The following is a 72,089-nucleotide window of genomic DNA, read 5'->3' as shown; positions in this document are numbered from 1 at the left end:
GTTCATGTTCCAAGGTTGTGCCCGAAATGCATTGATATACCAGAAAAACAAGCAAATAGTCGCTGCTCAGACGGTGAAGTCATGGACTACTAACGAAGTCATGGACTCCGTGTACGAATCTCGCTGCGGTCATAATTGTTCATAGTCGGGATTCAATTGCTACGAAGCATATTTTTACTTTGCTAAAGCATTTAAATCTCTTCTATTTCTAGCAGTAGCTTTTATTTCTATCAGTATGTGCAGTTGGTCGCTCCAACAGCTTATAAAAACTATTTTTTATTTGCTAACAGCCAGAATCCACTCCTTAAATGTACTGGCTGTTATTTGGTGCACCCCCTCAGAAAATTCTGGATCCGAATATTAGGGGCGGATCCAGGACCGACTTCTGGGGGGCGGTGGGTTGTCACACTGCTACTTTTAAGGGCTACAAACTTTGGGATGGATTTTATTTATATATATAAAATAAGAACTCTTCCTCTTCTGGGGGGGCGATCGCCCCGATCGCCCCTCCTGGATCCGCCCCAGCCGTATATATAAAGGGCATTAGGAAAGTTTATCAATAGAACAGAACAGGTGTTTGCAGCTTAGACATGTCCAAACCTGCACTAGTAGTCATTGTCTCAGTGTCAGTTGATTTTCAGTCGTGTTAGTGAAAAGAGGTGATGTCAAAAACTGCATACCGGGTAATTTTGCGCTACAATTTTGCACGTGGTTTAAGTGTTGATCAGAGTTTAGAAAAAATAACTCCTGTGCTCGCAGAGGTTTGTATTCATCGTACAATCACACTGAGAGTTTCAAAAACGAAATTTCAGCCTTAAGAGTCTTCATACCGGCGAAATTAAAATACCGCTAATTTTACAGTAATTATGTGATATCTTCAAATAGATAAAAGATAATTGAAATATGGAACAAGAGCGCCCTAGACAATATTATTTTGCGTGAGGTACCGTTATCACAAATCACCTAGCGGCTTTCCATTTTCAGCTGTTTAGAAACGCGAAAATAAATTCCGATTTTCAAAATGGCTCGAAATCGAAAGCAGATAAGTGAGTTCACATAATTACTGTAAAATTAGCGGTATTTTAATTTCGCCGGGATGAATACTCTTAAGCATCGGCGCAAATCTGTCTTCAACATTGGGGGGACGGGTAAGACGTTCCCGTATATATATATATATATATATATATATATATATAAGCGATGTTCAAAATATTTATGAAGTTAAAAAAACAATGCTGTGAAGGATCAGGGGAGCAGAATTGTCTTCAGTGTCGTATTTAGGAGGCTATCGGGCTCAAGCTCCCCCCCTAAATAAATTTGTTAGTTTTTCGCATTCCAGGTACAACAATAATCCTTCCTATGTTTTCTAAGAATGTCATTGACTTTCCATTTTCTTATGCTCTTTGTTCAGAAATAATACTGTATTTGTCAAATTTAATTCTATGTAAGAACTGCGTCCTTAATTGTTCTTTCTTTCACCCTTTCTACTTTTCTGTTTCTTTTTCTTGACGTTACTACTTTCATTTCGCCTATCATACTTTATCGACCGTTGTCAGTTGTGACTCAAGTTGGCCATCATCAGTAACACCAAAACTAAGAGGAATTGATAAGCAAAACTGGTGTTCCACAATAACTTGCGCGAATATAACATGACAGGACTTTAGTTATTATAACAAAGGAAAAATTATATCGTTTAGTCATTTTTAAAAGAATGAAATGTTTGAATTAAAGAAAATCAAAACGGGGGAATAATTAGCCCGGGAAATTAGGAAGGCCAAGAGGATGTTTCCTTTTTCTTGTATGAATAAAATAAAGGGTTAGATTCACTCCTTAATTTTTGTATCATATCACAGGATTTATCGGTCTGTAATTCTTGCTATTATAACTTCAATTTATGCATAAATTAAAATATAGGCCTATTTAATTCGCGAACTCAGGTGGGCAATTGCCCACTTCCTTCCTTGTGTTGGGCATAGCCCCTCGAAACAAAATCCTAAATACGCCATTGGTTGTCTTCAACATAGGGAGGTGGGTAGATTTGAGGCTTATTCTAGAGAAGGGAGATGAAACTCATATTACGGTAGATGAATCTGATCAAATGTTGTAGAGTATATTATATATTACGCGATGTAGATTAAGTAGTAGTACATATCAGTATTACAAATCACTGCCATGAACACATTCTGAAATCTGAATACATGCATATTTATAATTGGTATGTTTCTAATTAGGCATCTACAAAGATCCACGCTAAAATTGTTTTATAATAATATAATAATATAAATAACGACTTCCCCAAAACTATGAAGAAAGAATATCAATTATGTATGACGTAACAATACTCTTTGAGCAAAATGATTATAATCTCAATAACATTACAGGAATCGATGAGAAATCTGACGCATGTCATACTCTTCACTTAACAGATGTAACCTTAAGATTATGGAGGAAAATATTCCAGCAATTGAATTCTTTTCTTTGCTTAGGAAACATCCTCTCTCAAAAGAAAAATTGGGACACGCGGAAATACGTAGGAACAAATCATGGTACGAACTAGCAGAGAAGAGAAAACAGGCAAAATTACGTTGGCTACAAACTCCGAATGAAATAACTACACAAAATTTCGTAGACATCAGACGGGAAACTTCCAAAACTTTTAGAACAAAGAAACGCGATATTTTGAACTAAAATTTAGGAACTTGAAGATAATAGTAAAAATAAAAACATTCGGGACATTTATAAAGGGATCAACGAATTTAAGAAAGGCTATCAACCTCGTGCTTATATTAAAGAAAGCTGATGGAACAGTTCTCACTGATACAGATAGCATTTTAAATAGATGGAAAAATTTCTTTGACGATTTGTTTAACACGCAGCCAAAAACTAATGTGCGTGGAGAAAGGGAGATACACATCGCAGAACCGTATATTCCAGATCCCAACCGAATAGAAGTAGAAATCGCTATAAAGAAATTAAAGAAACACAAATCTCCGGGTGTAAACGAAATTCCGGTTGAGCTAATTTTAGCTGGAGGCAAAAAATTGTGGAACAAGATACACAAACTCATTCTCCTTATCTACAACAAGGAAGAATTGTCACAAGAGTAGAAAGAATCAATCATTGTTCCAATCCACAAGAAAGGCGACACAACTGACTGTAATAATTATGGAGGCATCTCTCTTCTGCCAACATCCTATAAAATAATTTCAAACATTCTATTAGCAAGATTGACCCCATACGCAGATGAAATTATTGGAGATCATCAGTGTGGATTTAGACGAAATCGATCAACTATCGACCAAATATTTACCATTCGCCAAATACTCGAAAACAAGTGGGAATACAATAGCCCGGTACATCAACTATTTATTGATTTTAGAAAGGCTTACAACTCGGTTAGGAAAGAAACATTGTACAACGTTCTTACAGAACTTGGAATACCGAAAAAGCTCATTAGATTGATTAAGGAATATTTAAATGAATCCCAAAGTAAAGCCCGGGTAGGAGAATATTTGTCCACGAGCTTTCACGTCAAGAATGGCCTGAAACAAGGAGATGCGTTGTCGCCATTATTATTCAACTTTGCCCTGGAATACGCTATAAGGAAAATCAAAGATAGCAACCAGGGCCTAGAGCTGAACGGTGTTTACCAGGTTATGCGTACGCTGATGATGTAAATTTAATAGGGGTTGATAGGAGAAAAATAGAAAGAAATGCAAAGGTCTTATTAAACGCTTGCATAGACATGGGTTTGAAAGTAAATGTAGAGAAAACTAAATACATGGAAGTGCGTCGGGACCGTAATACGATAAATTATGGATGCGTTAAAATATTAAATAATACTTTTGATAACATGGATAGTTTCAAATATCTAGGATCAATATTAACAGACGAAAATCATATTCACGAAGAAATTAAATGTCGACTAAAAACAGGGAATTCGTGTTATTATTCAGTTAAAAATCTCTTGTCGTCGCGAATTCTGTCGAGGAATTTGAAGCTTAAAATATATAAGACGATAATCATGCCTGTTGTTCTTTATGGTTTCGAAACATGGTTGCTTACTGAGGGAAAAGCATAGACTGAAAGTATTTGAGAACAAGATCCCGAAAGAAATATTTGAACCCAAGAGGAACGGGAATGGGGAATTGCGGAAACTTCATAACGAGGAACTACATAATTTATACGGTTTACCCAACATTGTTAGGGTCATCAAGTCTAGGAGGCTTAGGTGGGCAGGACATGTAGCGAGGATGGAAGAAAGTAGGAACGCTTTCGAAGTGTTAGCGGTAAGACCAATCGGAAAACGACCATTAGGAAGAGCTAGGCGCAGATGGAAAGACAATATTAAGATGGATCTCGCAGAGATAGGAATACAAAGTAGAAACTGGATCCACTTGGCTAAGGATAGAAGTCAGTGGAGAGCTTTTGTGAACGCGGCATTGAACCTGCGGGTTCCATAGGCTATAGAGTTAGTTAGCTCACGAAGCATAAGTAGATGCCTAGGCTGATACTACAAATAGATTAAATGCGCATTTACTGAAAAGATGTGTTCTACTGACATTGAATAGTCTATATACTCTTCGTGTGCTCGGGCCTAGGGGAGAGGAGGAGATAAGATTTTATATCAGGTTACGTCACGCACAGGTGGACGCCTTTATTTTCATTAAAAATGGAAAAGCCAAGAGAAACAAATTTCATGTCACTTTCCTTTATGGCAGTCGGACAAAAATCATCACATTTATCTGCAAAAAGCACTTTTCAAATCGGATTATTCTGAGAGCCTCCAGTTCAAATGTTGGGGGTGCATGTCTCCCCATTTCCCCGGAATTTGTGCCCGTACCTACAGCTGAGACAACTTTCCAGCATGAGGAGAGGGCCATACCCTCCTCTGGCGTTTATTGCAATTTGTGCTCAAGTTGCGGAGGTGGAATTAACACATATTGATGAGACTACTAAACGTACTACAGCACGAAGTTCAGTTTGAAATACTACAGAATACAATTCTTTTTAAAAAATGGAAAAGCCAAGAGAAATCAATTTCATCTTACATTCCTTTGTGGCAGCCGGACACAAATCATCACACTTATCCCATAAAGCACATTTTAAGTCCCCCCAGGTCAAACATTGGGGGGGACATGTCCCCCTCGTCCCCCCGGGATTTGCGCCAGTGCTCTTAAGAACGCTCCAAGGTCAAGTCTGCCATCTTCATGTGACTGAACAAAACATTGCTGCAGTAAGGAAAATGTTTGAGACAGATAGACGGGATACATACCATCAAATAGATATGCTTGACCATTAATGCACCAGCAGTGCGTGCAATTCTCCGCTATCACCTTCGAGTTAGAAAACTTCGTACCCTTCGCAGGGCTCATAGTGGTCTGGTCTGTTCCAAAATCTCATTAAAAAGTAACTTTTAACCTTCATCCCAAACTTGGTCATAAATTGAATTTTACATTTTTTTTCAACCAAAATAGCTGAAATACGTAATGTTTTAACATGTTAAGATTTAAAATTATTTTACTGAAGTTTGTTAGCTAATAAAAATTTGGATTACTTGTGTTGAGAGGTTCATAATTAAGTACACAATTTACACGGATCTGGATAAGGTAAGGCCAAATTTCTATATTTTCACTATGTCCAATAATACAAAATTAAAGTAATGTAATGATAATTTGTTGCTGTCTAACTTTCCTCTACAGGAATTGAATTTTATAGCTGAATGTGCTGTTAAACATAGTGGAAAATTTTCCACCTAACATCACTATACATAATATCCAAAATTGTCCGGCTTATGAAGTTTTTTTCCACTTGTTTCTACATCGTGATGAAAATTTTCCGATCTAAGAAAATTCCTTTCGCTTGTTTCTACAGAGCAATAAAACTTTCCGATTCACAAAAAGTTGTTTTACTTTTTGCTTCAAAATGAAAATTTTTCGACTTTTATAAGACAGAAAATATTTCGATTCATGAAAAATTGTTTAACTTGTTCCTACATAGTACTGAAAATTGTCTGAGCAATGATAATTTTCAGATTCTTTAACTGTTCTTTCACTTTTTAACATTTCTGTACATGAATTCAACCAATTTTATGATTGCTGAGGAATTGTTGCTTGATTACTGATATTATTTTTAGAACGGAAAATTTTCCGGAAAAACATAGCGGAAAATTTTCCACCTCACATCACTAGTAGCTACGTGTGCCTGATCATAACGGCCAAATTGCAAAGCCAAATGAAATGACTTTTGGCATATAGTTAGGCCTTAATCCAAACCGGGATATAATATTGCTTTCATTATAATACATATTCTAAGGAGGTAGTGAGGATCCGAATTTTTGCGGAAAATAATGAGTATCTCGCAAGCCGTTAAACTGACGTAGCTGAAGTTCAGTGTATTAACTCTTTATTAAAAATAAACAGGATGTGTCCTAGCATTTTTTAAAATTCTCATTTATGGTATATATGAAAAATTGGTAAAGAGTTGGTTTGTAAAAATAATCAAAAATGATTGATATTAGTTAAGGAAAAAAAATTCAGAAACAAAAAATACAGTGCTTCGCTTCATATATACATTGATTTCTACTATAATAATTGCTGAAGCGTATGTTTATTATATGGAGCGCTTACAACACAGGGCAATCAATTTATAAAGTCGAGAGAAAAATAAACAAAATTTGTACTGTAAGCTTAAGTACACGGAAATTTTAAGTTTGGATTGTATGCATAATTATATGGAAAATTTTACCTTTTTTCCTTCACGTTGGTCTTCTTACCTTGACTTGGGACTTTCAAATTTCATCCCTTTTTCCACTGAAAAGTATCGATAATTCATCAAGGAAATAATTATACTATGATAATTTAATTGAAATTCATCGTAATTTGGCCCACAACAAACAGCAATGTGCTAATTGAAGGGGAAGAAGGGGGAAATTCCCAGACACCTCTGAACACTTCTCTGGAACCTCGTTCTCTTTTGCCTTCTAGGGGGGAGGGAACTTGGTAATGACATCAAACCTTCATGTGTAATTACAAAAATTAAATTTATAAACAAATAACAAATCATCAGTTTATCAGGCTTTAATTGATAATTTATGCACAAGATTCCCTATCGAAGATGTGGTAGATGAAGTTTCTGTTCTCCATGAATCGACATTGCCAACTGATATGGTCGATATGGAAAAGATGTTGTATGGTGATAGAGAGGTGATACTTCTTGCTGAGTATTTCAAAACTGACTGAGAAAAATCGTTATCAGGCTTAAGTCTAACAAGTAGATTGTCGAGTATTACCAATTTCCACGACTGAGTGCGAACGGGGATTTTCCCTTATGACTTGACAGATGACTGATATTAGAAATAGACTAAGTGCTCAAATATTATCTAACTTGTTGTTCATCAATGCTAATGGCCCACCGATAGACAATCTCAAAGTAGACGAGCTAGTTATTTCTTGGCTGAAGGATGGACATCATTCCGCTGCGGATGATTTACCACGAAAATGTCCTGGAAGCCAACAAGAAATAAACCCGATTTCAGATTTGTTTTAAGGTGGCAAATTACAAGTTATGGAAAATGTATACTTGTATTACTAATGGCTTATTTGTGTTTTTCAACTTTGTACCTAATTTTTAATAAGCTTCTTCTTTCCTTTTTATAAACTAGAAGGTAAACTACTTTGAATAAATATTCATAATAATTGCAATTATGCATATTTGTAACTTAAATTTAACGTGGTGTTTTAGTGATTACACAAATTACAATTATGAGCATACTTTATGGAGATGCTCTTACAGACAGTACCCGAGCACCTTTATACGCTGTGGAAAACTGATTTTTCAAGTCTTTTGGAGAAAAATACTGTGAACTGAGAAATCATAACCTTTTTCGTATTGTGCAGAAGTATTTTCCTGCGAATAGAAGTTTCTTTTGGAATGCGTTGAGAAATTAACACTCGCATGAATACTCTCTTAGTACAAGTATATTTTAGGCACACATTAATTTCCCCCCACCTCGAAGTGCTTCAATTTCCTCACTGACAAACACTTTACCATTTTATATCGTAAAGGTCAGATCCACCGTTATTGTAACAGAGTGGTGCTTAAGCTATTGACTAGAAATTCAAACTCCGATTAGTGACAATTTCACAGTCTTGTTTTATTACATTTGTAAACTCTTTAGTCAGTAGAAGAGGCCGTGGATCATGTGTAAGAGTTGATGATGAGATTTTGGTGAGTCAGAATAGGTCACAGTGGATGAGAGTGGTTCATGGTGGGTGGTGGGTCAGAGTGGGTCATGGTGGGTGTTGGGTCATGGTGGGTAGTGGGTCAGTGGGTCGTGGGCTACGATGTGTGGTGGGTCAGTGGGTCGTGGATCAAGTTTTCATTGACCCACGCCAACTCTGTCAGGGAGTATCTTTGGTCCGCTACCTTTTTTTTTTATTGGCCAACTTGGGATAGAAGTTTTAGTGTCTTTGTGATCAGGTATTTCTTAGAAGCAAGTAGAAAATAATCATGGAATGTCTTGATGTTTTATCAGGCACACTGGAGTATTTGGCCTCGAAATCCGGTAAATAATAATCATCATTTAGTATCATAAAATAACCGATTAAATTAAATTGTTTTGTATTTACTTACATTTTTAAAGATACATTACCGCCAAAACTGGTTTGAATATTTTCCTTTGTCCCTTTAACTATAGTTTTCTCTTGTAATTTCGCTTGTCATTGTTTAAAAGGGATTTTGTAGGCTAAGTCAGTGTTTTATTTACAAATTTTCTAGAGGGTAGGGCAATCTTGAATCTTGAGCTAGCAGTTAACCACATAAGAATTGGAGCCCTCCCCACCCTCGGCCGAGGGGAACCCATCTCTCCAACTACTTCGGCGCAATTTCTCCCCGAATATACTATTCGCCCCCAAAACAGAGTGCTTAAATTCTTTGCGAGACTTCCCCTCCCTAATGAGTTTCCACACTGGTTTGCATATCGAATACATTGCAGGCTACATCACAGTCTATACATTATTTTCTTCCACCTTCCGTCATAATTTTATCCTTTCAAGCCACAAAGAATACATTCATTCACCTTCACAGTTGCCGTTCTTAAAAGGAAAACTATAGTATAATTAAAAGTGCGTTTCTCTCATTTTGAAAGAAAATATGCCCCCCCCCCCAAAAAAAAAGTCTAACGGGTGCAACCAACGCCCTAAAACCAGCCTGTAGGCACCCCTGCCTGCTCCAAATAGAAAAAAGAAATTAACATATTTTCTGGGCGAGTATTTGAGAGACATTATTACATCTTGATAAGTATATAGAATTTTATATACACCGACTATTTACTTGGAAACAAAATTCATATAGTTAGCAAGTAATTGTTTTTGTATAAATATAACTACGCAGAACAGCCATAAATAAATGTTTTGTATTACTAGGGTAAATGTGCCAGTCCTCGACCACTTAACGAATTTTCGTATAATCCTTTAATCGTTGTTCAGAGAACGGAACAACTTGCGAAGATGCAACTAGCTCACGTGTGTTCCTAAAGCTATATTTCATCTATATTTTATCCAAAACGGAGATAACTTATACCATTTATGTAATATTAGTCGGGCAAACACCGATGATTGATTTATTTTTAGTGTTCGACCAGGGCCGGATTTAATGTTTTGCCGTCCCTATGTCCAAAAGCGTTTGGCAATCCCCTCTGCCCCGTCGATGAACAAAATTTTAACAATACAAAATAATCATATAGAAAAAAACCTATTTTATAAATATCTTCCTTTTTGTACAAATTTTAATGCATTTTCACTTTGCATCCTGTAAAGAAAGATTTGAATTGTTACAAATTCATTTTTTTAAGTAAATTTACAGAGAATGACTAATTTGAGTTTTACAATACGAGCTAGTTTAATAATACAAGAAACTAGTTTCGAATTTTTGAGTGCACGTAATAGTTTTAGTATTAAAACTACCGAGTGTGTCTCTAAAATGACCAGACTATTTGAACTGTTGAAATTTATCTAGATAGAGATTGGTAAGGTGGCAGATGTCGAGGGTTACATGCGAAAGAGAACTTAGGGAAAGGGGCGAAGCGCATCATACGGACCGGCCTCTATGCAAATGTCTACTACAAGTATAAGGTTAAAATTTCACTTAACTTCGACCAATGATTCAAGCTGTAGATTCGCAAAATCAATTATTTCTTGGAGAGCTTGATTTTTACTTTTATTATTATTAAACTTTTTGGGGGGCCGCGGTGGCTCAGTGGTAGAGCGTTCACCTCTGGTGCGTAGGGACCCGGGTTCGATCCTAGCCCCCGCCAAGCGGACTTTGTGGTGGACAAACATCATGTGCGTGGGTTTTCTCGGGGTTCTCCCGTTTCCTCCCATTATTTCATCATCACCGTCTCCTTTGGCCTAACCGGCGTAACCGTGGTACGTTAAACTATTTCATTTAGAATGAAGGGTTACGAGAGATGACAACTGTTCTCACGTCAGATTTCAAAGCCTACTTCTCGCTAGTTCTTACCTTTTTTGCAATATATATTGAATTCACAAGTTGTAATGTACTTCTATCATTTCCGATTTCGGTGGAAAGAGATAAGGATGGTAACTAAAGGTATTCTTGGGATGTTTAATTGAAAAAAAAAGTTTATCTCTATTACAGTTTTTACTTTATAATGATCAACGTTAGAACCGGACGTGGTTGATTTCTGCCATTTTCAGTTTGAATAGAAGATTAAGAGTGAATGTGAGAACTTTTCTTAGAAAACTAAACCGATTCTTTTTTTTTTTTTTAAACACTATATATAATGACTGAAAGTTGTAGTAAATTTATATCACTTCCGATTTTAGTACATTGTTCAAGATGGAGATGAAAGGTCTTCTTGGGACGCTGGATCAATTGCAAGAAATCATGTCTCGCTATTTGTTACTGTCTTTGCTCTATAGTAATCAATGTTAAACCGAAAATGGCTAATTTCTACCTCTACCCATGGGTAAATCATCTTCATTAACGAACTTTTCGAAATAATTATTTTAGCTATCGATCCCAGGAGACGGAATTCAATAATTCACTTGTATTTAGTAGTTCGCGTATGAAGCAAAAGTCATATAGGCGTACGAACTAATATTACAATATTGTAAATTCCACTTGGGTGATTCTGATAAATCGACGTGTGTTTGTCATATTTGGTTGTATTAGGTAGTAATCCTGTGGAACAGAGAACGATGAAGCATTGAAAGTCTAGGTCGTGTTATATGAATAGTTTTCGTTATGTTGAGAAAGTGGTATCGGTATACCTTGATATTGAAAACAAGAAACATCGAAAACTGTCCAAATACTGAAAACTATCAAAAAAATCACATTTCAAACTATCGATCGATACATCGAAATATCGCAAGTCCTACCTACGACCCTGTGCACCGAAGATGCGCGTGCTAGCGAATAGGCTAACGGGAAGAGCTGTGCCCAAACTCACGAAATCGGCGCTCACGAGTTCGGAACTCACGCTAACGCGACCTCAACCTCACGAAGTGAGCGTGAAGTTGAGTGTGAGGTCAGACTAGTGAGGTGAGCGTGAGGTCAGGCTGGTGATGTGAACGTGAAGTCAGACCGGTGAGGTGAGCGTGACGTTAACTCAAGTGGTCACCTCTGAAAGTGACACTCTCAGATGGCTTCACATTTTCCGGATAAAGACAAGTATTTAAGTTCTAGAGAAATTTTAATGGTTTTCACTGTCTCCTTATATACTGCCACATAGTGAGCCTATATTTTTCTTGAAACTAAGCACACCCTTCTCCACCCAGCTGCTTCCTTGCTTCTTCTCCACTCCACCAACAGGTAACACTCCTCACTTACGTCACTCTCACCCAGTTCAAAGATATAAAACTTCTTTCATCACGAATCGCAACAAAACCTTGATAAGAGTTCGAAGTTTAGAGTACAGAATAGGGGTGGCCATTTCCAGAAAACGAGTTTTTCGGTTTCCGGAAATCACATTTTCCGTTTTTCCGGAAACTTTTCCGGCTTCCGCTTTTCCGGAAAATTTTCCGTCTTCCGTTTTTCCAGAAAATTTTCCGTCTTCCATTTTCCTTTCTAATTTTCCAGTTTCCGGAAGAATTATATTCCGTTTTCCCTGAGAGTTCTGTTATATTTATACAGAAGGTCGATCCGCGTATATGTGTCCAATTTTACACCCGTATCCCTGACCACAGAAGCGACCGAACCAAGGGGTTAAACGCGTGTGCTATACCTGGACGTCCATTCTATCGTCTGCCAAGCGAAACTGTGTATCGTGTGCATCATGGCTCCAAAGGTGAACCGTTTTTGGAAGGGCTACGTAATTGGACTTTTCCACATCAAATATTCGGTTTCTAAAATTCAAAAGGAGTGCAAAGAAAATCGTTGTGCATTGGGTTCGACGACTATCAAAAACATAATCAAGCAGTATAAAAAAGAAGACATACAAGGTAAGCATTCACCCACTAAGGGGTCGAGGAAGCGAGCGTGTACCACAGTGACTCCACAAGTAGCTCAGAAGTTGCGGCGAATGGCCTTACAAGAAAATCCCCCTCCACAACGTGTGATGGCAGCTCGACTCCACAATACCAGAGTCAACTCTTAACCGCGCCCTGAGTGGGAAATTAAACCTCCGGAGGGTCTTTAAAAATCATGGACATTACCTAAGTGCGGCCAATCGCCGTGAGAGAAAGACCAACAGCAGCCGCCTCTATGAGCCCCATAGTAGTACTTGGTGCTGTATTTATCCAAGCTACGCGCGTAGGGGGTTGTTCCCAGACAATAGGTAGAGAGTTTAGTTGTATAGAAATACACTATTGTTTAAATGACATATGATGACAGGTAATGGGTGGTGTACTATTGTATGTATAGGAGTTACACAAAAGAGAATAATAAAAGATGTCAAAGTTGTAAAGATAAATGATTAGTAAAAGAAAATAATAGAAAAGAAAAAGCATTGGAAACTTGTTGAACAATGGTAGATTGTTATAAAGAATAATAGAACTATACAATACATTGTAGTTGCATGAAAAGAATTTTCAATAAAAGAAGAGAATAATAAAAGAGAAACCTCGCAGTTGTATGCTTTAAACAATAATAATTTAGGTGACGAACAATGTTAGATTGTTATAAAGAATAATAGAACTATAGAATATATTGCAGCTGTATTTTTTAAAGAATAATAATTTAGGTGATGAACAATGTTAGACTGTTATAAAGAATAATAGAACTATACAATACATTGTATGAAGAATTTTACATAAAAGAAAAAGAATAATAAAAAGAGAAACCTCGCAGCTGTATGCTTTAAAAATAATAAAAGAGAAACCTTGGAAAATCATTGAACAATGTTAGACTGTTATAAAGAATAATACAAGTATACAATACATTGTAGGAAGAATTTTAAATAAAAGAAACAGAATAATAAAAGAGAAACCTTGCAGCTGTATGTTTTAAAGAATAATAATTTAGGTGATGAACAATGTTAAACTGTTATAAAGAATAATAGAAGTATACAATACATTGTAGGAAGAATTTTAAATAAAAGAAACAGAATAATAAAAGAGAAACCTTGCAGCTGTATGTTTAAAGAATAATAATTTAGTTGCTGAACAATACTAGATTGTTATAGAGAAAAGAAAATAATACCAGATGTTGATGTCGTGGGGAAGTTGAAGAGAATATTGCACAATAGATGATGTGTTTATGAAAAGAGTTTTAAGCCGGTGTTGGTTGCCGGAAACGCGGACGCGGCGTGGGAATGTGCGGGGCGCGAACGGAAAAAGAAATGCGTGTGCGGCCGGTAATAAACTTGAAATGAAGTAAAAGACAGGATGATTTAGAATTTTAAAATAGTATTTACCTTGAACGTATATATAAAAAAGAATTTTGGGTATTTTTTGTTAGTGTGAAGAAATTTTTTTTACCTTTTTGTATTGTGTTAATGACATGTTTAAATATTGTTTTGAAAAAAGGAATAGGTGACGTATGAACTTGATGCTGTTGGTGGACGCCATCTTGTTTGTTTGAACTGCTTAAATACGCGAGTTTTAGAAAATGTTTTATGTATTTTAGCTATGGCTACTATGCAGAAAAAAGATTTTGTGTACCCCGATGAACAGACTTTGCTTTCTCCGCCATGTGTGGAGAAGAAGCCGAGGACAGAAAATAGGGATTTGCCGGTAAACCCAAGACCGGATTCTCCAGATAGTGTGAAAACTATTTATTTATCATCATCTTCGGATGATGATACAGATATTGAAGAATTTTTACCAGGATCACCATCCTTATTATCAAGATCGTCACGATTTTGTAGATTGGATTGTATGTGTGAAAATTCTAAAATGGACTCAAAGTGCATTTAAATGCTATTAAAGACTGGGAGACGAAGAAAATTTTAATTTGTACTGGATGCTTTGAAAGTGTGGAGAACCAAATGGCTGACGAATGTTTATTTATGAGTGAAGAAGAATTGGTGGAAAGAGCAATATCAAGTTTAATAGAAATAGAAATCGATGAACTGTTTTATACATATGCCAAATCACATATAATTGATATATGTACACAGGAGATGTTTTATGAATTGTATTATGATCTCATTGAAGAAAGGGACAAGACATTTTTAAGTGAAGTGATTGATATTTTTAGAATGAAAGATAGAAAGCATGTGTGAAGTGAACTGCAGATGTAAAGTGAACTTTGTGATTGTGTAAATAGTATAAAGACAAAAAGAAAAAGTGAAACGATGATTTATACTTTAAACTTTTGACTATGTATGTATGATTATTAAGTATTCCGAAAATAATTTTTGTGCAACATGTAGTGAAGAACATATTAGTGAAGTTTGTGTTTTAAAAACTATAAGTGCATACTTACGTTTTAATATTTCTTGTGAACAATGTTTGCTGCATTTTGAACATCAATGTTTATTTCTTCGTGATATTGGAAGTTTTGCTGTAGAACATTTATCCAACGACATAACTCTTATTGATTTGTTTGAAGAACATCATAGTGAAATTTCAAGTATAAACTTTATACGCAAAGTGCGTGAACACTGAATTTGTTCATCCGTTTTTTTCTTAGAACGTAAACATAAAATTTCATCATGTGTTAATGATTACATTATTGACATACATGCTTTTAAGATTTTAAATCATGAATTTATTATACATGAATTTTATTTAACTGCATGTGATTATACAGTAAATTTGAATTGTTTAATAAAATCACTAGTAGAATACAACGTACTTCCGTTGAGAAAAACAAATTGATCATTAAACTTACACGGATTAACTTGGAATGATAAATGCGACTATGTTGTATTACATAAACGTAACCTTATGTATTGACTTTATTAATAACATTTAACATTATATTGTAAAGGTGCAGAAAAAACACTTTGGTTTACAAAATATTTTTGCACTAGCTAATATTTTTTAATTTGGAAAATAAAAGATTTTATAACATTAAATGTATTGCATGCAAACAAGAAATAATAATAATTATTATTATGTGTAACGATTGATAATAGCATTAGGTTTTTTTGTTATTATTGTAATTTTATTGTATTGTAATGTGATGAAAATATAAAGAAATAAACTTTTACATTATAATAATATTTCTTGTTTTCTTTTTTAAAAAATGTTAATGAAATAAATAATTCGAAATTTTTTTTGGAAAATGATTGAAAGTAACATGTTTGATATATATTTTCTTTTGCATTAGTATTGTCTCACATGTTTGCATTATTTTAATTTTTCGTATTATTTTACATTTTAAAATATTTAAAGATAAATACAAATAATAAAAATACTTACCAAAGTATTCCAACTTAATATATATATATATATATATAGCTTTAGAGTAGAATAAAAGTTTAAAACAAATAATTTATTTGTAAACTAATAAAAAAGAAATGTTTTGAAAATACTAATTATTTATATTATCCTAATAAAGTAGTCGAACACTGTGTTGAACGTGTTAAAATTCCAAAGAAAACTCTGTTTATGTATTCTATCGTTTCTTTTGGAAACTCGTAGTTAAAAAGTGTGTTATTTTTCATGTTATTTCAAGTAACACGCTTTGTAGAAAATGTTTGCACAATTTGTTTTACTATGTAAACTTTTATTTTTTAACCTTTTGTATTATTAACAGATTCGTTTTCTACGAAAACATATTTATTTATTTAACTTCTAGTAATTTTTTACGGATTGATTTTAATTTTTGTTGGTCGTATATCAAATCATACTTGTAAAAAATGCTTTGAAAATGTTAAAATGTGCAAACCAATAAAAAATGATTCGAAAATATTAAAACATGTGTGAACTTAGAAAAATATGTATTAACATTAATTGTATTTTGGATATTGAGTACAATTTTTCTTTGTTTTTGATATTAGTTTACTTTTAAAAAATAAAAAATATACATACATACATACTTGTATAATGAAAAGTAAAACACATGTTGCAATTGCAAGCTCTGGCTACCAATGGAGGTTGTGTTCACCAATGGAAGTAAATACTAACTTTGTAACACGCATGCGCAATCGTTAAAAATTTATGCTCATGCGCAGATTTATTTATGTATACACAGGAACATTACTTAAATAGTATAGTATTTGTGAAGATGTGTAGTAGACGGGTATATCATTCCGAGTATATTTCGCCACGAGAAAGAACTTAAACTTGTTAATAGGAAGAAAGTTATTTTTGTAGATGATAATATTTGTGAAGTGAAATTATTATATCCTAATGAAGAACATTGTAATTCGTTTAGAAGATTTTATCGAAATGAAGATGAAATACAATTTGAAAAAGTGTTTTCTAATACGCATATTGAAATTCATGAATTAGATATTGTGAACTGTAAGTGCAATCGATTTAAATTGAGTTGTGCATAAAAGAACTTTTTGAAAATTATAAACTGTATGAACCACTACTTTGTTGTGCTTGTTCATTAAGAATACCCAATGAGCGCCTTCATTTGTTTATTAACATATAATAATCGATTAAAACGTGCTGTGTGGGAATTTGTAATTAAGAAAACTCGTAACATAGTGTTTGAACTGTACTTGAAGAAACATTGCTTAGACGATAAATACAAACGAAACAAAACGCTTTTAAATAGATTTACCATATGGATCACTTACATTTTTAGATTCTAATATTCTCGATTAATGGAACTGTTTTAAAAATAGACAAAAATGCCTACAGGAAACAGATGTGTGTATGATTGTAGTTCTTTCTTTGTGACTGAACAGTGCGTGTTGGAATGTATTTCAAGATGGAAGCCAGAATATAAACTTTTATGTGTTGGTTGTTTTCAAAATTCCCGTATTTTAGATGAACATGAATGTATTAATGTGGACTATGAAATGTTTGTGCTATAATGCATGGCGTGTTATGGTACGAATTGATACTTTTCATGAACTGTATGAAATCTTTTCATCATATCATGATATTGAAATAGATAATTGCAGTTTTCCTTATGCATTATATAATATTTTATTAAACAAAAAGTATCTCGATTTAATCACAGACCTTTTTTTAGAAAAAGATTTTATTTATAATTTTTAATTTGTTTGATGTGTTAGTGAAATAAGTAAACGAAGTGAAAGTTATACAATGTAAATACAATAAATTTTGTATTGTAGAATACTTATTATAATTTGCAACACAGAAAATTTTAGTATGATAAAATTGATTATATGTACCTGAATTTAAAATTAAAATATAACATTAAATATTTATTTATATTATATACTTTCCAACAATTTTATTTATTTATATGTAATCTCTTTTAAATTATGTAAAAAATAAAAAATATTATTTCGATGAAAGAGTTTTTTGTTATTTTTATTTGTTTTTTTAAAAAACTACATAGTTTGTAATTTGTATACAAACACAAATAGGTTATAATGTTGTATGCAAACGTATTTAGTTGTAATTTTGAACACATTGGAATTTAGTTTGTAATGTTATACCCACGTTTACATTTGTAATCTTGCATAAAATCGAATTACAAGTATAAAATTATAATTACATAATTATTTTAATACATTAAGTAAACTATAAAATGAAACTAGGAATGCAATGTATATACCCGATTGCAATGAAATGAGCTGAGCGAGCTTAAACTACGTAATCAGGAAGCGTTCGACATACTCTATCAGCGTGCTAAGTTTGGTTGAGATCGCCCAAACGGTCTAGGAGGAAGCGTTTTTCGGTGATTATTCCTCGATGGTACATCGGATTTTTGATTTCGACCTATGTTGTCACTCAGCACGACATACTCTATCAGCGTGCTGTTTGGTTGAGATCGGCCAAACGGTCTAGGAGAAAGCGTTTTTCGGTGATTATTCCTCGATGGTACATCGGATTTTTGATTTCGACCTATGTTGTCACTCAGCACGACATACTCTATCAGCGTGCTAAGTTTGGTTGAGATCGGCCAAACGGTCTAGGAGGAGTTCGCGGACAACCAAACGGCTAACCCGAGTATAAGAGCTTCGCTTCGCTCAGCTCAATAACATATGTAAAGAAAAAATATATAAGAAAGAATAAAATAATCATGTTTGAAATACATATACAGAAAAAACTTTTGAAAGGAAATTAACAGTATGAAAAATTAGAAAAGAATTAATGTTTAGTTTAATTTGTTAATTTTAAAAATTAAATTATAGCTTATATTTGTACTTTAATATGATGACAAAAAATTTTAAAAGCGTTTTTTCTTTAGTATACGCAAATATTGTTCGAACATGTTATACATGTGATGAATTAAAAGAACCGATCCGTAAAAAATAATTTAAATACATACAAACTAATAATGAAAAAAATAAGAAAGAATGTTTTACAAAAACTTTCGGGAAAACTGTAACAAACTTTATCGGTTAATGCGGTAGGGCGCTGGAATCGAACATCGGCTTTCTGAATGTTAATCCGATGTTCTAACGCCTGAGCTCAGTTGGAATACGTAGTGTACTCCCGCCCATGAAATAATACAAGACTACTGCGTATGGATTCTATAGAATCAGGGTGCCGATTTCCCTGTAACTTTGGGGATCCATTCAGATGCAAAAGGCATATCTGAGGGTCTTAACACAAATTGAATTCAAATTATGAAAAATATCGTATATTTATAAATACAATGCGGGGTCCACATGAACTTTGGGGTGCTGCCCCCGGCCCCAAGGATCGATGACCTTGACAGATCACAGTGATCATGATAAGCAATGAAGAAATGGTTGGAATATAAAGATACCAGTTGCACTAATAGCACACTGCCAGCTCTATTGCGAGGGGTCTGCCCTCAGGCACACGCATAATCGGGGATTCTCCGAAACACACGCATGATCGGAATTTCCCGGTGCAAACGAATGATCAGCAAGCCCTCACGTAAACAGTACGTGATTAAGCAAGTGCACAAATAGATGTAGCAGGAAGGAATGTTTCGTCGCTGATTTGCTCGACCTTTTCTCTCCTGTCCACTGTTTGAGTTGCGTTTCTATAGCACTAGATGGTGAAAAGCATTGCCTCATTTACTTGTTTTCGCATAGCATTTTTCGTTATTTTTCTTAATGTAAGACGACCAATGTTACTATCCAAAGGGAACATTCTCATTTTCCAGAAAATTTTCCGTCTTCCGCTTTTCCGGAAAATTTTCCGTTTTTCCCAGAAAATGTGGCCATCCCTAGTACAGAACATGTACCGGGGGATCCTTCTGAAGCAGTTCTGTGATATCCTTAAAGTTTTGCACTGGATACGACAAAATTTAACTGCGCTTTCCTTATTGGGTCTTTCAAAATTTTAGAAACTGACTTGTATTTCCCAGTAACCATGAGGTTTGATTTCTTTAGAGGAAGAAACTTGAGGAAGTACTCCTAAAGAGCACTAAGGAGTTCAAGAACTCTTCCACGTGATTTTCCAAGTGTAAGCCACTTTAAACTTACATGTTTGATAAATCTATGTTTAGGTAGTCCTAACTTACTTACTCTTAGTGAAATCTTCCCACCTTGATGGCCAACCCTTGTAAAAATAGTATTATCTGTCAGGAAAGTAAATGTACACCTATTTTTCGAGTCTGGCATTCCTGCGCTCCATCCGTGGAGAGTATGAGAATTAAATCAATCAAATGTTTACTGAGGGGCAAAAAGAAAAGTTTAATCTGAATAAGACATTGCAGAGGAGCATAAGCTGTGAATACGAATAGTGCATAGTGTAAATAAAGGACGACACCGAAAGAAAGCCAGAAACAGCTGTTAAACTTAGAAAAAAGAGTAAAAATTGTCGAAGTGGGAACATAAAACACAATTACAACAAATACGCCGACAACTAAACGTTCACCACGCCATGATCTTGGTGTAGTGGTTAAGGTGCTGGCTTACAAATGAAAAGGACGCGAGTTCGAATCCACGTCAAGGACGTTTTTAAAAATTTTGTTAATAATACATACAGCTCATGAGAGATGGTAAAAGAGGTCGTATTTAGTCTTTCGTAGCAATTATTATTGGTAATGTTTAGTACTGATAATACTTTTTGTCTTTGCGTATTGCTTTTATTCTCTTCTTAATTTTGAAAGAGAAGAATATCCGAACAAATGCCACCAAAATTCCTCATATTTTGAATGTAAACGCTATTTGCAATTAGTAAAGAATAAAAATTGAACGTTCCGATGTAGCTGCAAAAAGTAAAAAGAAAAACATGGAAGTGGAGTGTTCGAATCCATACTCATGGTTATTAAAAATTCAATTTCTACATGCTTTACACCTCCCGACCACGTTTCTACGTTAGCAATTAAGAGGTTTGTGTTTAGGTTAGGCTGGTCAATACGTTTTGCAAAGGGGCCCGGTTTAGCTCTGACGCACCACAGGTGCGAGCAGGGAGCAAAACACCTTTTCTCTCTCCCTCTGTGTGTCTATTTATCTATCTATCTGTATGTATATATATATAACGCTTTTTGTGAATGCCATAGCCACCCTAATTTTCAGCGGATTGAGACGAAACTTGGCACAAACATTAATTGTTGAAATATCTTGATGAGTTCGTTAACCAGAATAATCAGATGAAAATGTTGAAAATGGCGGCCCTTCAAACTCTTAAAAACTTTCAAGGGAACCAAATTTCGCCCATAAATAGGTATTCAGAAAGTTTGAATAACTTTTCCTCTTTTACTGAGATATTTGTGTGCAGGGACTTATTGAAATATTGGACTCGATTAATCGCATAAAGAACGTTCACGCCCTTTCGCTACGGTCAGGCTTCTTTTTTTTGCAGGAGGGGGTTATTTTTCTATCGGAACAAGCTGATTATTAGTGACGATATGGAATTACACATTAAAAGTGAAGTAACTTGTGAAATGTGTTATTTGAAAGAATAATATAATAAATGTGCTTTCCCCTAACAGAGAACTGTAAATCATGTATTTCAAGTTCGGGAGCGTGAATGGCGAGGAGTGTTATTTGATTTGCTTTTTAGTAACACATTGCATTGCAAATAAAGGTAGGCAGCATTAGTGGTAAGTAAAATATTAATAATAATAATAATAATAATAATAATAATAATAATAATAATAATAATAATAATAATAATAATAATAATAATAATAGGTTTTGTTTGTGGCAAGGCAATATCTTCCTCAATTCTTCTTCAAACGTAATAATTGTAACGCCATATCTCCCTTACAAACAAAATGTTAGCAATTTATATCGAGAGAACGGGAAATTGTAGAGTGATGGGAGCAACGTTGGACAGTATGCACTCATAGTAATCAGAAAAATAAGCGATTTCAATGCAAAATGAACGAAGTCATTGTCATGGGTAGTCATGGAGACACGGCAGAGCCCTCTTTAGGCAAAATGTCGATAACTTATATCGAGAGAACAGGACGTGATAGTGAGATGGGACCAACGTTGGACACTGTGGACCCATAAGGCTCATCGAAAAAAAACAATACTTTCTCTCAAATGGATTAAAAACCAAGCTGAGATAGATTTGATCTCGCATGGACGGCGTGAAAAGTCAGTGCTTTGTCCACTTTTTTTAACTGACTCACCGAACGTGTTTCAGTAACTTACTTATTGCTAATTTTACTTGCTTCACTCGTTCAACTTGCTTTTTCTAATAATTTATAACGACAGAGACACGAACACAGAAACATAAGGAACAGTTAAAAATCATAGATGCTCTCCCGCCGGGAATCGAACCCGGGACACCAGACACCAAAGTCGCACGTGCTAGCCACTAGACCAGAGGGAGGGCACTGCTCACGCTCTGTGTCATTAGGGATTTCGACCACTGTATTGCCAGCTATCACTTCTGTGGGTTGTATACTATGATCACATGTTTCTTCTTTGCTGGAAGAGTTAAACCTACATTCTATGTAATACATGAGGTATTTAGACCTACACGCTCTTCATATAATGTAATAAAAGGGTCATGCTGGGAATAAGAAAAAGAACATTCCTTGGACAAAACGGAAACTATTGGCATCAGAAATATTTATCTACGAGGCATGCGCAGTAGTATATTTCAGAATAGTTACTGTTTAGTTCAGTAAACGAAGAAAGGGGTGTAAAAAAGCAAATATGTCGCGTCAACGAGATCGATCAGAGTTGACAGAGGCGGAAGCAGATGTGTAGTAATACAACAACTTGGTTAAATTGATAATTGGTTCTTTATTCTGTAGTAGATCGTATCACAACTTTACGGGAGAGCAGAGAAAGAGTTACTAACGCTGTCATATAGTAAGCTTTAGTAACACGATCATATAGACACAAATGGATGCAACTGTGAGTACTACAACTTGGATTTAACGAAAGCCGTTTAGATATTCAGTGGTTTGCAGGGTTGTATAAGACAAAAAGATAAGACACAATACAATTCTTCATACCTCAGCTTCCAGTAACTAGATACATGCAATTTCTGGTTAGATACTGAAACTGCTGTCGGATTTTAATACATGACGTATTGCAGGATACAAAATGCTTTGCATTACTTGTTTGTTTGTAGACAGCTACTAGCTTAGTGTTCTGAAAGGTTGTGTATAAACTAGGGATAAACTAGGGTTAGACTCCCGAAGGTAAAACCGGACAAATTCCGGAATTCGGAAAATTCCCATTTTGGAATAATTCCGGAATTCGGAGCAATCCGGATTTTTTCGAAATCCAGAGTTTTTCTCAATTCCGGAATTTTCTAAATTCCGGATTCTTCCCGAGTTCCGGAATTTTTCTGAATTAGGGAGTTTAACTGAATTCCATAATTTTCCGAAATCCGAAAAGTGAAAGTTCCGCTTCCAAAAAATGAATTTATTTTGGTTAATATGAATCGTGGCGGAAATCAGTCTTTGACCACGTAATGGCGACTGCTTTGAAAGAAATGGGGTGTATGAGAATTCAATGTCATATTTGTAGTTTCGTGTGGAGAAAAAACAAACTTGTGAACCAGCGGTTTAAGAAAAGCTCAAGTTATTAATGTAAACTTTGCCGACATCATAAAAGAAATACGAAAGGCATTTTGAATCGAAGAAATATAACATACAAGTTTGCAAGCGGAGACAAAAGAACCTAACGTAGCCAGACTAAAAACGAATCTTTTACAGCGTAGCGATCGCGGTTTAGTGGTCAAGGTGCTTGTGCGAATGCACATTGTATTTTTTTTTTTTTACTTTAGGATTTTTGATTGCGATTGACCTGCGATAACATACGTTTTATTATATTCAGATATTTGAATACTCGGATGTTTCAATACTTGAACTATCAAATCTTCAGGAATAATAATAGTAATAATAATAAACTAATAATAATTATTATTATCTCGTAGAAGATTAAAAGCTAGGAGCTAATTATCGCTCAGGTCATACCATTACAAGCAGAAACGTGACATTTGGAAAGAATATTTCGGTTTGGTTTAATGTTGCTCACGAGAAGAGGAGTTTCTCATCTCGTTTCTAAAACAAAGAAAATAACATGAGAATTAACATTTAACATTCGAGACTGGTCAAGGCTAACTCAAAATTTTCGTCTCTCTTTGGAGATGAGAATCGAGACGAGACGAAAAGTATGGTAAACATTTCCCGTCTTTTCTCGATTCTCGAAATAGTGTATGTCCATTCTTTAACTAACAATTGCTCTGTAGACTGAATCTCATAGGCTATTTCGTTACATTATATTTCAGAGCTCATTGAATTATGCTCTGTGTAGGTATTTTGTAGCAAAGCTTTTATATTTACCTCTGCATATCCTAAAAATTAGTTTATTATATGCCTTACTGTTGCGTGATATTCAGTTATATTTATTAGTTATTTTCCTTAAAACATACAGTAGAATAATTTCTAGATAAAACTTCAACGGAACGTTGTAGTTTAAAATGTTGGTAGTTGCAGAGGTATGTCTTGAAGGTACGGAACCCTTTCCCCGAAATCTCTACTTTTAAGTAAATTTTGCCAAATTTCAACGGCAAGTTTAAAACTTTTATTATTATTATTATTATTATTATTATTATTATATCAACACCGTGTATAATTTTTTAAAAGATATACGGTTTGTATCTGAATAGTAAAAGCCAATTGACTGTCGATCTCGGTCGTCGAGAAGTCTTCAGGAGGGAAGGACATCGGTCACGTTCTGGGTTTGAGTTCCGAAGGGGCAAGTATTCGGGCTCGAGCTAAAAATTGTTAAAAGTTATAGGGTTCAGCCAAACATGTTCAAAACAGCTGGAACCGGGTTTAGGCTTCTCAACGGCTCGAGCGGCTCAGCTTACAGCTCATTCACTATCGAACCGAACCGAGAAGTGAGCCGAGCCAACAGCTCACCCAACCGAGCCGATTTGAGCCATCGGCTTAGTTCAGCTGAATCGAAACGTGCCGATGGACTAGTTTCAGCTTAGCTGGTTTGAACCGGTTCACATAAGCCGAGTAGGGGACCCATCCCAACCGAGAAAGCTCGAGCCATTGGCTCAATTGAGCTGAGTCGATGGCTCGTTCTAACTGAGCCGGCTCGGGTCATCGGCTCATCCCAACCGAGCCGACTCGAGCTGTTCGCTCAGTTGATACGAGCCGAGCCGGTTGATATCACTACCCGAGTTGGTCTTCTGTTTGGGCTCAAGAATACGACAGTGCAGGTCTCAGCCTTGATTTTAAGAACTACAGTATATACTTATATTGGTGATTACGACATTCGAGGCTGTCTCGTAAAAAAAAAAAAAAAAAACTCTTGTCTTCTCGTTATCTAGACGAGACGAGATACACTAAAATTGCCCCACGAGATGCACTAAATTTACAAGACGAGACGCACCCCTGTCGTGAGCAACACTAAAGTATTCCACATTACTGCTTACATTTCTCATGGCTTTCGCTTTCCAGTCTAATCAGGCCATTATTTCAAAACCAGTTAAAACGAACTGAACGAGCGAGCGAGCCATTATCAAACTCGACTCAACTCGAAACTTGCCCTCGAAAACAGCTTGACCTTGATCGCTACGCGGTAAAAGATTCGTCTTTAGTCTGGTTACGTTAGGTTTCTTTGTCTCCGCTTGCAAACTTGTATATTTCTTCGATTCAAAATGTCTTTCGTATTTCTTTTATGATGTCGGGAAAGTTTACATTAATAACTTGAGTTTTTCTTAAACCGCTGGTTCACAAGTTTGTTTTTTCCCCACACGAAACTACAAATATGACATTGAATTCTCATACACTACCATTTCTTTCAAAGCAGTCGCCATTACCTGGTCAAAGACTTATTTCCGCCACGATTCATATTAACCAAAATAAATTCATTTTTTGGAAGCGGAACTTTCACTTTCCGGATTTCGGAAAATTATGGAATTCAGTTAAACTCCCTAATTCAGAAAAATTCCGGAACTCGGGAAGAATCCGGAATTTAGAAAATTCCGGAATTGAGAAAAACTCCGGATTTCGAAAAAATCCGGATTGTTCCGAATTCCGGAATGTTAACGAAATCAGAAATTTCTAAATTCCGGATTTTTCCGACTTCCGGAATTATTCCAAAATGGGTATTTTCCGAATTCCGGAATTTGTCCGGTTTTACCTTCGGGAGTCCGGAAAGTAATAATTCCGGAATTGGCTATCCCTAATTTATACACAACCTTTCAGAACACTAAGCTAGTAGCTGTCTACAAACAAACAAATAATGCAAAGCATTTTGTATCCTGCAATACGTCATGTATTAAAATCCGACAGCAGTTTCAGTATCTAACCAGAAATTGCATGTATCTAGTTACTGGAAGCTGAGGTATGAAGAATTGTATTGTGTCTTATCTTTTTGTCTTATACAACCCTACAAACCACTGAATATCTAAACGGCTTTCGTTAAATCCAAGTTGTAGTACTCACAGTTGCATCCATTTGTGTCTATATGATCGTGTTACTAAAGCTTACTATATGACAGCGTTAGTAACTCTTTCTCTGCTCTCCCGTAAAGTTGTGATACGATCTACTACAGAATAAAGAACCAATTATCAATTTAACCAAGTTGTTGTATTACTACACATCTGCTTCCGCCTGTCAACTCTGATCGATCTCGTTGACGCGACATATTTGCTTTTTTACACCCCTTTCTTCGTTTACTGAACTAAACAGTAACTATTCTGAAATATACTACTGCGCATGCCTCGTAGATAAATATTTCTGATGCCAGTAGTTTCCGTTTTGTCCAAGGAATGTTCCTTTTCTTATTCCCAGCATGACCCTTTTATTACATTATATGAAGAGCATGTAGGTCTAAATACCTCATGTATTACATAGAATGTAGGTTTAACTCTTCCAGCAAAGAAGAAACATGTGATCATAGTATACAACTCACAGAAGTGATAGCTGGCAATACAATGGTCGATATTCCTAACGACACAGAGCGTGAGCAGTGCCCTCCCTCTGGTCTAGTGGCTAGCACGTGCGACTTTGGTGTCTGGTGTCCCGGGTTCGATTCCCGGTGGGAGAGCATCTGGTTTTTAACTGTTCCTTATGTTTCTGTGTTCGTGTCTCTGTCGTTATTAGAAAAAGCAAGTTGAACGAGTGAAGCAAGTAAAATTAGCAATAAGTAAGTTACTGAAACACGTTCGGTGAGTCAGTTAAAAAAAGTGGACAAAGCACTGACTTTTCACGCCGTCCATGCGAGTTCGAATCTATCTCGGCTTGGTTTTTTATCCATTTGAGAGCTAATCACTCTTTTCGTACTTTTCGCTGTCGTTCACAGTTAAAGTAACTGACTATTCTTATTCTTTCTACGAATGATGGATCTTCTCTTTGGCTTCATGTCAAACATGCACACGTAATGAAAAGACGCTGTCGATAATAATAATAATAATAATAATAAAATCAAATATTACTAGCTAACTCGTGTGTGTACTTCGACAATATAATTTTATATTCTTATGTGGAAATAAGTAAGGTTGGCTGGCGCCCCCCCCCACTAAGTTTTTTCGATGAGCCTTATGGGTCCACAGTGTCCAACGTTGGTCCCATCTCACTATCACGTCCTGTTCTCTCGATATAAGTTATCGACATTTTGCCTAAAGAGGGCTCTGCCGTGGCTCCATGACTACCCATGACAATGACTTCGTTCATTTTGCATTGAAATCGCTTATTTTTCTGATTACTATGAGTGCATACTGTCCAACGTTGCTCCCATCACTCTACAATTTCCCGTTCTCTCGATATAAATTGCTAATATTATGTTTGTAAGGGAGATATGGCGTTACAATTATTACGTTTGAAGAAGAATTGAGGAAGATATTGCCTTGCCACAAACAACACCTATTATTATTATTATTATTATTAATAATAATAATATTTTACTTACCACTAATGTTGCCTACCTTTATTTGCAATGCAATGTGTTACTAAAAAGCAAATCAAATAACACTCCTCGCCATTCACGCTCCCGAACTTGAAATACATGATTTACAATTCTCTGTTAGGGAAAAGCACATTTATTATATTATTCTTTCAAATAACACATTTCACAAGTTACTTCACTTTTAATGTGTAATTCCATATCGTCACTAATAATCAGCTTGTTCCGATAGAAAAATAACCCCCTCCTGCAAAAAAAAAAGAAGCCTGACCGTAGCGAAAGGGCGTGAACCTTCCTTATGCGATTAATCGGGTCCAATATTTCAATAAGTCCCTGCACACACATATCTCAGTAAAAGAGGAAAAGTTATTCAAACTTTCCGAATATCTATTTATGGGCGAAATTTGGTTCCCTTGGAAGTTTTTAAGGATTTGAAGGGCCGCCATTTTGAATATTTTCATCTGTTTATTCTTGTTAACGAACTCAAGATATTTCAATTATTAATGTTTGTGCCAAGTTTTGTCTCAATCCGCTGAAAATTAGGGTAGTTATGACATTCACAAATAGCGTTATATATATATACATACAGATAGATAGATAGACACACAGAGGGAGAGAGAAAAGGTGTTTTGCTCCCTGCTCGCACCTGTGGTGCGTCAGAGCTAAACCGGGCCCCTTTGCAAAACGTATTGACCAGCCTAACCTAAACACAAACCTCTTAATTGCTAACGTAGAAACGTGGTCGGGAGGTGTAAAGCATGTAGAAATTGAATTTTTAATAACCATGAGTATGGATTCGAACACTCCACTTCCATGTTTTTCTTTTTACTTTTTGCAGCTACATCGGAACGTTCAATTTTTATTCTTTACTAATTGCAAATGGCGTTTACATTCAAAATATGAGGAATTTTTGTGGCATTTGTTCGGATATTCTTCTCTTTCAAAATTAAGAAGAGAATAAAAGCAATACGCAAAGACAAAAAGCATTATCAGTACTAAACATTACCAATAATAATTGCTACGAAAGACTAAATACGACCTCTTTTACCATCTCTCATGAGCTGTATGTATTATTAACAAAATTTTTAAAAACGTCCTTGACGTGGATTCGAACTCGCGTCCTTTTCATTTGTAAGCCAGCACCTTAACCACTACACCAAGATCATGGCGTGGTGAACGTTTAGTTGTTGGCGTATTTGTTGTAATTGTGTTTTATGTTCCCACTTCGACAATTTTTACTCTTTTTTCTAAGTTTAACAGCTGTTTCTGGCTTTCTCTTTCGGTGTCGTCCTTTATTTACACTATGTACTATTCGTATTCACAGCTTATGCTCCTCTGCAATGTCTTATTCAGATTAAACTTTTCTTTTTGCCCCTCAGTAAACATTTGATTTAATTCTCATACTCTCCACGGATGGAGCGCAGGAATGCCAGACTCGAAAAATAGGTGTACATTTGCTTTCCTGACAGATAATACATCGATGACAAAATCACTCATTTCAATTCTAAATTCTTGGGAGTCGTTTTTGAAGCGCGTTATGAACTGTGTGTGTTGCATGCTTCTATATTAAGCAAACCCCTTTTCCTAAATGTTATCATGTCCTCATTTATCATTCTGTGAACCTTTTTTTATTTATTTGGTCTATCACTACCTAACATCAAGTTTCTCTCTGGAAAGTTGAGTTGAGTTTTAGTTTAGCGTCCCTTTCAGCAGCGAGGCTATATGAGACGTGGACCTACTGATTAACGTGGAATCCGAACCACATGAGCTCCCGCCGGGATCTCTCTGGAAAGGTTTGCATTGTCTATTGCTAGATGTGTTTCACGAGTTGTTGTTCTGTAGTTCTTCCTAGGTAAAATGTCTCCACATGGCCAGTTTCAATACGAAAAAAATGTCTTTACCCCCCAAAAAGCAACTTTGAATGACCAACTTGAAAAAAGTAACTTTTAGTTTCAAAAAGGGACTCGCCATGAGCCCTCCTTTGGATACCACATGACTTGAACGAAGAGCATCATGTTTGATGGTGCCTTGAAATGTTGAAAAAATAATAATAATTGAAAATCTTCCTCTATGAGCAGTGTTGTGACAGGTGACGGAACTTGGCTATATTACTATGACGTCGAAGATGAGGAGACCCCCGTGGCTCTTCGCAAGTCCACATCAGTGAAGAAGAGAATGGTGGCGGTAGTTTTTAGTGTGCGTGGAATTGTCGAGCGAGTTGTCTTAAAAACATTTATTTATTTATTTCATTTCATTTCATTTCAGAAGACTGTCACAGAGAAGTGGTATACCGAGGAATGTCTGCGTAGTTTTTACAGTCCTCAAACAGTTGCCCACAAGAATGGACACATGGTTTCTTTAGCACGATAACGCTCCAGCGCAGCGTTCAAAAGTTTACTCAGAGTATTTGTCCAACACTGGACTAAAAGCGTCAGAACACCCTTCGTACAGTCCAGATCTTGCTCTCTGTGACTTCGCGCTGTTCCTGCATATGTTGACCAGACTAAAAGGAAGGCGTTCTACAAACGATGACGCCCTACTAAGGGCTTGGAAAGATGAGTGCCCACATCTCTCGCGAAAAATGGCAGTTTCTTGGACGACTGGTTTCGAAGAATGGAAACGTGTGTAATGTGTGAGAAAGCACTTTGAAAAAGCATAAGAAATAAGATCGTATTGCAAAACTTTCCTAGTGCCTTTTGTATATATATAATTTTTTTTAACAACTCACGGATTTCATTTGGGTGAAGTCCGCGTTTCATGCGGTTTGTGGCAAATGATCAAGGATGGATGTGAGATTTATGGAACTAAGTTTACTGGTTTAAATTCATCAGGGGGGCACGCCCCAAGAAATACAGCAAATATTCGGGAGTGTACCTTACAATTGGAATGAGATGCGGTGCGGTGGGAACATTTGAGTTTTCATTAGATGGCAACCTTACCAAAGTTAATTAGAAAGGCGAAAGTGGCCTTTGTATTGGGAATTGTGCTATACAGTTCTGTGCAACTCTATGATCAGGACACAGTGAGAATAGTGCACTCTTTGCAGCAATGAGTTTATCGTTGAAAGTTTTTGGAGAACGGAATGTGCTGTTGCTACGCAAAGGGCATTTAGAAACAAATTTGCCTCCCGTTCTGCCCCAGACAGGAACATAACATGGTCGCTGGTGAATAAATTAGAAGAAACAAGGTCGCTTCTGAGACAGGGAAGCATCAAACCTCGCAGGCACGTTTTGTGGAAGATGTCACTTATCGATTCCTTAGTTCACCCAAACAATCTCTCCGTCGTTTGTCGCAAGAAACCGGCTTATAGCTATCCAACATGTGATTTATGAATGCTACCAGTAACAATTTGTATTCTGCAATTTCGCTTCAAAAATCCAAAACCTCACTCCAATTGTACGGTACACTGGCGAATATTTGCTGTTTTTCTTGAGACGTGATCGGTATTACCCCGGATGAATTTAAACCAGTAAACATAGTTCAATAAATCTCCCATCCTTCCTTGATCATCTGCCACATACATGAAAATCTGACTTCAGTTAGAAATTCTAGACCCACATGACATCCGTGAGTTAAGGTGTAAATTTTTAAAATTGGTTCAGCAGTTTCTAAGAACTGTCGAGTTGTCTGGTTTGAAACGAATAACATTAAGTTGGTCATATAACTCTTCCGTTATTTCAGTATGTTTCTCGTTCTTGGTGTAGCTGTCATTACGCTATCGACGTTATTCTATTTTCTCAGTTGTCTGGGTATTGCTATTCACATTTCCTTTCCTTTGTTAATCCATTACTGAGCAGGGTTTGAGCCGCTAACCGTAGGCTTTGCACTAATCGTTGGCTAGCTATTTTACCTGTTACTCTACTCCACTCCACTAGCTGATACTCTTGTTGCGATACCTATTGGGTACATGGAAAAGTTCTACCCGTTTCTGATAGTCGCTGGTGGAAAGATGTGACCGAACATATGGCACTTCATGAACTGGAAAGAGGGCTCACGTCGTCGGGAGAAAATTGCAGCAGCACGCTGGTAGTGTGTACTACTGGTTCGTAGCCGAAGAGTGCCGATCAAATGGCGACCAATGAAAACCACATCAAACACTGTTTACTGTACGAGTTCGATAAAGGCAGTAGTGCTGCCATGGCCTACCACAACATTAAAAGCAAGTCTGTGGTGAGGTTGCAGCTGACGAAAGCACATGTCTGTGGTTTCGAAAATTCAGGGGCGGCGACAGAAGTGGTCAAGATCAACCACGATATGGGCGTCCATCAGCGTTTTACGAAGAGGATCTGGACCAAGCTATGACAGTCCGAATCTAACTGTAGATGAATTAGCGGAATCCTTCCAGGTACACACAGGAAAATGGAAGAAGGCCGGGTTTCCCCACGAAGTTTGACCGTTGGATTCCACATCCGCTGAGTGCAATTCAACGAGAAGGGCAGTCGTGACACGTGCTTCGTTGCTTTTCTGTACAAAAATGAACCTTTCTTGATACGGATTCCCATAGGAGATGTGTGGGTTATATATCGAAACTTGAAACTTCGGAGGACGTGTCGAGTTTCTGAACTGCCTACATCGACGTCCAAACAAGAACTTCATCCCAAGGTGTTGAGGGTGTGGTAGGATATTCAAGGCATAATTCATTTAGACACTTTACAACCTAATTAAACCATTAATGTTACCTGTGAACAGCTAAACCGACTGCGGGAATCAGTGGTCTATGCGTCCAGGCCACATCAATCATCAAGGGAATATACAGATGGTGATCAGAAAAATGGAAACACCTGAACGAAATTAAAACTTACCATATTAATATGGTGTCGGGCCACCTTTCGCCTTCAGAACAGCCTTGATGTGACGTGGGATGGAGGCATAGAGGTCGTGAATGGTAGCAAGTGGAATTTTACACCATTCCTCGTGCAGGGCATCGGCCAGTTCTGAGAGAGAGGATGGAGGTAGAAATCGTCACCGGAGTCGTGTTTCCAAGACGGACCACAGATGTTCAATTATGTTGAGATCTGGGGATTGGGCGGGCCAGGGGAGGTGTTGAACTTTATCCCGATGTTCCTCAAACCACGCTGCAACAACGCCAGCTGTGTGAATGGGTGCATTATCGTCCTGAAAGATGGCGTCATTGTCCGGGAACAACATCTGGACCATAGGATGCAAGTGGTCTCCTAAAATTGCGACATAATCGTTGGCAGTGATTTGTCCGCTAAGTGTGACCACAGACCTAATGAAAACCATGATATGGCGGCCCACAGTATCACCGAGCCGCCGCCATGTTTCACAGTTGGGCGGAGACACTGCAGATCATAAGCTTCTTTGGGCGTTCTCCACACAAACACGGCCCGAGGTTGGGAATAGGGTGAAGGATGACTCATCCGACCATATCACTCCTCCAGTCCTCAACGGTCCAAGTTGCATGGTCGCGGCACCATTTGCCGCGTGCGAAAGCGTTATGGTCCCTGATGAGCGGTTTGGCCCGTGCAACACGACCCCGTAAATTCATGCCATCTAATTCGTGGCGGACTTTGATTGTCGAAACAGGGTGGGGGAGGTGCTGATTGAGTTCCTCCGTCACTTGCTCCGCAGTGGCACGACGGTTCTGCGTGACAATGCGCTTTAATACCCGGCGTGACCTGTCACTCATGATTTTCTTCCGTTCACTGTTCCGCTTCCCCAATGTGGCTTTCCCGTGTGTTGTGTAGGCCGTCATCACCGTCGACACTGTCCCACGCGACACACCTAACCTAGTAGCCACTGCCGTCACACTCACTCCACATAACCGCGCACCAACAATTTGCCCTCTTTGAAAATCTGAGAGGTCTCCCATTTTACACTACCTCCGTCTGCTGCAGCCACTGGACACTGCTGTTTCACTGCGCCTGACGTAGTATGGAGACAGACCTTACACCACCACCAGCGGTCCAGCGCTGCGGGCGCCACGACACCACAGCCAACCCATACATCTGACGTGTTGCCAACTACAGGTGTTTCCATTTTTCCGATCACCATCTGTATATCATCCTATATGATAAGGGAAAGCTACATAGTACAGTGGAGTCCCGATAATCCGAACAGGTCCGGGAGGAAAATTTTATTTATTTACTTTTGTCGCGGAAAGAGGCAGTTTTAGGAAATTATTAACCCTTGGATGCATAAGCAGGGCCTCCGAGGCCCTATGTAGTTTTGTTTCTTTAGCCTTTGAAATATTTTATTGTGTAAAAGGCTGTGGCTTTGCGTAATCTTCGGATAGAGGATGTACATTGTGTATTGTCTTTCTGTACCCATTAGCTGTCAACGCTTTTTAGTAATTTGCATTTTTTCATTTATACCCTATCAATGCATATGCAGGGCCTGCGAGGCCCTTGACCAGATTGCGTTCGCATTGCATTATGTTCTAGCTTGTTGACGTAAAATATATTTTTCTATAATATTTTCAGACCTGGCATTGAATAACTGGGTGCTTTTATACATTTTAAGATTGTCAATAGATGGCACTACGCACGTTGATAGTGATTTTCTTGTAGATTGTTTCCCCAAAGCATTTTACATTGTAAATTCGCAAAGAAATAAAATGTGTTTATATCGATTTTGGAGAATGTAATAGATATTGATGTAATTATGAGTTTTGTTGTTTTATTTGGCACTTATAAATTACCGAAGGTTTTGCTATTTTTGGAATGTATTTGTGTTCCCGTTGTAAGTTGAAGATTCGTGTGCTTCGTATTACATTTGGTGCTACAATGGCCTCTACTTAGAAAAGGAAAGCATCAGGCGAAGACTTCGGCAGTTTTGTGCGTGTGTGTCTTGACGAAGACACAGTGATATCCGATAGTAGTGCGACCGACTCTGAAATTGAGGATTGTTCTAGTACTGCTCGGCCTATTAGTGTTCGTGAGGAAAGTGATCAGGACTATTCTTCATCAGGTTCAGAGTATTGTAGTGACAGTGAGTGCATACAACAAACACAGAAAGATGATACCTTCATTAGCGTAAATGGAACAGTATGGAAGAAGAACGCTCCGTCTAAATCACGTACCCGAGCTCATAATATTGTAAAGTGTACCCCCGGTGTTTCAGGGGAAGTGAAAACATCGTGTCCCAAAGACGCATGGGATTGTTTCATAATAGAAGAAATTATACATTGCACTAATTTGGAAGGGAGAAAATTAGCAACGGAAAAGGAAAAGCAGTGGAAGAACGTTTCCGTTGAAGAAATGAATGCGTTTTTCGGTATTCTGTTACAAGCAGGATTTGAACAGAGTTGAGATGTGCCTATTCGTGAGCTATTCCTGGACGAGAGGTCTAATTCTCTTTACAAACCAACAATGTCTGTCAACCGGTTTGAAGATATCCGTAAAGCACTAAGATTTGACGACAAGCGTACACGAAGTGTTCGTCTGCAAACGGACAAGCTTGCACCAATTATTTATGTGTGGAATCTTTTTCTTGATAATTGCAGAAAAGTAATTATTCCCAGTCAGTTTGTAACGATTGATGAACAATTAGTGCCATTTCGCGGAAGGGTAGTTTCATCCAATATATACCGAAAAAACCTTCAAATATGGCATAAAGATCTTTTGGTTGTGCAATGCCAAATCATCATACGCTGTTGATGGGTGTATATATACAGGCAGGAAGCCAAATGAGCCAGTTCAAAGAAATTTGGGAGCAAATATTGTTAAAGAACTCACTCAAACCGTGAAAAACTCTTCAAGAAACGTAACAATGGATAATTATTTTACCAGTGTTAGTCTTGCAGAGGATATGCTTCAGCAAGGAATCACAATAGTGGCAACAATAAGACAAAACAAACCTGACATCCCGAAGGAGCTGAAAGCATCCCTCTCAAGAGAAGTAAGATCTTCAATTTTCGACTTCAAAAATGACGTCACTCTTGTAAGTTACGTACCCAAAAGTAACAGATCAGTAATTATGCTTAGTACAATGCATCATGACAAATCCATTGTTGAAGACCATCCGAAGAAGAAACCGGAAATAATAAGTTTATATAACTCAACAAAGGGAGGTGTCGACGGAATGGACCAGAAAGTTCGTTGCTATACTTCCAAAAGACAATGTCGAAGGTGGCCTTTTGTATTATGGACGAATATGATGGATGTTGCAGCTTTGAACAGTTATGTTGTCTTCTACACTCAACATCCAGACTATTTTCCTAACAGAACAGACAAACGTCGTCTTTTTCTTAGAGAACTCGCAGAAGAATTAGTGAAACCTCAGATGATCATGAGGCTTCCAATACCTAATCTCCCAAAGTCAGTTCAAGATGCCTTGAAAAGATGTGGAATTTCCAAGCCAACCGAAGAAGAAGTCAGAGCTGGAGAACCAAAAAGGAGGAGATGCGGATTCTGTCCTTACGATCTTCACAGAAAAAGCACCTTGACATGCTCCAAGTGTGGAAACAATGTTTGTAAGCAACACAGTAAGTTAGTTTATAACTCATGCTTCCCATAAGTGAACAGTGTTTCCTGAACTACTGAACTTTGCAAACTGGACGGCATATGCTTAGAAAAGTTTATGTATTGTGATATAGGAACTAATATTACTTAAGTCATTGTAGTGATAATATAAATGTCATAAAAGGCGTATAATCCCAATAATAATCAAATCACTAAAGCTCTTAGTATACATGCTGCATAGTTAGAGTTCAAAAGCTTTATATATATATATTAAAAGTGTATTTTTCCATTGAAAAATCTACAGGGCCTCGGAGGCCCTGCATATGCATTTATGTATAATTTTCATACCATGAATCTAAGGGTTAACTAAAATGATGAAAATGGGTACATGTTTTCGTAGAGTGAACTGCACAAAGATAATACTCCTAACGGAAAGATTTGTAACTACTGTACGTACAGTACGTGGGAAAATAAAGGCATCAAGTTTTTCCATTTTAAACATCTTTTCAGTACAGCGCATATACTGTAGTCAGAAAACGTGTTTTATATTACTATACACTATGTATTACAACACAATAGACCCGTTAACTCACTTCGAACCGCGATTTTACTGTTCATTTTGGTTAATTCGAACAGGATTCGGTCCCAATTAGTTCGGATTAGCGGGACTCCACTGTACTTCAAGACGTCAGAAATTAATGAGCTTTGGTTGGGTTTTACCCCATCCACCCTATTCCGCTGACTTGGTCTAAACTTCCACCTTTTTCGCGTTTTGTAAACCTACCTCACTGAGAAGATCCATGTTTATGAGGAGGCTATGAAAATTACCTTACGTGAGTTCCTCGGAGTTTTATCGGCGTGGGATTTATCTTCTACCGGAAAGAGGTTATTGACTATGCTGGTGATTAATCAAAGTCCTAGATGAGTTAAATCACACAAATCGGATATAACTTTTGCACGTACCCATAACAAGACGAAAAGAGATGTTAGCAACTCATTCATTCCAATACTATTTTGAATATCTTACTTGACATTTGTGTAAATCAACATTTAGCACACAGTAAAAATGTTAAATCGGACGCTCGCTGTGATTGTGGTTGAACAGGGTTGGAATCATTTACAACGAAACATAAAAATTGCCGTATTTTACTTAGAATTATCGTACATAATATAAATGGTGCATATTAGGATCTTTTGTTCCTCCGAATGTACTTTCTGGCCAGACGTTCTACAGGAGAGAAAATAGCACATAATACTCTATAAACTTTCTTCTCTACATACTTTTACAAATAGCAGTCAATTCGACGAACTTTGAGTCACGTAAATATAGGCTACTGAAATTTTAAGAGGAATCGACTTAAACTATTCCAGAATATTAATAATTTAAAATGCGAAATAATATTCAAATAGATATTTGAATATTATGAAACATCAGTATTATACTTCCATTTTCTTTTAATAAGTTAAATTTCGAAACATCGCCACCTTTCGGCGAGAAAACTAACAATTCTTTAGTTTAACGTCCCACGAACACGCACCGAGGTTAAGGCAGTTGGTCATGATAATGAATGAAATGGTGGAATGAGGGTAGAAGGAAACGAAAAAACAACTCATGAACATACTGCCACCACAAAGCTCGCGTGGCGCAAGCTGGGAACAAACCAGGGACCTGCACCAGAGGTGAACACCTATCAATGAGCCCTTTAAAATAATTTATTGGGCCCTAATTAAAAATAATGTGGCGAATGACTATTTTTATATATATTCGTAATTTTAAATATTTTTCACATCAGCATTTGCATTTCTATTTTACAAAAAATACAACAGAAAATAAGTAACAAACATCTTTACTTGTTTCGCTGAAAAAATTGTGTTTTTAAGGAATTTGGAGCGGAATCCTCGCCGTATGCACAGAAATATTAACGTATATCGCTTTTCCTGATGTTGATTTATGTACTTAAATATTGACAGTGCAAGTAAATTACTTTTTTCTTTCTTGAGATCTTCAACTCTTTTGGAAACGAAGATCGGACTTACTATCTCCTAGCCAACAGATGAACTGTTCCACATTAAAATTCCCACGCTCACATCTACTCTGCACGTACCACTGATTAATGAATTCACCATTAACCTCTCAAGCTAGCATATAAAATAAAAAAAAAAATAAAAAAAAAATCAAGAAAACAAGTTTTAACGAAATTAACTCGTTTTAATAACTTTCAACAGTGGAATGTTGACTAATTAAAAAGACACCTGACGAATTCAGTAACAGATGTTGAACGAATTCTTCCTCCAAGAAGGGCAGAGAGTATTCAATACAATGAAAGGATTTTAAATATCCAGTTTATTTTACGTTACTTTACATATTTTAAGACCTAGGTCTTTCTTTTTTCTCTTTATAAAGCGCAAGAAGTGAGACGTTGGCCACCTTCACCACTTTAAATCTTACACCTGAAAAAAGAAAAATATGGTCAATCGATTATATCATAAGCTAGGTTCATGTAAATTTAAAAGCAACCTTTTATAAAGCTTTGATCCTACTAAATATATTCTACATAATATTCTTTATGTTTCCCAAGTAGAGCATAGTTGTATTTAGACCTTCCTTTAAAAACTACCCAAAAATCAGATTACACTCAAAGGATGTCAGATTATATAAGCAAACCGGACAAAAAATTAAGTTACCTCCTAGGACTTTCACCTCGGTCCTGGATTTTGTTTGGACGTGTACAGGTAATAATATGCAACTCTATCCATCACGACTCTGGAATTCACTAAAGAAGAAATAAACAATTTTGACCAGAGTATATACACTTGTTTATTAAAAACTAAATTACAGTGTAACGGTTTCCACAACTTAACGTTGTCTTCATCAGACACTAACTGCTGATGAAGACAACGTTAAGTTGTCGAAACCGTTACACTGTAATTTAGTTTTTAATAAACAAGTGTATATACTCTGGTCAGAAGTGTTTATTATTTCTTTAGTCAATTATAATCTTTCGTACAAGTTATACCTTTAGTATCATCCCAAGAAAATTACTTCAGTTTTAGTTTGTTCCGTAATCTATCTCATTCAGACTCACTAGAATGTGTTAAGATTTTCATGGCCTATTCTAACATCGTTGATAGATTAAAGCAATCGTTGTAATAGGACGCAGAATATTATATTTCTTGGTTTGTGTCAACGGCATTTTGAATAGTACAAGTTTTTGTATTCAACATATATTTTGCAACTTTTAATACAAGAAAGTGACTTAAAATTTAAATACTACCGAAAGCTAAAGCATCTGAAAAGTGCCTGCAGAAATTTTATTGATTTTAGTTTATGAATACACCATTAATCCGAAAGTGTGTGACCAAGTTACAGAAGAACTGCTTCATTCTCGTGATGATACAATTTAATAAACTGTTTCTCCCTGTGACACTAATTGTCATCTACTCTGTCACTACTACCCCTACGATTAAACTAAAAAATACTTGACGCGTTATATACTTGACTGTTTCTCAGTTAGCAAAGAACAGATCGTTACAAAAATTTGCATGGACTCAGATAGACAAAGGATTTGACCCACGAATTTATAATTTTACTACAAGCCCTCAATTTATTTTATTTATTATTATTATTATTATTATTATTATTATTATTTGTTCAATTTCAAGATTTGCAACAGCACGGTCTGTGTTACTGCCTCTCCTAGCAGTGTGCAAAAGATTTAGACAAACCACTTAAAACAGTTATTTTAGAGCCCTATCACAGCTGTGGACATTTCTATTCCCTAGTTTTATTCAAGAAATACAAATTTATGAGACTGGGGAAAAAGGAGTTGATACATTCTTTGTTTTTGCTGAAACCTCACTCCTTCAGTGTAGTCAGTTCCCACTTCACTCACTACCATTTTAGCGAAGTTTTGTGCTTGCTTTTAAACCCAGAACGGGTCTCTTGGATCTCAATATTTCAAGGTCCTCAACCTGATGATTTGTTACACAATTATAAATGACGTTTTGTAGTTATTAAAATTCTGACCTAATGATTAGTACATGTACTAGATCAATATCTTCAGTTAACTAATAATAATATGAAATTCACGGTACAAGAGTCCATAAGGACCCGGCACTATCAATTGGCTTTGACACTCATAACTAGCGGAAAATGTGCGGTCACACATCGGCTTCTCTTCGCCGGTAATATTAGTTTTCTTTCAAGCACTTCTTCACTTTCCTTTACAACGTTGTTTGAACGCTGCACTGCCGGTACTATGTGAATTTTCACAACAGAGTGCTGATCAGCGCAGATAGCATACTGGAATAATAATAATTAAAAAATTCCATTTTCACTGACAATTTTGAATAGTGTTCTAGAATGTTTATGTTACATTACTGCTAATAATTATCTTTTATTTATATGAAGGAAATTTTAAAAACATTTTAAAAATCTTTTGTTACACAAATATATATCCAAATAGCGTGCATGCTACCGGATATATTCCCTGTGATGCCAGATTTTTTGATATTGGTCCAATATCATGAGGCAATTTGGGAACTGGCAATGGGAGCTGAATTCCTGACCATAGATTGTCAAATTATAAAAGCGTACTTGTAAATTTAACAATAGCATCGGGGATTCTCTTATACAGTCATGGATGTACACTTAGTGCAGCTACACACAAAGGTAACTTTCTTATTAATGTAACTTTTTCGAAATACGAGTAAGAAACGTAAATTATACTCTTCTGCATACGCCAGTTTTTAATGACGTAATTACTTTGAATTAATATTTCAGGCGAAACTATTTTTGAATTCTAAGTAGTGTTCACTTACTTCAAAATTTAAACCAAACTAACCCATGTTTTACACTACGTCGACTTTACGTTCTGACTTTTGCGCAGTGACAATTTGCTAAGATTTTCACAAAGGACAGCACTAGAATCTTGATACACTATTAGTCGGCTTATCTGGAAAAGTCTCCAAAATAAGGAGTTGGATCAACCTGATCATTTCTTGACCGCTTGATACGAGCGGAAGGTCCCCCCTCTACAGAAGATAAAAAATGAGCGTTTCTAATAAATGGCCATATCTCCGAAACTAATAAAGATGTTAACGAATTTCTTTTTCCGGTTTTATCTGTAAGGTGTGCTTTACAATTTTGTCTATTCATGCTTTGCATAGACCCAACGGATTTTCGGAAAATTTAACAAACATTAAAAACTGACATATTCTGTCTTTAATATTTCCTTATTTCTCTGTATCTCCCTAATGAGTTGAGATATGGAAAGAACATCCCTAATTAAATTTGAGCGAGGTAAGTTTGAAGGCAAGTGAGCTTTGATTCGAATGCTTATGCTCCGAATGGCACCATTGAATTTCAGCTCACGTCAGTCAATGAAGGTTTTGTTTTCGAGATGAAAGCCGATTCTTTTCCAATATTTGAAGAACCCTTCTCACCTTTTCTAACTTGAGCTCTCCAGCACTGTCATGATCATTTCTAGATCTCCAGTCACTAGATACGACCGTGCGTTAAAGGGTCACCAAATTTTGAGATAAGTAGAGATGTCTTTTATAGTGTTAAAATCCATTTACAGTTGATATTCAGGATGATTTCGATTTTTCAACTATTTGTGTTCGGCATTTCCACCGGTCGTTGAAAATAACTCCTTATTTCTTTAACAAAAATGTTTATCTTAACATAATGAAAAAGGAGAACATATAAATAATGCAAGAGCATATGTCAAGATGTCTAGGACAAACACTACTTATAGGTGATATCAGAGTGACTGATGACATCGTTGTACACCTGAAGGGTATTTCTAAAATCAAGAATGTTCCTGTATTTTCTCAATGGTACTTTAAAAATGTTTTTGCAGGAACCTCAATAAATATATTTGTATGTAATTTATGAGAATATTACATTGAACTTCATTAAATACTTACTAATTACTAGAAACAAGCAGAACTATAATAATATTCCATATTATAATATCAAATCTGCTCAAAATATTTGCAAAATTACTTATTTCTTTAGTCTTTTGAATCCTCATCAGATGAATCACTTTCAGGTACATAATGAAGCCCACACACACTTGCAATTGTTTGTGTAGCATATATGTTTACATGTACAATCCGCGGCGAAAAACCTGCAACATGAGCATACAAGTTTATTGTGAAATGACGAAGTCTTTTGCTCCAAAATAAGTGTGCACGAGAGGAGGCCGAGGTTTATTCTGGTGTGATTCGTTACACTTAGACGTTATGTTCATTCCCTGTGCTGTTAGGCGTAGTTTCACAATAAACTTACATCCTCATGTTGCAGGTTTTTTGCCGCGGATTGTACAAGACTAGCTCTGAGCAATCTTTAGGCATAGATTCCTGAGTGGTCCATTTGGGCACCAATTTTCCATTCATAGTTTGCCAAACAAAATGTTCGGGTTGAACGAAGTCAATACTCTAGTAACTAGGGAGCCGCCAAATATATGTTCGAAGGTGTGCTCGCTTGATGTGGAGCATTAGAGCACCCTTCGTTGGTGGAAGATGTTTTCTTTTATTTGTGACCGACCAATTAGCACAGACAGCACTGATCGAAGACTTTTGAGAGTCGGTGTAGAGATTCACCACTAATTCTTCTGCACGTGCTATCGTCTCTATCATCCAAATTACCAAATCCTAATTTACTTAACAAGTATGATTTTTTAAATATACATTCCGTTTTTTTTTCTTTCTTTTCTTTCAATTTCTGTGAACTGACTAGTGGTGATTTAGCGGATATTTTTGTAAAATGTGTGCTGTACTTTCTAAACAGGGCGTGCTCACGAATTGATGGTTTATTCGACAATTACAGTCCATGTTCTATTAAATGAGATACAAGATTTAGGCGAACATCAAGTACTTATTGACTGATTCGGAGAAGTATTGAATGTCGAGATTGTCCGTTTCTTCAGCAGTGGAAATGTTTTATTGATTTGCCTGAAAACAAATCTGACATCGCAGCACTTCTTTCTTTAGAGCTGATTAGGTTCTGTACGCAAATATTGAAAGGCGAACAGTTAGTTATCATATTAGGTGGATTTACAGACTTACTTCATAGGGGGAAGACCTAAAATTTCTGAAATCTAATCATGAATAGGCTGATACGAGGGTAATACTTCATGCATACCACGCTTCTAACTGCGGTTATAAGCAGCTGCTTAATGATTGCAGAGACATCGATATGCTTGTTCTCCTTATACATTTTAAAAATAATTAAGGCAGAAGAAATATGGATGTCTACTAGAACAATAAAATTACAAGGTATTCCCATCCACACAATTGTGAATGAGCTCAAAGATAAAATATGCCATTCCTTGCCGGCATTCCATGTACTTACTGAAAGCGACACCACCATCAGTTCGCAGGAATTGGAAAAAGAATGCATGGAATGTATATTTAAAAAAAAATCATACTTGTTAAGTAACTTCGGATCTGTTAATGTGGATGATGAGACGATAGTACGTGCAGAAGAATTTGTGGTGAATCTCTACACCGACTCACAAAAATTTTCGTTCAATGCTGTCTGTCCTGATATTCTGACTGACAGAAATCCAGACCAACTTCCACTAACGAAGTATGCTATAATGCTCCACATCAAACACATCTGGCGGCACGCCAGCGACTCGAATACTGACTTCCTTCAACCCGAACAATTTGGTCAGCAAACTACGAATGGAAAAATTGGTGCCCAAATGAACCACATAGGAATCTATACCTAAAAGTTGCCCAGATTTAAAGTCTTGTTCATGTAAATATATGTAGGACACAATTGCAAGTGTGTGTGGGCTTCAGTCAAGTGCATGAAAACCTGTAGTTGTAATGGTAACAAGTGTTATAACTTACTCATAAACACTTATGTACTAGAAAATGATTCATCTGATGAGGATTCAAAAGACTAAAGATATATGTAATTTGCAAATATTTTGAGCAGATTTGATATGATAATGTACAGGGTGTGCAATATACAACGCAACCCGGAGTTTGGAATAGTAGAACTTTTGAACTTGAAGTGGTACACGAATAATGGTTATACCAAAACGAAACCTTGTTCATGCATATATTTTTAAGCTAGGAAGCAACGATTGAAGTACACTAGGAAACACACAGTGTTGCCAGATGTAACCGATTTTTTTTTTTTTTTTTTTTTTTTTTTTTTTTTTTTGCAAACCATTTAAATTGACTCATAACTCATACGTATGCATGTTCTTTTGTGAGTTTTCAGTTTGTTTAATTGGAGTAACTTGAAAACTATGGAGAAGAAAAAAGAATTTTTCATTTCCACCGGTAACTAATCGAATAAGGCCTCTGTGAGGGTAAACTAGGGAAATCGTAGTTTTCATAAATTAACACTGAATTGGCAACTTTGCTGATGTTTCAGTGCATCAAAAGGTGTGTTAAGGATCTGTCTACATTATGCAATTAATCAAAACAATGAAATACTTTGAAATTGTCATGATAAAACGTTTACTTACATGCACCCGGCAACATTACTACTATCAGAAATGAGTTACCAGTTCTACAGGGGATGCTGCGAGTGTCCCGTGTTTTAATTCGAACACTGTTTTTTTCTCCACCAGGTTGGCAGCAACTTTACGAAGATTAGAAGTGTTAATGTTCTCAATGGTACTGCTAATGTTAGTTTCCAGGTCTTGAATAGTTCGAGAATTCTTCTTGTATACCTCTTGCTTTAAATAGCCCCATAGAAATGAATAGCAGTGTTGCTTGATGCAACGAATTGCATAATCTAGACAGATCCTGAACACACCTTTTGATGCACTGAAACATAAGAAAAGTTGCCAATTCATTTATGAAAACTACGATTTCCCTAGTTCCCCCTTACAGAGGCCTCATCCGATTAGTTATCGGATGAAAAATTCTTTTATCTGCTCCATAGTTTTCAAGCTTCTCCAATTAAACAAACTGAAAATTAACAACAGAACATCCATACGTATGAGTTGTGAGTCAATTTACATGGTTTGCAAAAAAATTGATTTACACCTTCGGTTACATCTGGCAACACTGTGTGGTTCCTAGTGTACTTCAATCGTTGCTTCCTAATTTAAAAATATATACATGAACAAGGTTTCATTTTGGTATAACCATTATTCGCGTATCACTTCAGGTTCAAAAGTTCTATCCCAAACTCCGGGTTGCATTGTATATTGGACACCCTGTAGAATATTATTATAGTTCTGCTTGTTTCTAATAATTAGGAAATATTTAATGAAGTTCGATGTAATATTCTCATAAATTACATACAAATATAAGTATTGAGGTTTCTGCAAAAACACATTTAAAGTGACCATTGAGAAAATATAGGCCCATTCTTGATTTTAGAAATAGACTTTAGGTGTACAACGATGTCATCAATCACTGTATATCACCTATAAGTGGTGTTTGTTCTCACTTAAAACATCTTTACATATGCTCTTACATTACTTATATGTTCTGCTTCTTCACTATGTTAAGATAAACATTTTTGTTAAAGAAATAAGGAGTTATTTTCAACGACCGATGGAGATGCCGCACACAAATAGTTGAAAAATCGAAATCATTCTGAATATCAACTGTAAATGGATTGTAACACTATAAAAGACATCTCTACTTATCTCAAAATTTGGTGATCCTTAACGCACGGTAGTATCAAGTGACTGGAGATCTAGAAATGATCATGACAGTGCTGGAGAGCTCAAGTTAGAAAAGGTGAGAAGGGTTCTTCAAATATTGAAAAAGAATTGGCTTTTATCTCGGAAACAAAGCTTTCATTGACTGACGTGAGCTGAAATTCAGAGGTGCCATTCGGAGCATGAGCATTCGAATCAAAGCGCACTTGCCTTCAAACTTACCTCGTTGTTGGGCTATTCTGGAAATAAACCTAACAATATTGGTGCCGTTGGAAAGATAATTTAATGCTCTACAAATTTAATTAGGGATGTTCTTTCCATATCGCAACTCATTGAGGAGATACAGAGTAAAATAAGGAAATATTAAGGACAGAATATGTCCGTTTTTAATGTTTGTTAAATTTTCCGAAAATCCGTTGGGTCTATCCAAAGCATGAATAGACAAAATTGTAAAGTACACCTTACAGATAAAACGGCAAAAGAAATTTCGTTAATATCTTGATTAGTTTCGGAGATATGACCTTTTATTACAAACGCTCATTTATCTTCTGTAGAGGGGGAGAGGGTGTCCGGGGGAACCTTCAGCTCGTATTAAGCGACCGGCGGTCTAGAAATGATGAGGATAGGTGACTTGATTTAGGCCCACCGGTTGTTTTTACTCTCTCGGGTTGAACGAAACCTTACAACCACGTGTTCTGCCTCCCGACTATATTAGGAGCCCCGTAGAAAAATCTAATATACCAACAACGAATCTAGTTTGAAAGATCTGGTGGTAAATATGGGATTACTTGCATCTGGGGATAATATTTTACAGGTCCTGAAAGATTGTAATCTAATAGGCATTGCTTCTAGCTATTTTGTCTCTTCGTGACGATCAGTGTATAAACTAAAAAAGTGTGTAACTCGTAAGGTTGAAATAACGGATAAAACTAAGGACTACGTTCGTTCTTAGGACGCTGAATTCATTTCAAGAAGCATTTTTCGGTATATTTTATGTTAGGATGATCACGCTGAAACGGAAATGGCTGAGTTTTATGTTTTGAGACAATGAGTCCATATTAAAAAAATAGTTTCCTGAGATCTCTTACAGTTTTAGATGTGATACCTATCGACAGATCAAGACAGATGGCTGACGGATATAAACGTTTTATGTACTTACAATATAGTTTGGAAATCTCAAAATGCAAATAAACAGCTGCTTTAACAAATGTGCTTTCTTTAATTACATTGAGTTGGTGTCATAGAAAAGACAGCGAATGCTTTTTCGTACCTAGTTACATCATAAATACTATCACAAGTTAGAGTGCGAACAAAACAGAGTATTAACACCAAGGCAATTTATTTTGGTCATTTTTACATTGATATATTGTACACCTGATGCACGAATCATTTTTCGAAATGTCCCCCTTGGCTTTGATGCAGGCACGAAGTCTGTCCGACCACTGGTCAACGGCATCAAGCACCACGTCCATGGGAAAATTGTTCACTGCTCGGGTCAAGTATTGTTTCAGACTGTCGACAGATGGATGCCGTTTATGGCAGACCTTTGCCTGAAGAACTGTCCAAAGTTTGTAGTTCAACGGGTTAAGGTCCGGGCTACCAGAAGGCTAATCAGCAGTAGAAATGAAGTCGGGGACGTTCCATACCAGCCAGTCCTGGGTTGTTTTCTCTTTGTGGCCTGGAGCGGAATCCTGCTGGAAGGTCCACCTTTCTCCAGGGAACATGGTAGCAGACAGTGGTTTCACTATAGGTGTTAGCACTGTATCCTGGTACACCTTGGCAGATGTTTTAACACCTTGTTCGCAAAAATGCAGCTGGGTTGTGCCTGAGTATCTCACTCCCCACCAAACCATCACTGAGGCAGGATGATGTGCCCTCTGAACCCTTGGAGCTGCCTCAGCAGCTACAGTAGATGACACAGCATACACACGGTCATTTTGGGTGTTGTAGGCCTGCTCAACTGTGAACACCTTTTAGTCAGTGAACAGAATCTTTCTGTGCAGATTGTTGGCGTAACGCTGCAACTTTCTCTTTGATTTAAGGACCCTCTGCGACATTAATGTTTGGGTCAGAAAGTGATCAGTCCGCCTCTTATACGCCCGTAGATGTAGGTCACTCCTGAGCACAAGAGACATGGAATTTCTGCTGATATTCATCTCAGCAGCCATCAGACTGTGTTCGAACAGGATTTCTTCGAATTCTTGCTGCGACTGCTTTCTGGACCTGCGGGGTTCGTACCGTTCGTGGTCTGCTACTCCTTGCGCGGTCAGCTGCCGTTCCAGAATCGGTGTATCGCTGTATGGGGCGATACACGAATCTCTTGCTGAGTTGTAGGGGTTTCAGGAGGTTGAAAATCTCACCTGCTGTCTTCCTGACCTTGTGTAGTGCAATTACCGCTACACGATTTTCGTAATCGCCTCACTCTATCAGAACTCAGTACAATATCAACGTATGTCATGAACAGTCAACACACACTACATGCATCTTCCGCTTTATACACAGATGGCAGCACTGTGCCACTCCGGATGCCAACAGCGCCACTCCAAACTGTGACAGTATTTATGATGTAACTAGGTATTGTTATAAAGTGGAGTAGATTATTATTAATAATGTTCCTTGTTTTAAATATTCAGTGAAATATCAATTAATATGGATAGCAAGTTAGCACAAAATCATTTTTACATGATGGATATGGAATTCTAACCTACATCATTGGTCCCACAATTTACTTGCCCCAGGCCCTACAATTGATAAAACGACCCTGTGAATACACATGGCTAAGGAGAAGCTTGTGAAGAACTGAGCAGTTATCGAGAACTTTCACAAGAAGCGAATGACCTCAAAAATTCCATCTTGGTCTGTGTCCATCGTTGAGGAACTTACACCTTGTAATGATACTGTGAGAAATTGAGTTGCAGACTTTCAGAAGTGTCAGACGAACTTTGAAGATGAACTTCGCTGTGATGAACCATTACCAATGCTGACGTAGAAAAACATGATATTGCAGAATCGCAGAATCGAAGACCTGTGATGTATTATAGAAACTATTCAGTGGTATATTTTACAACACACACTGAAGTGCGAGCACACGAGTGTGAGGAAAATATCAGCCTGATATGTTCCCAAATTTCTAAATGCTGAACACAGCCGGACCTCCTCCCTCCCTTCGGAGTAGACTGATTGCCCTCCGCCACAGGTCCCCAAACTATTTTGATTTCTCCGCCGGACAAACTTTTCTCGAAGAAAATAAGCGAAGTGCCCACTTGTGAGTTTTTTTTTTTTTTTTTTTTAAGGACAAGCAGATTTTTAGTAAAAATTCCTTACTCAGAATATAGCTTGCATATACATATACAACTTTAAACCTGACACAAAATACGATTTCCAAGGAGTGTAAAACACATAACCTTCACTCCAAAATACTCTTATGTGAAACTGTTCGAGGAAAGCTGATCATCAAGAGCAATCTTATGGATTTCCTACCAACCGGAGTATGTTAATGTGAACTATTAAGGCGATTCAGTATATATGTGAGATGACCATGAAAAGATGTCTCAAATCGTTCTGATGCACCACTGCAACAGAAAAGATGTAAGTGTAACAGCAACTTGCAAAGAAATAGTATGTTGTTTCAATTTTAGTACAATACCATCAAGCTTTCTTTCTGTTCCCTAACTTAATAATAATAATATAATAATACACGGTACGGCACGTAAAACCGGCCCGTCATAATATTCTGGTATATTGTGATTTTGGCAACACTTAAATAATCTACCTTCCTACCAAGAGATGGCGTGTCGAGGTCGGGTCGACTTACGTGACCTGCAGCAGTCACGTGCAGCAGCAGCAGCCAGTGAAACTTGTCGAAACCCAGTTGAGAAAAAGGCCTCGTTGTGTTAAGCCGGGTGTGCATGAGATGTTTACACCAGAGAGGACAATCAGCAAAGGCTTGTGGCCTCCTCGGTCACCAGACTTGTCCACGTGTGACTTTTACTTATGGGGACTGCTAAAGGGAAGAGTATACGAAACAAATCCACACACAATTGAAGAACTCAAGACCAGGATGTCACCAATAGCATTACAACACAAGAACTGACAAGGGTATATATGAATCTCCTCAATCGTGCTCACATGTGTGTTGAAGTGGGCGGAGGACACTCAGCACCTGCTGTGAAGGTGAGTAGTCATATTCAATACATTACATTTTATGTGTTCACTTTACGGGCCGGTTTTACGTGCCGCACCCTGTAATATTATTATTATTATTATTATTATTATTATTAATAATAATAATAATAATAATAATAATAATAATAATAATAAATAATAATAAATAATAATAATAATAATAATAATAATAATAATAATAATAATAATAATAATAATAATAATAATAATAATAATAATGGGAAAAATTAGAATAGAAGTTACAAAAAAAAATAAGTAAATAAATATCACTCAATGGGATTCGAACTAGGTTCAAAAGTATTAAATAAATAAATAAAAACTTAGCACGCATGGCTATGGAATCAACTGTAGAGTACTCTTCCAATTGTATGGATAGAGAACTAATTTCTCAACAACCTTTTTTTTTTTTTTTTCTTTCTTTTAACGATTTCCGTTTTCTGCTTTTGTGTGTGTGTTCAACTACAAAGTTTTCTGCGTATTTGCTAAGGTACTATCTTTATCTACGTAACAAAAGAGGAGCTAAGTATTTCAAACAGTAAAATGTGAGCCATGTTCGGAAGGCTTGTTATTTTTTCCCCTAATACTTCCTTCGACAAACAATACTTCGAAAAACTCTTACCTGGAATATCACCTACGGCATGACCTTTACGGCCGAAACCTGCCACCAATACTTCGTCGTTTTCTTCAATGAAGTTTAAACAACCGTCTCGAGGTACGAAGGCTGTGATTTTCTTTCCGTTCTTGATTAACTGCACTCTCACGCACTTTCGAATGGCGGAGTTGGGTTGTTTAGCCTCAACGCCTCTGAAGAAGAAGAAAAAAAAAGCAGACATTAAATTATTTGCTTATTAGCTCAATTACTATTATTAGTCAAACTCAATATCGTAAGTGATACTATTTTAGGGGGATATTTCTACACAGGCCATGGCGTGCATACTTCGATTTTTCGATCCTAAATGGTCAGTTCAAACTACAATTCTGTAGCAAGTTTGGTGTTTATACATATTCTAGTCAAAGACAACTTTAATGTTAAATGTTAAAAAAATCATTCGTCATATAACTATTGTATTCATTCTACAACCAGAAAGTACAAGATACAAATGTTAACCATATTAGACAGTTCCAATTAGACTAAAACATTCTATTTCATTTCATTTGATCTTAACGGCTCTTTTAGCAGCGAGACTATATGAGACGGGACTTACTGATTAACGTGGAATCCAAACATGAGCTCCCGCCGGGAATCGAACCCGGCTCTCCCACACCAAAGGCCCATATACTAATCGCTTAGCCACGAAGGAGCTCTTAAACTAAAATATGTCCGCGTCCGCTGTCATTTAGGTTCTTACAACTTCTGACCAAGAACTTCCCCGACATTTTCAAGACTCCCCACATATAAGCTCTTAATTACAGTAATTTCCTACGAACTAGTCTTTCCCTGCCTTACACCCAACTTATCTATTTCTCGATTTTCTCATGGATTTTTCTTCCCATTTATATTATCACGTACGAAGAGTACAAAGCCGAGTTGTTTTACTAATCGGTAATTTATGTGTGGATTCCCGAAAGCACCAAGAAAAATAACGTAACAAAGAATATCAGGGTCGTGAATGGAAACGGTAAAATTTTGAATCTAAGATTAGCAACACTGTAGCGTCAGCTTTTATTCGAGGCTGATGTGACATTTAGAAGGCTCTGTTATTAGTAAGATGGGAGTATTGGAGTGGTGTCGATCGTGCGTACGGCCTCAGATTTCCTGTACTTGATGGTTGCCATTTCTTTCTGTGGTGAAGCTGTGGGGACATAAAGGCAAAGAGTACAGAACACTTTCTGCAACCATCGCTAAATTGAAACAAAAGATTGGGAAAATGATTGGAATTCCTTGAGACATGATAGAACGACAACCCCAGATGTCTGTATGGCGGGATCTTTCCATTATCTTCAAGAAGTAAAGCGTGATGTGTCATAATTAAAGCCACTGTTAGTAGTATACATGAATTTCCATCAACATACATTTATTACTGTGTATAGTTATGCATTTTACATAAGTTGAAATTGTCGAATTTTTCTGCACCATTCTGTATCATCTTAAAATGTAAAAATGACTTTCACTTAAAGGTATACCAAGTTCTTTCAAGAAAAAAATATGTTTTTTGCATTAAATTTCAATTTCAGATTGAGGCACTTAGTTTAATACTACTAACTAGATTTTTTACCTAGGTAATTTAAAAAAATCAGATCGAAGTTTTTAAAATCACCTTCTCTGATGTTTAAGTTAGGACACTTTTTGGTCCCGTTTACTGCTATTATTATTGACAAGCTCTCTTCCACGTTTCTCTTCCCGCATGTGCTCTGTTGCTCTCAGTCTTTCAGTTGTGCACTAATATTTACATTCGCTTACTTCCCTTTTGGCACTGGAAATGTAATTGGTAGTCTATTAGCAACTTCCACAAAAAACATACATCCGTAATTTCACGTATTCGGCTTTTCGTACTTCATCATGAATACATTTTTTTTTTTCTTTCTTCATATCCTCCATTTCCAAGTGCTGTTTTACCTGAAAACCCTCCTTCGACAATTAAAATTTCATGCATGTAAGCATGGAACCTGTAGACTGATAAACCGATTTTTACTAGCTTCTACAGATGTTTGTACTCTCTACTGGTGCCAAGAAATCTACTATTAGAACCGTTAGTCTTATTTGGGAACTTCGGAGGTTTTTTGAGGTTTTGCAGTAGGTAGATTACATTACCTTTTTAAAAATCATTTCAGCAATGTGCTTGAGAAAACATTGTAATTCGAGTGATGGTAATTATTTGTACTTAAATACCTTATCAGTGTCACACCCCTTCTCTCAACGAGCGTACCTACAAAAAATGGCTTTTTTTGAAGGAAACACTATTACCCTATTTCATATCTATTACCCGCATGTCAATAAAACTTTGCAAATATATAGCATTGGACATAAAGAATTTTCAACGGTACGTTTCGTGCAGGTACTTGAACTCCGTAGTCGCCAGGAGCGCCCATATTTTATATATATCGGAACATTTTCCCGATATTATTGATAGACTGACTATGGTATCATTCAAAGGACGATGATGTATGAACCATGAATCTAAGTCAATTAGGTTAGAAAAAGGAGATAATAATAATAAATGCGAAAAATCGTAAATTACAGTATACACGCATTACGTGAAATGTGGTGAATTAAGAGGGAGAAGGAGTGCGCCACAGCGGCCGGAATATTGGTGTTCAATTTAACATGGGATCTCAACCATTTTTTAGGCAAATCATGGTTTCATTTCGTTCTTTCGCAAAAATGTCTCAATAGCTCACTCAATATGATGCATCTCATTTTAAAGGTGCAATTTGAACGCTGTGCGTGATATTTTCTTCTTATAAATACAGATAATTATAATCCAAATTCCCATAAGAAAATGATCAAAATTAGAGGGGAAAGTCTTCTGTTTTTCTACAGTAAGGAAAAGAGCTAAAAACTTCGGACTTTTTTGAGAATGGAGTACTATCTTTGTATTTGTGCGCTACTGTACTATTTTTTCGCTGTTTCCACTGACATTCATTACACAATCGATGAGAAATTATATCCTTCATTATTGAATCTACAGAAATCAGATTTTTTCGTGTTCACGTACTTGGCCGTCTAACTGCTAGATGGCACTATAGTCATTCCTCATCCCACTTTCCTTCTCAGCGGGAGCCAGTCCTTTTGAAAACCTACTTTGAACTTCTTAACAGGGGCGGGAGGAAGGAAGTCGTTGTGAAGAACGGGAACTTCAAACACGAGGAATGGCAAAATTTATGACCTCTTTTGTTGATGGTTTCTGTTTCAGCAGTACAGTGTATTTGTAGATGGTTTCTATGAGAAGAAGTAATTTGTGTTGGTAGCGATAAAGTCAACCTTTCGACAGAGATTTGTGAAGGAGAAGCCGAACCAAAGTCTTCGTTTATCTATTCCAAGAAAGAAATGAAAACTTCCTGCAGGACTTAGAATATACATACAAGAGAAAAAATAAAATACATTATTATAATCTTATTATAATAATCGAGTAGATTAATCCCCGAAATATTCTTTGTTTACCTGTCAAAAAATCAAGAGTAATATAAAGCTCTTTCATCAGCTTCCATCGTACAACATACTAAACACAATTATATATATATATATATATAGTGGCGGATTCAGAATATGATCAAGGGAGGAGCTAAACCATAGTTTGTCTCTTTATCCAGAGTAAACAGGATTGAAGCCCATTTTATCCAGTGTATACCTGAACGTCAAGGAAGGGGTGGGGGGGGCTATAGCCTCTATAGCCACCTTTGGATCCGCGCCTGTATGTGTATACTGTTTACAGTGCCGGATTTACGTATAAGCTAAACAAGCTATAGCTTAGGGCCCTGCTCTCTTGGGCCCAAAAATCTAAAGAAAAACTGGATATACATTTCTAAAATATAAGAAAATTAAAAAATAAAATAAAATGTATATATACGTAGCAACAATGCTTCCTGCTGTGTAGCCTACGTTCATGTAATTAATGGGGCTCCTTCTGCTAGTCTGCTTCCTAAATTATCTCTAGTTTGTTCATTTCTGTATGTAGGGTGCCTATGTTCATCTGAACACATAAAGGACCCCATTACCTTAAACAGCTTGGGGCCCCACGAAACCTAAATCCGACTCTGACTATCTATTTATGCATGTTTGCTCCCTCTCTTTTCGAAGCAGTGTTTCTTTGATATTGCTTCAGATTCCGGCAGGTTTTACCAAGGAGGGAAGAGTCCTTACTCATCCCAGGCATTCAAACTAGGGACTGGACTACTTGCTTCCAACATTCTGTTCCCCATGTATCCCGGTCTGAATCAATTGCCTAAAGCCCATAAAACATTCAAATTCAAATGTAAATGTTGTTCATCAGTGTCGACACCGAAATATTTCTCAATCAATGGTAGGGGTGTTTGGTATCCTCAATCTGTCTCCCTCTTATTAGCGGAGAAATCCTCTATATTCGGTAGTATTTTTTTTTTTTTATTTTATTAAAAAAAGTGCTGTTTAATGTATCGCATAGGAAACTAAATTTTTATATACCCTAGTAGTATAGAAACGCACCATACGGTACCTTACAAAATAAACATTTTAAAGACATTCTTTCATTAATCAAGTCGCACTTAAAAGTAGAAAACAATTTTGGTTATGCATGACTTAAAAAAAAAAAAAATGGGATGCGCTCTAATATAGGCTTACATACAGTTACTTTATAAATTCTTAAAATGACGCGCCCCATTCTTTTTATTTAGGCTTGCATAAATAAGATTATTTTTAACTTTTTAGTGCGAATTGATTAACAAAAGAATGTCTTTAAAAGGTGTTTTATCATTTTTTTTATTCGTTGGACACATTTTCCAAATCCTAAAGTGATATGCAACCAGGGAAATACGGGCTGGTTAAAGGCTAGTATTTATTTTAGGATAAAATAGATGAAAATAAAAACATATTAAAATTTGCTTTTAAAATAAATAGATATATTGCAAAGTATGAAAGTAAAAATGAAATATTGTATTGTCGCCGGACTTACGTCGCTCTGTGACAGTCCTTAATTCTATGACGTCAGGAAATAAGTTCAATGTATACGAACACTTATTCAATGTTTGAAACAAACACCTGTTACGTCCTTGTACACTCATCTCCAAAATGATTGTCGCATATCTATAACTGTCTTCATGTAAGAATATAATGTAATACTGAATTTGCTGGGTACTTTTAATACTGATACTATGTGTATAATCGGGAAATGTATATATGGTAAATTTCATAGGAAAATATTTATAAATACGAAAATTAGAATGAGTAAATCATAATGTTGCTAAATGGACACGAAAGTTTTATTTTCGTTTTATTGTTCTTATTTACTCCTCTTTTGACATGAAACTTGCATACATGTCTGCCGATTGTACACATACTAACATAAGAAATACCGGGTGAATTCGTTATCAAATTATATTCCTACAACAACATATTTATAGACATGCGACAATAATTTTGGACATGAGTGTACCTTCCTGAAGAAGGTGACACATCTTTTAATTCTATTGTTAATGAAGTGGTCTATTTCCCCAAATAAAAACCAATACCAAGCAGAGCATATGCTCCCTCCTGTCCTTCTAAGCCGGTACCCAAGGCTAAATGTAACATTGCGCCCCTTTCCTGTTGTAATAGGAAAAATTCAGGATGGTCAGCTACTGGTATCGATCCCAGGACCATTCGAATGTGAAGGCGATACAGAGGGTAAATCTGGTGATCATATTTTGAAAAGAAAATAAAGAAATGGATTCCACTAAAAAAGAGTCACACTGCCAATACATTTCAGATCTTTGTCTGGGTTTTCTGCCTTTCAATTCCAAGTCTTTTTTTTTTTTTTTTTTTTTTAACCACGAAGGCCCAAAATAAATTAGAATATCGACTCTCCCGTTTTTATATATATATATATTTGCATGGTTCTTCATTTTATATCAGACTCTTCCTGCACTATTCCCGCGTTATTTACCATAGGTAGAATCCTTTGAGAAAGAGACAGGCGACAAGCGCTTTAGTTCTCTATGGTATGTTTGTGACCGTTGTAGATATTTGAGTGGCTGACGGCTGATATCATGTTGGTCCCTCTTACAATATTTCTGTATTTATTTTTTCTTCAGTTCTGTTTCTCTTTAAGCCAAAAGAAAGGAAATTCACTCCTCTGTCCCATTTACATCCGTAACCATCCCCCTCCTGCGCTGTCCAACTTTGACCACATGCAGGGGAAAACGAAGGAAAAGGAGGGGTGCCATTTGCTTTGACGGCATTTCAGCAACAACCCCATCTGTTGCCAAAATAAGGAAACACTTTGCACTGCGATATCTTCGATTTGTCAAGGTCACTTGACTCCTTCCGACTCTTAAAGCTTTTCAAACTGTTGAGTATCGGCTAGGTCTAGACGCTAGAAAAAGGTATTTAAGGTAACTATGCGAAGTGGTTAATTCTTGTTAATTTGAACTTACAATACAATTACATTACATATAATGAAAATGCGGTGAACCTTTGCCCACGTATCACAGATTAAAAATCATTCAGTTACAGTAAGAAATTACTTACACTTTCTCCAATACTATTCCTTTAGCGTGTGACGCGCCAGCGAAAGGGTTGGCCTTCCATCGAGTTCCTAAATGAGCCTTTTTGTAATCTTTGTCCGCCCATCGCTGATCTTTCCTGTGGTTCACGTGCTTTCGGGCAGTTCGCAATCCACGAGGTTTACCTGTGGAAAATTTAAAAATAAATTAATATAATTGCGGTTTACAAATATTTATACATAGTAAAGCTGTATTGTGCTTGAAAACTGCAAAAATACATAAAACACAAAATGAGTAGTATACATAATTAATTTCATTATTTCTGTTCATTTAGGTTAGTTTTTTTCTTCAAAATACTCACTAATCAGTCCTATACCATAGCTTAAAGACAAACGGATGGAGTGCAAACAATTGGTAAAACGAAAAACCAAAAAACAGGGAATTCTAGTAAATCCATGGGCAGAATATTGTCCATCACAAGCTCTCATGGTCTGTAAACTTCGATACAAGACAAAGAGGCTGTTTATTATTATTTGTATAAAATGACGCCTAATTCGTGTGTTCTATTGCAATAATTTCATTATATATATATATATATATATATATATATATATATATATATATTCCCAAATCATGCTTTTTCGGGGAATAGCATAACAATAAGTATGTAACTAAGTTTTGGTTAACGAAAACACCGTGGAAACAAAAAGAATCATATCGAAGTCAGATTATTAAGTCATGAATCAATACAGAAATAAAACCCGTATAACTACTATCCTTACCTCACGAAACGAAAGTTCAATTCATCTACTTAGTACAAGCTGTTTGGTATGCTCGTCTTTTCTGATACTTCTTCCAGTAGTATGTTAGTACTTTGAATGAAGAAGAATTGACATGACGCGATGCGATTTGAGTTTAGCGTCGCTTTCAGCAGCGAGGCTATACAAGACGTGGACCTACTGCTAAGATGGGATCTGGAACACATGAGCTACGCTTGGAATCGAACTCGAATTTAAATGAATGATTACCATGCTATTCCTTTTCTTTATAGTGGAAAAGCAGCATCGATTTTCGCTTGCTTTTCCTAAAATGTCTGTTACAGGTCATTGCATGTCAAATCGTCAAGGAAAGTTTGCTTTACCCCATTTTTCTTCACAGTGTGAAAATAAGGGTTTAGAGTGGCGTAGGTAACAGGCTGCTGAACATTAAAGGCAGGCGGCAGCCTTTGTTGAAGGTAACTTTTATGGAGAATTTCTTTGCATTTAATGTGAATAACTGTTGTTGCACCATATCGACTTCTTTCGATGCCAACCGTGCGCCTTAATCACCAACATCAATTTTGTTATCTGGCATTAGATTTTTTCTTCTTTCACTGTTATATTTAGAAGAGCAGATGTTTTCTCATTGTACAGATCAAATACTACAACTCTTGCCATTGTTCTTTAAATTCATCATGCAAAGTGTAGATAAGTGGTTCCTGTCTTTGCATAATCACAAGGGATTCTCTTGTAGCGTTCTGACTAATGAAATTTGATATTGCTTGGGAAGGAAATTAAAGAAATATTCTGTCAGTGCTGACCACAGAGAGAGCATTTTAAAGCAACCAGGATTTTCACCATTTTTCTGCTTTCTATGACTTTTCCAGGGCGTTTCTACGACACTTTTATTTTCAGGTTTTCCAGACGCGTGAGAACCCTGCATATTATGTACATCAATATTGGAAGGCTGGTGAATACCAACACATCTTCGTGCCTAGCCAACACTGCTGCACATACACTGCTGAAAGAAAGTGCTAACACAGCTTGCGTTACAAGAACTGGAACATGGCAAGGTTCCTCAGCTAAGCTTCCTTGGGGAAGAATAAACACATAGGAAACAAAGAAAGAATAAAAGAAAAAGAATGGAAATGGGAGGATAGGGAAAAGCAAATAAAAAAAATAGTGAAGATAGTGACTAATCCCTCAGAAAAAATGCTAAGACACATTTAGCATATTACTAATATGTAGCAATTTAAATCGTCACTGAAACTGATCTTGGCTTGTATTTTTAATAATTCGATCACTGAAAAATATAGGAAAAAAAAAAGGAAAATAGGACAGCCGAGAGCCCTGTGAACATGGTATCCGACATTAAAGTACTTTGTATATTCATTGCTCCGTCCATCTCACTTGTGTTATTACTGTTTTAGAAGCCTCCAAAATTTAGTTTCCCAATGTTTGTAATACTGCAGTGTCCATACTTTGCAACACTGCATAAAAGTTTGCTCCTGTTAATTTTCCGTTTAATATGTAAATCTTAAGTTTCTAACCTCATTAGTGGTATTTTTATTTAAAAAAAAAAAATAAAATGTTGGGTTAATAACACTAAATTTGCAATATGTTAATGTCCCACTGTAGATATTAACATGGTACAGAATTTCAGCGTTTTGTATCTATTAGTTCAAAAGTTATAATGGTGTATCAAGATAAATGGTCCACCCTCTATACAGGATGCGTTTAACATTATACTGAAGATATAAGTGTCCGAAATAAAAAGTTAATACTTTGATGGGAGGAAATTCACCTGTGATAAAATTAGCCCTGTTCCCTCGGAGTTGGGATGGACGGCAATTTTGAAAACTACAGACTGATTCTATGGAAAAAATAAGTAAATTTTATTCGAAATATTTTTTAGATTTGTTACCAGCAAAGTATTTCCTGATGCTTCTGTAAACATTTCCTATCTTGGGGCCCTATCTGTGAAACTTAAGCCTGTACTAAAAATTACAAAAGCAAAAGTTAAAAATTAACACTTAACGTCCCACGATTATGCACTTTCAAAGGAGATAATTATGAGAGAATTTGTTAAATAAAAAACGGAAAAACCTACGAAAAATATAGTCTGGGATTGAACCAGGGATTCTTCAGATCAAGTGATATGCGTGTTAATACATAATGTGTGATGAAAGAGGGACATACACAATAAGGGAACCACTACATTCTTTATAAGGTCAACACATGCGCTGTAAGTTTCAGTGATCACAAACAGCACCTACACTTCTCTTTGGTACTTTAACAGATACAAAAAAAAACACATTCCTATTCGCCTTTCTGCGGCTTTAACACTCCCTGACAAATCAGAAAAGAAAACCCCTAGTGCAGGCATACGCATTAAAAATACCGAGTTGGAAATACGAGCATCCACAGCATTAAGAAATTAATAATAAGAATTTTAAAAAACGTTCATTGCCATAATATGTTTATCGATTTATTCTAATACATACAATAAATTCAGAAGTGTGAAAGTGCTAACACACTCCAAAGTGTGAGTGTATTAACTTTTCTTTTTCAGAAAACCAGATTTGTAACCATGTTATTGAAGTATTCAGTACACCAACTTCATGCAGGTCATGGTTTTGGCACCTCGCGCGAAGTAACTGCTGCACAATTATAAATCTTGCACTAATTTCTTTCATGCTATCCTTTAAAAAGATTTGCGGACAATACCCACTCAGCATAGATGATGGGCACCACCGGAAATAATTATTCAAAAATTACAATTATTTTCACCGGACATACGCAATAAAAACTAGTGCAAAAATATAGGTACTGATTGAGAACAAACAGTCATAAAAGTCGAAATTCTAACGTTAAAACGGGCAAGAGGTCTGTCAGCAGGCTTTGAAAAACTCATGGTCTATTGAAAAACCCCAACCCACCTGGGCCCATATGGGTTTTTTCGGGTATGTTTCTTCTCGAAATATTTCAATGCCTTCCGGATAAAAGTGTTAAAATGTGATTTATATTTCAAGATTATCATTTTCACAGCTTGCAACAATTTTCTATTCACTGCTATTTTGAAAAATGACCGTCATTTTTAAATTTTACGTTGGGTCGCCGTCAAAATATCTATAGCTACTTCAGAGTGTCTTGTGCTTCTACTCTGAAAATTTCAACTTAAAAAACTGAAAATTGCGGCGTAAATACTTGCTATTTTGATAAAATGGCAGCCATTTTCAAATTTTACGTTGGTATGCCATCAAAATCTGTACTTGAAATTTAGTGTGTCTCGAGCTTGTACCCTGAAAATTGAAACTTAAAAGACGGAAAGTGGTACCCTGTTGTACCTGTGGTACAGGCAGACGAACGAACAAATGTAGATTGAAAATGAAATGAAATCTTTGAGTTTTACGTCCCACGATTATGCCGGTTAGGCTAAAGGAGACGGTGATGATGAGAGATGAGTGAAATGGTGGAATGAAGAAAGTGGGAGGAAACGGGAGAACCCCGAGAAAACCCATGAGCACGGTGTTTGCCCACCACAAAGTTCACTTGGCGGGGGCTGGGATCGAACCCGGGACCCCAAGCACCAGAGGTGAACGCTATACCACTGAGCCACCGCGCCCCCCAAAATGTAGATCGAATCATCCCAATAGCCTCAGTGACATTCGCCAAATATGGACACAAGATATATTAATTTAAAACAAATCTATAACTCATGTTTTATAAAATAAATGTTTCAAAATGTCTGAAATAAAATTAAATGTTTTCTAGCGTAAAATAAATAGTTTTATTATCGAAGTTCACTTCCGATACTCTGTGCGTTCAATTACGGAAATTTCCCGAGCACTTGTTGCAAGACAGTTCTCCCAGAAAATTAATTTAAAACAATTAACAAATATGCAGGGTGTTTCAAAGCAACGTGGACAACGTTTGGGAGGTGATTCCTGACACCAAGGTAAGACGAAAAGTATAATCAACCTAGGTACACAAATGCTTCATTCGGAGTTATAAGCTGCCGAAAACATAAAAAAATTAACTTTAAAGGTCCGTAGCTCTACAACTATGGAACCTACCAAAGTCGGGTCAAGACTTCACTTAGAAACTAATACGTGCGCTATCCAAAAATACATGTTTCAGAATCTTGCGGTACTCTAGCAACAATTTGTATAGAGGCAGTTGGTGAGTACTCCAAATTATATACCCGTAGCAAAACTTCCTCTATAAAAATTGTTGTGAGAGCACCGCAGGGTTCTGAAACATGTATTTTTGGATAGTGCACATCTTAGTTCCTAAACGAAATCTTGATCTGACTACCGTAGGTTCCCTAGCTTTGGAGCTATAGCCCTTTAAAGTTCAACTTTTCATATTTTCGGCAGCCTGTAACTCCGAAAGGAAGCATCTGTGCACCCAGGTTGGTCTATACTTTTTGTCTCATCTTGGTGTCAGGAATCATCTCCCGAACGTAGTCGGTGTTGTTTTGAAACACCCTGTATAATTAATATTTCATAAAGTAAATGTTTCAATACGTATTACACGAAACTAAATATCTTACAGCGTAAAAGTTTCACTAGGGGCGCGGTGACTCAGAGGTAGAGCGTTCACTTCCGGTGGGCTGTGGTGGACAAACACCGTGCTTGTGAGGTTTCTCTGGGTTCTCCCGTTTCCTTCCACTTTCTTCATACCACCATTTCATTCATTCCTCATAATCACCATCTCCTTTAGCCTAACCAGCATATGCGTGGGACGTAAAACTGAAAGATTTCATTTTATTTTTTTCAGGGTGGATTGATTTAAATCACTTTATTTTTTAAAGAAAAATCGTTGATTTAAATCAAATTCCGAAATAAATTAATTTAAAGTGAAAATAAGTAAAATCCAGCCTCTGTTGTGTTATTTAAATTATGGAAGATAATCATAATACAATAAGATACAAATGTATGTACAGCACAGTACAAAAACGAGTGTTTCATGCAGAGGATGATTAGGGAAAATCCCGTTTAGAACGGGTAACACAAGCTTTCTTATCTTCGTAACATAAGGTTTTTAAATCGTTAACTATTCCAACAAGAAAATCACCATGAATATTTAAGACGATAATTCTTTTGTGTGCGCGTGTTTTTTTCCCAGACAATAGGAGCGTATTTATAAAGGGGTCCGATTCCCTCTCCGAAACTTAAATCTTTTCAGATTTTATAACTTTAGGCGAAATTTGTGTGTATTTCGTGCCGCAAGCTAGTTCCATTTTTTTTTAGGTATGTCCCTGCCAAATATGAGTAACCTGTGAAAAAAAAAAAAAAAAGTATCATGTTGATAAACGTCGCCGTACTTTTTCCTTAGTGTTTAAGAAACATTGTTTGGGATTAGAGATGCAAAATTGATGTTTTCTTCTTCACATAAAAAACAGTTTTTTTTTTTAGGGAAAAAACGGAAATTTTGGCTTTTTTCATTTTCATGATTTTTCTATCTGAATAGCTTTCTTATAGTATACTCTATAGTTAAACAAGATTTCATGACCTAAATGCCATATTTCCCCTAGAATTCACCATCATGTTGGATGGAGCACATGTTTTATGAATTAAACATTAAGTACGTAGTATTTGAGGGCAATTTTAGAGGCTATATAACTTTATTTTAACTTCTGAGTTGACATTTTTTTCGTCTTTAGATCATTTTATTTTTAGTTATTCGTGTTTCATTTCTTGAGCTTAGTACTCTAGTTCCTAGCACATAGTTAAACTTACGTTTTTCAATATATCCGTCAGAGCATACTTCCACATTTCTGTTATACTGTAGCTGTGTAATGATGTAGCAATAATCTTCCGGATGCAACCTTGAATACCATTTTATACAAATAATCAGTACGGATTTAGAAAAGAGTTTTGGGAGAGTTTTTTCTTATTAATGGTTAGTTTTTTCTTAAAATGCATGATTTTCATTTGAGGAGAGGTTGAAGTTTATGAGTAAAGACATAACTAAAATTTCGTTTGCTTTAGGAATTTCGGAGAACAGACTTCAGTCCGAAAGACACCCCCACCCTAACCCCTTTCGCAAATCCGTCACTGCTGGTAATTAGTAATAACAACAATTTAAAACATAAATTAAATCAGCCAGGAATCACAGTACACGCACTATCTCTACATTTACAGATGGAATTAAGAACGTTTGTCGGTATGGTCGAATGTGGGACTGAATCCCGGATATCCCAATAGAAGCGGAAAAGCTAACCACTTACTCATGTTTGTTGTGCTCGACTTAAATGTATTTTGTAGTTTTTTTTTTTTTTTTTTTAGACAAAGTTTTGTAATAACATATTGAATTCTTGTTAAAAATTCAGAAACCTTCAGGACTGGGTAAACCGTGATGGTGGTTATAAAGCCTTGGAAACCAAACGCTCAGATGAACAGTATTACGCATATGATCCATGAACAGAAAATTCAGTACTTTCCTGACTCTAAACAAGCTTAAGGAACAGTCAGTGCATTAAGAATTTGGGACTTCAGCGATTTTGCAGGTCCGAAGCACCTGATAGGTGGTAACAGATTATTACGTATATAATAAATGAATAGAAAATACATTTTCAACATTTCTGTTTCATCTGTAGGGATAGCAAAGGCGAAAGCAAGAGGTGCGTTCAGTATTTTGAAGTAATACGGTGAATTGTAATAAAACAATGATTATTTTTCATTGTTACTCTAGTACGAATGTTTATGAAAGTCTCGGAAGTCAGACATAATAAACTTATAGGCTATAACAGATTGACGAGGGAATGATATTCATTTATTTATTTAACAATCACCAGATGCAGCTCAGAGGCTATTCTATACTGGATATCTTAACAACATGGAAAGGATTTGGGAAGGTATCGGCCAGGGCCCATTTTAGTAGGACTGAACATCCCGGCATTTGCCTGGTACGACTGAGGGTAACGCTGGAAAACCCCAGTCAGGATGGTCAGCAGCGGGAATCGATCACATGACCTCCCGAATGCGTAGCCAACGTTGTACGACTTGAGCCACTTGATATACGTAATGAACAAAGAGAAGAACATGTTATTTTTGAGAAGGCTACTGCGTCGAAACTTAAATTTGTATTGTGCGTTTATTCAGTAAATATATTATCTTCCCGATGTATTATTTGTTTGAACTCACACACAGTACAATAAATTCTGTATGTCTTGTAACAGTTTTTCCATGTTTTTGTAATTTTAATTCACAATAAAAAATATTGCTTATAATGCATATGAAAGTTAAAACTTAACTGCAACTTATTATATACATGGATTATTTTTTTGGGATTCAAAATGTGTTAAGTATTAAAATTATTTGAAATATGTTTTCGATATTCATGTTTATTTTCCAGGTGTTGTATTATTATCTGCATCCGCTACTACTTAAATGAGTTCTCGTATTATAGATAAGCGAAACAAAACCTGCTTTATCAATTTAAAACAGAGTTTGGAATAAAGCCCAAAATTTCCCAAGCAAAAAAGCGGAGCAGAAAAAATCGAGCCCCCCCAACAAGACCCCTTTTTTTTTTTTTTTTCGAAACCTTGCATCTCTTATTTGGGATTGAAAAGAGAACAACTGGAAATCAATTCAAAATTTAAGCCCAATACTTTCACTTAAATGGCATAATTAACATTTAATATTAATTCCTAATGTTTTATCTTCAGTTCGTGACTTGTATTACGCAAGAAGAGAGATTTGATTTAAATCAAAAAAATCAACAAAAATTATTTTTTTAAAATAGTTTTATTGTTGGAGTATTCAGTTCCGATGCTTTGTGCGTTTAATTGCGGGAATGTCCCGAGTACTTCTTTCGGGACGAAAGCTTTTATTATTTTTCCGAAAATACATACTTTCTTTACTGTACATCGAAGCTACGGAAGTTTAAATCCAGCACTTGAGCATTACGTACTCTTCATAACCCCGGGCATTAAGCTTGTTAAATTTGACAAGAATTTTCACGGTATTGCTGCTGTTGACTCTACAGAATGCTTATTTGAAAAGTAGCAACAAATAACTGAACGAAACTCTTGTTGAAAAACCGAACTTTACTGAAGAATACTTGTTACGATAAAAGGTAATAAAAATAATACTAATAGTTTAATACACTACATATTTACTAGTAGTACCAGCACCTATGGCCCTAAACCCATCAGACGTATGAGGGATAACGTCCTTCGGCGTCGCCGAGTGGGCGTGCACACTATCCATGGAAAGTATTTTCTAATAAAATGCATATATTACTTCGAAAAGGCTATAAGTACAATCCAAACTTTAATTTGTTCTAGTTATTTCAATCTAAGGTACGGCTTTTTTTTTTTTAAATCCATTCAGTGCATTCAGAAAAGGTCTTACGTTGAATGTTGTATACCTTATCGTGAAAGCACCTAATTCACCCAAGTAAAGTCGAAAATCTGATAATCACTTCCAATGTGATCACCTTAGTTGTATCAACAATATACTAACGAAAAGCTCAAAAACCCAGGTGCGTTCAACCCGAAAAAATCTGGTGGGATTTTTCGGGCTGGACCCACTTGGGCAAACCCTGTCTGTCTGAGATATCAATTTCCACTGGCGGAGCATTTTTGCACGGCGCACGCGCCTTTGGCGTGAGAGACCCGGGTTCAATTCCCGGCGGGAGTTTATGTGGTTCGGATTCCACGTTAATCAGTAGGTCCACGTCTCAAATAGCCTAGCTGCTGAACGGGACGCTAAACTAAACTCAACTCAACTCAAACCAGTTTATAAGTGTAAGGTTGCAAGTGTCAAAGTGCTATACTACGGCTAAAATGTGAGTGTATTTGAAAGATGATTGTATAACAATATCGTTCACCGGCGAAGTATTTTTGCTCAATGTAGAGAACGTGTTACCTTATACTTAAAGGTGTAAGATTATTAGTGCCAAACAACCGGAAATGTTATGACATACTATAACCTACACAAGGGCACTGTTTTTATGCGATATAGTGATTTTTTCCCCTAACCTTGTCTGGGCTTAGTTTTTGTAACATTTGTCCGGACACGCAATTAATTGAGAAAATGTCAAAGAACCAACCATGCAAAATGTGTTACGCGAAGAAGTGGAGCAAAATTCTCTTTCCAATTTGGCGTACTATTATCGTCGGTGGTCACTAAAGAGCATGAGTTATCTAAGCAAGTCAGGGCAAGCCGTAGCCAGCAGGCGTGTTGGCAACAGTAGGATTGTGCGTAAGCAAGGACAGAGAAATCCTTTTAGTCTTTTCAGTGATATGAGTTTTTATAGCACTTGAAATTGTTCTAAAATAAAAACCCCCACACACGTAAAGTAAGAAAACTCTCTTGTATACTGTTAAAATACTAAGTATATGGCCTATGGAAACCGGAGGTTCAACGCAGTTTTTAGAAAAGCTTTCCAGACTTCTATCCTTAGCCAATTGGATAAAATTTCTACTTTGTATTCCTACTTCTGCGAGTCATCTTAATATTGACTATGCTATCAGAAAACTATCTAAAACGGAATTTTTCGTATACATCTGCTTATTTCAGGCTGATTCCAGACCCACATATGTAAAATTTACAGAAATATGTAATATGCTATTTAAATATACGTGTGTCTAAATAACCAACATATGTTGCGTGTTTACCTATGAGACGACTTTCTACATAGACATTAATGAGACTAATCCATTACGCATGCATTCGTCTATTAAGGCACCCATTAACCACAGCATACAAAGTAAAGTTAATTATGTGAAGACTAACTACAACTTAAGGAATCCACATGTTTGTAAAATTTCCGTGGGCTAAGTAATGCTTTAGGCCATTTAACTTTAGAAGGCGAATGCGTAAGCAACGGTAACTTCGGAATATCACCTCTAACGTCGATATTAACGTAGAAAAACATAACTCAACACGTAATGCAACCATTCATACCCAATATATGGTGCTTCATGCACTACCTTCGACTATGTGTATACCCACCGTCACTGACACGCCTGCTCCGTAGGGATTCAACCCTACGCGGGCAGCCCTTCTCGGTTTCGGTTCGATAACATTCGTGCTGTTAAGTTCGTTAGTGTTGTTGCACAATACCTTTAACGGTACACCAAAGCTTAAAGGCAAGTTCCGATCAGTTTCGCAGCACGAAACATATATACTAAATGAATGAACTAAACAATTATTTGTGAAATACTATTGACATGTCGAGAAGTTAGCGGGAGTTGACAGAATAAATGTCAAACTTAAGAGCCCTCAAACTAAAACTATACAAATGAATTCACAAGTTCACACTCCAAAAATTGTTTCAGGTAGAGAGTCCATTTACCGAAAAAGAAGCTTATATGTAATGAATATTTGTATGGATCCGGATTATTAATCTGAACACTCGTTTTAACCATCGTATAGCATTTGATGATGATTCTACCGTAGGAAACCTACACTTTTGAACATAAAACTCAGCTTTCCAACATACTCTTTAAATCTGGCTCCTGCAGAAATTTGTTACTTATAGAAGTCTTTTACGCTCTTTCAGCAGCAAAGCCATATGAGATGTGGGCCTACAACTTAATGTGGAATCTGTACATGAGCTTCCGCCAGGAATCGAAACCGGGTCTCCTACACCAAAGTTCCGTACACTATACGCTTAACCACGAAGGAGCTCCAGGTCGATTACTTTGTACCTACAACTCAATAGATGCGGACTAGTGTTCTAGAACTCTGCCGTCAAGATATATGTCTACTTTTACTCTCTGTACGGATATATATGAGATCCAGTTATCTGCACAAGATTCCGTCAAATAATAGAATTTACTCTTGGGTTAAGTTCCAAAGTAGGTTGTCAGTGTCTAGCAAAATTTTCAAAATTAACCAGGAAGAAATAAATAGTTTGCTTGTTTATGTGCTTCATAATGCATAAGGAGAGCGAAAATTGTGTTTATTTACTCATATAAACGGTTTTAAACATGGAACTACTTGGGAAGCAGAGGGAACTACGTGGCGCAAGGTCACTTCATGGTAGGATTATGGAAATAGTTTTTTTTTTCTTCTTCTTGTAAACATGGCTGATAATCAGGAAAACCTATTAAAAGTAAGTAAAAGTCATGCTTAATGAATTTGCAAATAGAATGTATTAAATGCGGTAAGCAAATACTAAAGAAACGTGCAGAAAGTTATACTTGTCGATGTAACGGTAACATAACCAACATGCCGGCAAGGCTCTAGAACACAGATCCCCTTCCCATTTAGCTGTACTAAACACAGAGGAGAATGTTTAGCAGAAGGGGTCCAGAAGCACGTAAAAAAGCAAAATTTACAGGAGAAATGGATGATGCAAGTACCTAGATTTAACATAACGTAACCAAATCTCACCTAACCGAACCTAAAGTAACTTGAGCTAATCTAATATTAGTAGATATATGTGAAATCCTATAATTTTTTGGAAAATTATGCTGGACCCCTACACTAACTTAATATAACAAACTAATCCAACTTAACCTAAACTTACCCAACCTCACCTACAGAAATTACCAAAATTGTAACATTTTTTTGAAAAATGAGCTGGGCCCTTTCTGCTAAACATAGGCTTTAAATATTAAAGTCTAGTACACAAAGGAACCAATTATCACACATTTAGCTAAAAACTAGGCAGATGACCAACTTCGGAATAAATGCCTGGATTGAGTATAGCCCGCTCCTCCCAATTTTTAACGAATCATAGTGATTCTAACGGTTCATATTAGTTCATAATGAATCGGAATCACATGTTATAAAGATTTAAGATGTAAATCTTGTGGTAAGGAGGCTTTAGTATAAGTAGTAATGGTGGTAGTTAGTAGCAATACTAATAGTACTAGTAGTAGTAACGGGTTAGAAGCCCCGCAGGGGTTGGTTGGGTTCTGTTCTCGATATAAGCCGTAGTAGTAGTAGTCGGAGTAGTAGTAGTAGTAGTGGTAGTAGTAGTCGGAGTAGTAGTAGTAGTGACTCTTCCAGTTCCGGTGACAAAGAACTGGGGGGAGCGGGCTATACACAAGCTAAATGCCTTACTCATGTTCAGCCTTGTTTATAAATATCCTGTTACTTAATGCTACTATCCTGTAACTGTCATTTATAATTAGGCACCATTTGTCAAGTTCCTAAAAATCATCTTCGGTTTTGCTTACTGCAAACGGTTGTACCAAATACAAAAACTGCAGGTAGAATTTGATATTTGTGTAATTCTTCAGTGAACAGAACTAAGCCGTAGCCTAAAATTGAGAGATGATACTCAACCTCGACGTAATGACTGCACACTAACGTGACAAAATAAGAGGAAAAATGAGGATATAATCGGTAATATCGTCCGCAATTAGTGTCTCATTTTTTGTTTTGCTTCCCCCTTCAACTACTGATTTACAAAAAAATGCCTGCATATATACAATTCAAGTAGAGCTACTTAATAACCAAGGTGTCCGCAATTTTTATCCGTGCTATTATTTTAAAATATATTAATACCAGGAATTTGCTATCGACCCCATCTGATTTAACAATTAGAGTGGTACTCATTGTCCACAATTAACTATGAATTCGTTTACTCCCATGGACCATATTGGTGATTAACTATCCGTCTATACCATACCAATGATGCACGTGTTTGAGTACCAACAAGCAAACTGATAACGTATAGATAATCTCCCACTATTTTCAATCGTATTCAATAGTAATAACTACAAACACATACTATTAATTGTGAATAAGTATTTTTACAACTACTAGATACATAAACACGAAATATTAAGCAGTTCTAATTTTCCTCTTACCCATCTTGTTCCGCTACCGTGCTTCAGTGGACGACTCAGGGTTGGAACTTATTATTCAGAAATTCCTCGTTTCAAGTATATGCCACACCACTAATCGATACCTCGAGAAACAGTGAAGCAACTGGCCACCTACCATAACGTTTTGTATTATTACGCTATCCAAAATTTCAGTTAGTTTGTGATTATAGTAATAGCAATTATAATTGATTTTGCATATTTGGCGTTGCTTGGTGCGGAATAAGCTACAAGCTGATTAAGGCGGAATTTCCGTACCAATCTTCGCAAAATATTCCATACACTGAAGCAATGCAAAAAACGAAAAAAGAAAGTATTATACCAGCTAAGCCAACGACTCGCCAATTTTGCGTTGCGTTCAAGCAAACCGTTATGGGTAACATATTCTGTAATGGTCTCGCCAAATTTGTTGACCACAACGCAATGGAAATAATAAGTAATCATGCTTACAATGTCGACTATTGGAAAAGATACGCAAACTTTACATTATGCTGACGCATACTGGTAATGAATGTAGCGAACGAAATGAGCTCGATCCTGATGTTTCAGTGGCTCATTTTGTAACTGTCATCGTAACGTGTTCAGAGCGCAACAAAACGCAAAACATGGATGAAGTCACGGGTGTCTCTGGCGGGAGGGACGAGGGGGACACGCCCCTACCAAAATTTTGAAGTACGAAATATTCAATATTTTATTCTAATTTAATTTATTTACTAACGACAGAATAACATTTAAATATTAATAATTATATTTATTTGGAATATAATATTCAGGCTGTGAAACAATTATAACAGAGTTCTTGATATGTTTCAGGGGGTCCTTGAAGACAAGATGAAAGGTAACAAATTGAATCAAAGATAATACACAGGTGGGCTAGATTACAGTGTTGGTTGAGTATTATTAGTATTAAATAACGGAGTAGCAATTTATTGTGTATGATACGATCAAGTTTCTGTAAAATAAAGTATACGAAAATTTATATTTGTCCATATTTCTTGGAAGGAGTTTCAAAGGTCAAATCATAGTGTCAGAGGGGACCGCGACTAAAAGAAGATTAAGAACCGTTGGATTATAACATTATGTTAATGTAGGTCTAATATTTTTATCTTCCTTCATTAGTCGAGTAATAGTCCTTCAGGGTAATGTATGGAAACTCATGAATGCAATGCAATGAGCTCATGAGTTAGGTGTCTTGTTTTCTCAATCAGCTACAGCAAGAGAAAATTTTGTTGCTATACTTGAATCTAATCTGAAGGACCAATAGGCAATGTCACTAGAATAAAACCGTTTTGTCCTACAAGATGGTTATACAGAGATGACCAAATTCGAGAAATTCTAGATAAA

The 72,089-nt window shown here is 36.4% G+C and overlaps 1 protein-coding gene across 1 annotated transcript; it reads right to left on the bottom strand.

Annotated features, from left to right (window-relative positions):
- Window positions 1-38,570: 38,570 nt before the first annotated feature.
- On the bottom strand, window positions 38,571-70,885 carry RpS23 (ribosomal protein S23). Its single transcript, XM_081759353.1, has 4 exons — window positions 70,731-70,885; window positions 57,217-57,376; window positions 50,695-50,879; window positions 38,571-38,694 (listed from the first exon to the last, which is right to left on the bottom strand). The coding sequence occupies exons 1-4, from the start codon at window positions 70,732-70,734 to the stop codon at window positions 38,612-38,614; spliced, it is 432 nt and encodes a 143-aa protein (XP_081615479.1). The 5' UTR covers window positions 70,735-70,885; the 3' UTR covers window positions 38,571-38,611.
- Window positions 70,886-72,089: the final 1,204 nt, after the last annotated feature.

Source organism: Thermobia domestica, chromosome 5, assembly GCF_964235325.1.
Source record: "Thermobia domestica chromosome 5, izTheDome1.hap1.1, whole genome shotgun sequence".
Classification (NCBI taxonomy): Eukaryota; Metazoa; Arthropoda; class Insecta; order Zygentoma; family Lepismatidae; genus Thermobia; species Thermobia domestica.
Note: the sequence above shows the minus strand (reverse complement) of the source record. Positions and strands in the feature narration are given on the sequence as shown.

Coding starts and splice junctions, on each gene's coding strand:
- RpS23 (XM_081759353.1), bottom strand. Junction 50,880..57,216: donor GGAATAGTATTGGAGAAAGT/GTAAGTAATTTC, acceptor CTTCTTCTTCAG/AGGCGTTGAGGCTAAACAAC. Junction 38,695..50,694: donor TGCCGTAGGTGATATTCCAG/GTAAGAGTTTTT, acceptor TTCTTTTTTCAG/GTGTAAGATTTAAAGTGGTG.